The sequence below is a fragment of the Oncorhynchus keta genome, chromosome 17 (assembly GCF_023373465.1).
Source record: "Oncorhynchus keta strain PuntledgeMale-10-30-2019 chromosome 17, Oket_V2, whole genome shotgun sequence".
Lineage (NCBI taxonomy): Eukaryota > Metazoa > Chordata > Actinopteri > Salmoniformes > Salmonidae > Oncorhynchus > Oncorhynchus keta.
In genome coordinates, this window is record NC_068437.1 from 19,722,883 (window position 1) to 19,794,971 (window position 72,089).

General features: G+C 42.2%; 2 protein-coding genes across 5 annotated transcripts; one reads left to right on the forward strand and one right to left on the reverse strand.

Moving 5' to 3' along the window:
- Positions 1 to 16,680: 16,680 nt before the first annotated feature.
- On the reverse strand, positions 16,681 to 21,353 carry LOC127908219 (uncharacterized). Of its 4 annotated transcripts, XR_008066389.1 has the most exons (10): positions 19,868 to 21,353; positions 18,926 to 18,996; positions 18,662 to 18,838; positions 18,510 to 18,571; positions 18,338 to 18,427; positions 18,209 to 18,250; positions 17,967 to 18,140; positions 17,852 to 17,887; positions 16,809 to 17,696; positions 16,681 to 16,714 (listed from the first exon to the last, which is right to left on the reverse strand). XR_008066389.1 is itself a non-coding variant. In XM_052465660.1 (9 exons), the coding sequence occupies exons 1-8, from the start codon at positions 20,023 to 20,025 to the stop codon at positions 17,852 to 17,854; spliced, it is 810 nt and encodes a 269-aa protein (XP_052321620.1). In that variant the 5' UTR covers positions 20,026 to 21,353; the 3' UTR covers positions 17,714 to 17,754. The 4 variants fall into 4 exon arrangements, 2 of the variants coding, with proteins under 2 accessions (XP_052321620.1, XP_052321619.1); XM_052465660.1 differs by lacking the exons at positions 16,681 to 16,714; positions 16,809 to 17,696 and adding an exon at positions 17,714 to 17,754; XR_008066388.1 differs by lacking the exons at positions 16,681 to 16,714; positions 16,809 to 17,696 and adding an exon at positions 17,710 to 17,754 and having other exon boundaries at positions 17,852 to 18,140.
- Positions 21,354 to 22,029: 676 nt separating this feature from the next.
- LOC118396583 (fatty acid 2-hydroxylase) lies at positions 22,030 to 51,042 on the forward strand. The gene is made up of 7 exons (XM_035790866.2): positions 22,030 to 22,315; positions 44,380 to 44,469; positions 47,092 to 47,234; positions 47,456 to 47,556; positions 47,732 to 47,904; positions 48,188 to 48,440; positions 48,657 to 51,042. Exons 1-7 carry the CDS (start codon positions 22,034 to 22,036, stop codon positions 48,722 to 48,724), a joined length of 1,110 nt encoding a protein of 369 aa, XP_035646759.1. The 5' UTR covers positions 22,030 to 22,033; the 3' UTR covers positions 48,725 to 51,042.
- Positions 51,043 to 72,089: the final 21,047 nt, after the last annotated feature.

Sequence of the window (72,089 nt, forward strand, 5' to 3'; positions counted from 1 at the left end):
CCCAACAACCCAACACCCAAACCCCCAAAACAGTTTGGTCTCCTTTCCTGACCCCTGGAAACATTCCACAGGTTTAATTACTGACTGACCGTTGCAGTGAGCAGAGTCTCACCTTTTGAAATTACGCACAAGACAAAATAAATCGGTGTGGTTGAAGCTGAGTCTGTCAGTCACTGGTACACAAAATACATGTTTTCTTTGTCTCAGGAGTGCCCTCCCTACCCCCAACAAACAAAGCATGGGGACAGGGAGTCTGCTTCTCTGTACAGGTTTGTGTGGAAACGTGAAGGGAACTCACTCCCATCGTCTGGGTAAGGATTGTTGGAAGGGTAGGGGTGGGCTCTTGGGATCCATTATCATCCAAAACTCTTTATGTTACTAGTATTACGTCTGTGGCGAAAGCAGGAAGGCAGACATCTCCTGTTTGACTTGGCCGGAGAGCTAGGTGGTGGAGGAGAAGATGCTTGCTTCCTGAAACCCAAAGCGATTGACTATCATTCAGTGATATATACAGTATATTGAAGTATTAATTTACATTCTCTAAAATATTCAGAATGGGATTTTTTAAATGTATTTAATTGACCATTTCAGACCATATCCCTTTTCCCCAATATAACACATTTTGACAGTGCTAGATTATATATATTCTACCTACACACACAGGGCTTGGAGAGAAATAAGACTGACAACAATCCATCTAGAGACATGACACAATGCATCAAGAGTGATCTTGCAGGGCAGTGCAGCATGGGGATTTGGCCTCACCTGTTGTTGGCTGCAGCAGCAGCCTCAAAACGCATCACACGCAGCATTCTGCAGATCTGACATAGAGTCAATTTAGGGGCATTGCATGCCAAACGCGGGCGGGGGACATTACGAGGGCTACGGTAGACGATGAGGGACATGTAGCCACACTTAGGGCCCTTCCCAAAGAGTTGGAGAGGCTGATGGAGAGTACTGTTTCCATAACAGGACGCAAACTGGAGGATACACGTAGAGAGAACGATAAAGTTTTTAGTAGTCTAGTATTCTGAAACAACACAGAATGTCAAGTCTATTTGTCTGATTTTAGTGCCAAAAAATAACAAATTAGGACCCTCGTCAATGAAAACTACTGTTTTCAAAACTAAAAAAACTGCATTATTTGTTAAGTTTTGTTCATTTTAGTTTCTAACAATGAACATTGTTTTAACAATTTCATCATACTCGCACAGTGCTAAATGTTATGTCTCTACCCAGAATTTCAGTAAACACTTCAGAAAAAAACAGGCCACGTGAACCAGAGATATAAATACAGAACATTAACACTATCAGATCACACCCTATTAATTTGCATACGAGCCGTCGCTGGCCTCTTAATCACCCTCTCCATCAGAAACCCAAGCCCAGCACACACTCAAAGGCTCCATCTATCACTGGATCCATCCATCTACCTCCACCTTGTAATCTCCCACATTTTTCCATTAACTAATAACCATCATTTCATCAAAACTCTTCTGCTGATCCAGTTCTGTTGAGGATCATCCATCATTTTCCCAAAACCATTCTTATTACCCAAACACAGAAATACTCACAGGCACTACAGTGTCCATGGACTGAGATGGAGCGAGACTGCTCTAAGTGCTGTGGTTCAGGTGGGAGGGTAACTTTGAGCCACTGTGCAGACATGCCACCTTCGTATAGCTTCTGAGACAGTGAAGCTGAATAGACTACAGACAATTATATTACAGCCAATACAAAACAGACCTGCCCACTTCTGACATCACCGACTGAGCTCACTGCTCCCTATGAACCTCCACTACACACACGGAAAACAGCAAAGAGGAGGTCTCATGTTTCAGAAAACCACAAGCAAGCTCTTAATTATTAAGAAGGCTTTTGTCCCTATGTGTAAATTTAGAAGCAGAGGGGTTGGAACAAAAATTATTTTCCAATTTCTTTCTGAATTGAACCATTTTTTTCTACGTTCCGAACAGCAAAATAAAGTTCTGAACCAGGTCGAACCCCCAAAAGTACTGGTTTATATCGTTCCTTTCTGTTCCTTTTTAAACCTCTGTAATCATATTTACATTTAGCTCAACATTAAATTACTTCACCAATCATGCACTGAGGATAGAGAGCTTGCTAGGGAGCTTGTTATGGAGCGGGCAAACTATATAGCCCCACCATGGACATGTCATAATACCCATAAAACATAGGGGTCAAACACGGAAGAGAGAATAAAGTAGACGGTGCGCGTCAAACGTTTGATTTATGACCCTAGGTCCGGATGACGTGTGCATGCCCAAATATGGGCATCCGGTCAGGACATCCTGGCAGGAAGTTATCATGTGGTTATGCCAATATTGGGGCATCCTGTCAGGACATCCTGTTGTCATGTGTTAGAGTGTGTGTTCATTTATGCATATAGTGCATCTATTCCTTTGAAGTTGTCATGATGATTGATGTGTAGGGACCTCGTTGAACTGGGGGGTATGTGTTTGAACATTTCAAAGAGGATGGCTCCACACCCCCTATTTTATTGACCTTGGGGCTGTTGTCTATGAAGCAGGAATGTCCAGGGGGTATTGTGTGTGTGTTTGTGTGTGTATCTCTGCAGGGGTGTTTGAAACTATCTTTTTTATCTAAACAATTCAACAATAGGAGGGCATATATACATAACGATACCCAAACAACAGGTGATTTTCCTAGGTAGGGGATCAAAGGAGAGCTGCTCTCCAGGGTGGGACTCCTCCAAATAGGATCGGACCTCCATTATGGCATCTGCTGAGGGATTCCTTCGTGCTGCATCCCCAGTTGCTCTCTCGTCAAACAGCATCCAAACAGCAGACGTTTGTGGCACTGCTGCTGGTGCTTCTGCTCCATCTGATCCCTCTTCTTCCTGGTGCCTGAGCCAGCTGACTGCTGGGGCTGTCCCTCCCTGCTGCTGAGGTTATTCTTTGAAGAGCCTCATCAATCACTCTGGCATCACGTGATTATATTCCATTCTGTGGAACGTTCTGTCCATTGATGAACATAGGGTGTCCTGTGGTTACATTTGCTTCTCTCTGGCGGCTGGCTGTGATTCGCTGCAGACCCTTACACAGGAGTATCATTTTTGAGGCTGTCACATAGCTGTAAAGAGAGAACAGTAACTTATTAGTTCAGGTTCATGTTTTGTCTACTGATACTACATTCTCATCTACTGCTCATCTACATATATAATACTGGATTAAATAATGATGTAATAATAACTGCTAGGATAGGATAAAGTAATCCTTCTCACCCCCCCCCCCTTAAAAGATTTAGATGCACTATTGTAAAGTGGCTGTTCCACTGGATGTCATAAGGTGAATGCACCAATTTGTAAGTCGCTCTGGTTAAGAGCGTCTGCTAAATGACTTAAATGTAAATGTAATGTAATGCTTACTGTACCTCTCTCCACTGATCTCCACAGTGACCTGCTCAAAGGGTTCCAGGACTCTGCATGCCTCCTCCACCACCTCCCATTCCTCTTGGGTCAGAGCATCAACAGGTGAATGGACAATGGCCAGAGAAGGGATGATGGCATCCTTTGACTCAAGAAACCGCTTCAACATATAAAATGTTGAATTCCACCTTGTAGTGCAGTCTTGTTTAGGCCTCAGCTCAGGCATCCCCATCTGGCATTGTGGAGACTTTCATTTTTCAGAACCTACTGTGCTCCTGTGGAAGTATTCCACAGCTGTTTTCACTTTGTCCACAGTGGACTTCATCACCTTCAGAGCATCTCTTACAATCAGGTTGATTGTGTGGGCAAGACATGGATGATGGGTCCATTTAAAAATGTTCATGGCTTTGGTTATGTTACAACAGACCACTTTTCCATCTCCTTGCCATTCTCTGGCCACTCTCAACAGTTCCTCTGCCAAGTTCTCTGAGGTGTGTCTGTTGCTGAACTCAAAGCAGTCCAGAAGACAGCAATACATCGAAAAATCTATGAAGTGACATGTAACTGACATGTAAGAAGTGGTTATCCCTGATGTCCAGCAGTCAGTGGTAAGGCAAACTGCAGTAGCTTTTTGAACTCTTTCCCGCACTGAAGCCTGTGTGCTCTCGTGCAGTTGTGGAATAAGTGATTTTGAAAGGGGTTTCCTGCTTGGAATTGTGTACATTGGATTTAGACTATTGCTATAATTTCTAAAACCTCTGTCCTCCACGATTGAAAATGGCTTGAAATCGGTGGCAATCATTTAAGCCAATGCAATATCAATTTGGCCTTGTTTTGCTACAGACATAGACTTTGGCATAAACTGGTCCATAGAAGACTGCGTTGCTGTGGGTCGTGGAGTAGGCCTACTTGACTAAGTTGATACATCTCTACGTGTGGAGTTGCTGGCTTCACCACTATCACTATCACCGCTAGTTTCTCGAAGCTCTGCTACAGCTAGCTTCACAGTTGGGTGCACAGTTCACATATGCCGGTGTAGGTTGTGTGTAGAATCGGCTTTATATGAGATTTTGTTTTGGCAAATTCTACACTGTGCTCTAACATTGTCTACATTATTAAAATGCATCCAAATGCTACTGTGATTCCAACTAATTTCCCAGATGTTGTTTTCACAGCTGTTCTTCCTCTCTCTCCTCGGCTGCTAAGTGTGTGACTGTGAGTGAGTTGGCTCGGCCATCCCTCATGCATCTTTGGTTCATTGCATGTCTGATTGACAGGACAACAGGCGAGGCTGTTAGTCTGAGCAGACAGTCAGAACAAATGTGTGCGCTTGAGCAATTAGGCCTATATTATTTTATTTCTTTTTTCGTTTTTTGAATTAGTTAATTCTATTCATTTAAATGTTTTCACGATCTTAATTTTAAAAATATTTTTATAAATAGATTTGGCTCTGATATGCGAGCCGGCTCCCAACGTTCACCTACGAGAGCCGACTCTTAGAGCCGACTCGATGGGTCGCGAACGACCCATCACTACTACTTTGAAGTATCTCAAATAGAAAATATATTTGGATTTTTTAAACACGTTTTTTGGTTACTACAACTCTTGAATGAGTAGGTGCATCCAAACTTTTGACTGGTACCTGTTAAATCAATACCATTGAAATTAATATCTGATAAGACTCAGGGACACCCACTGGTTCTGGAATAGACAAGGTGTATGTAAATACATTTAGCAATTTAGCATCAATAACATGACAGTCATTCTATCTTAAAAACAAATGTGTGATTACCAATTAATGTGTAAAACCCACCATAGCAGGTAGGACTAAATAAGGTTACGTAACCTTGCTTACTAGCTATACTAATGATATGCTGTTCAGAGGGTAACCACAAACTGATGCATGTCTTCTTGCAGTACAGTAAGCACACTGTTGACTCAAGAAAGGATGCTAATCAGTCCATCTATGAAACCTCTCAACAATCCAGACCAAAATAATACAGCTAGCTTGGGTAGCTACAAGTCAAGTAGTTACTTGAAATAGACTACCCACCCACCCCTCACACACAGACACAAACAAACATTATCAAGAACACCTAGCTTCACCATCTAAGTTAGCTAGCTAGTTAACTAACAAACTAGACTGTTGGTTTATAAAATCCATGAATTTCCCATGCATTTAAATGGCTAGACAACAGGTTTCGTGCACGTTTTTTAACTTGCCCGAGACAGTTCACAGAATTCTCAATTTAAGCAAGTTGATCCTTCAGATCATCATGGCCCTGGTGAGGGACGTGAAGCTTGAGACAGGAATTTGTAGTTCTGTATGCAGATAATTAGCATATCATTTTGGGGGGGGTAAGTACTTTGTCCGATAGAGATTTACACGGTTATCAAAACGTCACGCCAGAATCGGCTTAACGTTGGACTAGTAGAGAAGCTAGCCAACAAGCTTGTGTGTGCAGAGTGGCACCAGAATTAAAAACATGTCTGACCTTTTTGTAGTTAATAAATTAAAAGTGATAAATATAGCATCCCTAACTAACATAGAAAAAGTTAATTAATTCTTCTCTAATAAAAAATCTCTCTCCCTATCTTCTGAATCATGCTTGTAATGTCAGTATAGGCGCTTTGTGTTTTCTTGTGGGACTGGAGAAAAAATGCCTGGTACGTAAAATAAAATTATTAATCGGTTCCCAACAGTAAAGATCACTTTCATTCCCTTTTAAAATCAAATCAAACCTTATTTATCACATGCCCCGAATACAAGTGTAGACCTTACCATGAAAGCTTACTTACAAGCCCTTAACCAACAGTGCAGTTCAAGAAGAGTTAAGAAAATATTTACCAAATAAACTTAAGCAAAAAATATAAAGTAACACAGTAACATAACAATAACGAGGTTATACACAGGGGTACCGGTACCCGAGTCAGTGTGCAAAGTTACAGGTTAGTTGAGGTAATTTGTACATGCAGTTAGCAGTGTACAAAACAAATGGAGGTGGGGTGGGGGGGAAATATAAATAGTCCAGTCATTATTTGATTAATTGTTCAGCAGTCTTATGGCTTGGGGGTAGAAGCTATTAAGGAGCCTTTTGGTCCAAGACTTGCCGCTCCGGTACCACTTGGTGCTCCGGTAACAGAGAAAACATTCTATTACTTGGGTGACTGGAGTCTCTGACAATTTTATAGGCTTTCCTCTGACACCGCCTATTACATAGGTCCTGGATGGCAGGAAGCTTGGCCCCAGTAATGTACTGGGCCGTATGCACTACCCTCTCTTTTTCTCTCTTTCTTTCTTTCTCTCTCTCGGAGGACCTAAGTCCTAGGACCATGCCTCAGGACTACCTGGCATGATGACTCCTTGCTGTCCCCAGTCCACCTGGCCGTGCTGCTGCTCCAGTTTCAACTGTTCTGCCTGCAGCTATGGAACCCTGACCTGTTCACTGGACCTGCTACCTGTCCCAGACCTGCAGTTTTCAACTCTCTAGAGACAGCAGGAGCGGTAGAGATACTCTTAATGATCTGCTATGAAAAGCCAACTGACATTTACTCCTGAGGTGCTGACTTGTTGCTGTGATTATAATTATTTGACCATGCTGGTCATTTATGAACATTTGAACATCTTGGCCATGTTCTGCTATAATCTCCACCCGGCACAGCCAGAAGAGGACTGGCCACCCTTCATAGCCTGGTTCCTCTCTAGGTTTCTTCCTAGGTTTTGGCCTTTCTAGGGAGTTTTTCCTAGCCACCGTGCTTCTACACCTGCATTGCTTGCTGTCTGGGGTTTCAGGTTGGGTTTCTGTACAGCACTTCGAGATATCAGCTAATGTAAGAAGGGCTATGTAAATACATTTGATTTGATTTGATTTGTAGCGCCTTACGGTCAGATGCCGAGCAGTTGCCATACCAGGCGGTGATAAAACTGGCCAGGATGATACAACTGGCAACTTTTTGAGGATCTGGGGACCCATGCCAAATCTTTTCAGTCCCCACTTCATGACTGTCTTGGGATATTTGGACCATGATAGTTCGTTGGTGATGTGAACACCAAGGAATTTGAAACTCTTGACCCACTCCACTACAGCCCCATCGATGTTAATGGGGGCCTGTTCGGCCCGCCTTTTCCTGTAGTCCACGATCAGCTCCTATGTCTCGCTCACATTGAGGGAGAGGTTGTTGTCCTGGCACCGCACGACCAGTTCTCTGACCACCTCCCTATAGGCTGTCTCATCGTTGTCGGTGATCAGGCCTACCACTGTTGTGTCATCAGCAAACTGAATGATGGTGTTGGAGTCATGTTTGTCCACGCAGTCGTGGGTGAACAGGGAGTACAGTAGGGGACTAAGTACACACCCCTAATGGGCCCCAGTGTTGAGGATCAGCTTGGCAGACATGTTGTTGCCTACCCTTACCACCTGGGGGCGACCTGTCAGGAATTCCAGGATCCAGTTGCAGAGGGAGGCGTTTAGTCCCAGGGTCCTTAGCTTAGTGATGAGCTTCGTGGGCACTATGGTGTTGAACACTGAGCTGTAGTCAATGAACAGCATTATCTGTTCACTGATCCGGTTCCAACCCCTAGTGGGAACATAAGTGTAGTTCTGGGAATGAATAGGGAAAATAATAGGATGACACGCTTGGCATTGTGTCGTCATTTAATTATTTGAATTGCGCCCCTGGTGCTCATGCTTGACTTAGACAACTTGAGAGGACTACTCTGTACCCAGAGGAGCGCTTCCATTGAGCATAAAGGTGAGCTGCTGTATGAACGTATGCCTTATCTATGCTATGCTTCACATCATTGCCAGTAGAAGCTACATTATGTATGTTACATCCCATTCACAGCACTATTCATATACCAGAACACAGACAGACAGACAGACAGACAGACAGACAGACAGACAGACAGACAGACAGACAGACAGACGGGACACCTCATTTTAGGTTTAAAAAAACCCTGCTCTTTACAGTTCATCATGATTTATATATAGGCCAGTTATTAATAACTTTATTTTGCCACAATTTTGCCAGGGGAAAAGAAACAGGGGCGACGTTCAGGCAGAAATGACTGAGAGCGGTCTCAACTGGTGTCTCCATAACCGAGTAAGATGGAGGACATTCGTCAATGGCCTATGCTCCTGTCGTAGGAGCCGAGGGTTTAAGTAAAGTAAGAACATTTTGCCATCAGAGGGGGTGTTGAATTACTGAGTTGAATCCAATTTGATTCCAGTCTTATGATATGAAGCTCATTTAATGTAAAAATCCTCCTAGAAAATGACAGGTTATTTTCCATCCTAATGCATGTTACTTTATGGGTGAGGAAAATAATCTCCTCTGTTCTTCTGCCACCTATGTGGAGACTCTTGAATTGTTATAAAACTTACAGCACGGATGAGTGTTTCTAGAACGCTATAGAACTTTCATGTTTGTAGTTTATCATCACAGCTTCTCTTAGAATTAAAAATTAAATAATTGTGATAATTGAATAGTCATGACATGCCTTTTGTGTTGTTTTGTAGAGCTGGACTATGTGTCTTACTGTTCCACCAAGCATAATGATGTGTGTTAGTGACTGTTTTATGGAAGCTTTGCATGCCATTTTGAGTACTGCAAGCTTTGACCATGTGGGCCCCTAGCAATTCGAGGTTTAGCCAGAGGTTCAGCATCTTGCCATTTGAGTGAAAGCTAGCAAGAGGCCTGTCCCATGTTATCCAATGAGATTGCAGGGCGGGCCAAAGGGTTCAGTGCAGAGAGAAAGTAATTATGTGGTGCACATATCGACACATATGTGACATGGTATGCAATTTACAGGGACCACTTTTGTCTCGTGAGCGCTACTTTCAGAACTACTGGCTAAAGAGTATAGAGTACTGGGGAATATAGTACTGGAGAATATCTATCTATATCTATCATATCTAAGCTACCTGGAACTGCACTGACTCCAGCTTTCTCCAACAAAGAGTGCATGCTCCAGGTGGATCGCCAATAACATCTCGCCAGAAATGGACCTGAAAACTTGGCCATGGTAAACTTGGTCTCATTTACGTATATATCTAACAAATAGGTAGTCTGCATTTGCGTAAAAAGAAAGAAAGTCACACTCTATATACTCAGACCCCTTCCCTTTTTTCCACATTTTGTTACAGCCTTATTTGAAAATGGATTAAATCATTGTAGAATACCCCATAATGATAAAGGGAAAACAGGTTTTTAGACATTTTTGCAAATGTATAAATAAAAAAAGACCTTATTTACAAGTATTCAGACCCTTCGCTATGAGACTCGAGATTTAGCTCCAAGACAGAATTGTGTCGTGGCACAGATCTGGGGAAGGGCACTTAAAAAGTTCTGCATCATTGAAGGTCCCAAGAATACAGTGGCCTCCATCATTCTGAAATGGAAGAAGTTTTGAACCACCAAGACTCTTCCTAGAGCTGGCTGCCCGGCCCAACTGAGCAAGCGGGGGAGAAGGGCCTTGGTCAGGGAGGTGACCAAGAACTTGAAGGTTACTCTGACAGAGCTCCAGAATTCCTCTGTGGAGATGGGAGAAGCTTCCCCTTCCAGAAGGACAACCATCTCTGCAGGACCACCAATCAGGCCTTTATGGTAGAGAGGCCAGACGGAAGCCACTCCTCAGTAAAAGGCACATGACAGCCCATTTGGAGTTTACCAAAAGGCACCTAAAGGACTCTTAGACCATGAGAAACAAAATTCTTCCTCTGGTCTGAGGAAACCAAGATTGAACTCTTTAGCCTGAGTGCCAAGCATTGCGTCTGGAACCTGGCACCATCCCTACGGTGAAGCATGGTGGTGGCAGCATCATGCCGTGGGGATGTTTTTCAGTGGCAAGGACTTGGAGACTAGTCAGGATCGAGAGAAAGATTAACGGAGCCAAATATAGATAGATCCTTGTTGAAAACCTGTTCCAGTCCGCTTAGGACTTCAGACTGGGGCAAAGGTTCAACTTTCAACAGGACAACAACCCTAAGCACACAGCCAAGACAACGTAGGAGTGGCTTTGGGACAAGTCTCTGAATATCCTTGAGTGGCTCAACCAGTGCCCGTACTTGAACTCGATCTAACATCTCTGGGGAGACCTGAAAACAGCTGTGCAGCGTCGCTCCCCATCCAACCTGACAGAGCTTGAGAGGATCTGCAGAGAAGAATGGGAGAAACACAAATACAGGTGTGTCAAGCTTGTAGCGTCATACCCAAGAAGACTCGAGGTTGTAATCGCTGCCAAAGGTGCTTCAACAAAGTACTGAGTAAAATATTTTTGTAAATGTGATATTTCATTTTTTTTTATTTTTTATACATTTGCAAAAATGTCTAAAAACCTGTTTTTGCTTTGTCATTATGGGTTATTGTGTGTTGATTGATGAGGGAAAAAACAATGTAATCTATTTTAGAATAAGGCTGTAACGTAACAAAATGTGGAAAAAATAAAGGGGTCTGAATAGTTTCTGAATGCACTGTTTGCTCCCCCAAAAAATATTATGGGTAAACCTAATAACCAATGTTTCGGCAATGCAGTTCCTTCCTCAGGGTTTCATTATGAATGCTTAAACCAGGTTATGTAGACAAAAATTGCAATTAGGGTAACCAATGAACACAGTGGAGGGTGTGTTATAGTAATTAGGCTAATGAGGGATGAACATCAAGATGTTGAATACATTGGGCTATTATTTGATTATTTATATTACAACATGATTAGATATGGTAGAATACATTTTATTAACCTCATTAATCTTTGTTGTTTCATTTAATTTAATTTGTTTCATTGTTTCAATTTAATGTCATCTTTGTTTTATGTCACCATCTTGTGGTTCAAACACAAGGCATAATAAACATTAGTAGTCAGCTATCACAATCTCCAGTAGACTGGGCCTCCATGGTTGCTTGAGAAAGTTTGAATCCTATGCAAAACTGACCAGTGTGATCACTTGTGCTTCCTGGAAAACATTGATCGTGCAAGTGGTCCAGCTTTAAATGAAGTGCTACATACATTTGTCACAAATCATCTCTAACTGTATGTCATGCTCTATAAAGGGTTCATAAATGTGGCCTAACTGTGTAATATAACCATCAATGTCAAATATGACAAAAAACTATGCTTTTTAAAGTGTGGCATAACCACAGCTTAATAAAGGCTTTAAAAATAATTCAAATTGAGGCTTCACAAAGCATCTATAACCTTGTAATGTCATACATTTCTAGGATGTCCCAACCTCTTTCCCTCTTGGGTGTATAGCCAATATTGGAACTGACCACAACCTAAAATGCAGTCCTGGAAGTCACATTACACCAGGCAACACTTACTGTACCTTGATGAAAGCCCCCAACATAAGGAAATTGAAAGTGGCTTTCTTCTGGAACTAAGTTACATCTTTCTGAGTACACAAACATGCACCAGGCGGACCAGTTCATTTGTCATTTGCCAGAATTGTCCTATGATGACCAGTCTGTCCGTGGGTTCCATATACTCTAATGTATGGAATAAATAGGCCTATTCTAACTTTGTAGACTGCTTTGGTTCTAGACTACATCCAGAGCTTTAAAACCATACTAAACCATCATTGCTACATCCACAGCTTTTAAACCATACTAAACCATAATTTCTTGCTACATCCACAGCTTTTAAACCATACTAAACCATCATTTCTTGCTACATCCACAGCTTTTAAACCATACTAAACCATAATTTCTTGCTACATCCACAGCTTTTAAACCATACTAAATCATTATTGCTACATCCACAAGTCTGACAGCAAGGGCACTCAAAATATCTGGTCTGATTACTGTTCGACAGATTATTTAGGGCCACTTTGGACTCCGACAGACCTTAATACCTGAATAAACCTGTAGTGACCTTAGCCCAACACCTAGCGACCTTGTCAAGTGGTTTGTAACTCTTGGTGTAACGGTTTGACAGTCGCTGGAACCAGGTTTGAGTCCCTGTTGGGGCCATCCTTAAAATTCACTACATTAGTAAGGGCTATTTGACCAAGAAGGAGAGTGATGTAGTGCTGCATCAGATGGCCTGGCCTCTACAATCACATGACCTCAACCCAATTGAGATGGTTTGGGATGAGTTTTACCACAGAGTGAAGAAAAAGGAGCCAACAAGTGCTGAGCTTGTGTGAAATCCTTCAAGACAGTTGGAAAAGCATTTCCGGTGAAACTGGTTGAGAGAATGCCAAGAGCGTGCAAAGGTGTCATCAAGGCAAATGATGGCTACTTTGAAGAATCTCAAATATAAAATATATTTTGATTTGTTTAACACTTTTTTTGGTTACAACATGTGTTATTTCATAGTGTTGATGTCTTCTCTATTCTTCGACAATGTAGAAAATAGTGAAAATAATAAAAACCCTTGAATGAGTAGGTGTGTCCAAACTTTTGACTGGTACTGTATATACAGTGCCGTCAGAAAGTATTCATACCCCTTGACTTATATCTTACACATCTACACACAATACCCCATAATGACAGTGAAAACATGTTTTTTGAAAAGTTAGCACATTTTGGGAAATTTAACTACAAAAATATCAAATTTACATAAGTATTCACACCCGAGTCAATACTTTGTAGAAGCACTTTTGTTGCCGATTACAGGTGTGAGTTTTTTGGGTGTCTCTAAGAGCATTGCACATCTGGATTGCACAACATTTGCTCATTATTTTAAAATTATTGATTGATTGTTTATCAGTGCTAGACAACCATTTTCAAGTCTTGCCATGTATTTTCAAGCCGATTTAAGTCAAAACTGTAGCCAAGCCACTCAGGAACATTCAATGTTGTCTTGGTAAGCAACTCCAGTGTAGATTTGGCCTTGTGTTTTAGGTTATTGTCTTGTTGAAAGGTGAATTCATCTCCCAGTGTCAGTTGGAAAGCAGACTAAACCAGGTTTTTCTCTAGGATTTTGCCTGTGCTTAAAGCTGTATACCGTTCTTTGTATCTAAAAAAAACTCCCTAGTCCTTGCCAATGACAAGCATACCCATAATATGATGCAGCCACCACCATGCCTAAAAAATATTAAGAGTGGTACTCAGTGATATGTTGTGTTGGATTTGCCCCAAATATAACGCTTTGTATTCAGGACAAAAAGTAAATTTTTTGCCACATTACTTAAGTGCCTTGTTGCTAACAGGATGCATGTTTTGGAATACTTTTATATGGTAGAGATGTACTTATTTTCACTCTGCCATTTAGGTTGGTATTTTGGATTAACTACAATGTTGTTGATCCAGCCTCAGTTCTCATATCACAACCATTAAACTCTTAACTATTTTAAAATAACCATTGTCCTCATGGTGAAATCCCTGAACAGGTTCCTTCCTCTCTGGCAACTGAGTTAGGAAGGACGCTTGTATGGGTGTATTGACAGACAACCCAAAGCCTAATTAATAACTTCACCATGGTCAAATCGATATTTAGTGTCTGCTTTTCATTTTTATCTACCAATAGATGCATGTCTTTGTGGTTGAATCTGTGCTTGAAATTCACTGGTTGATTGAGGGCCTTTACAGATGATTGCATGTGTGGAGAACAGAGATGGGGTAGTTATTCAAAAATCATGTTTTCCACCAAATTGAACAGAATGAATCCATGCAACTTAATGCGATTTGTTAAGCATATTTTTTATTCTTTATTTCCATAAAAGTGGTTGAATAATTGACTCAAGATGTTCCAGCTTTTCATTTTTTTATTAATAAAACAAAATCTACAAACAATTCTACTTTGACATTGTGCTATGTGTGACAAAATCTGAATGTAATTAATTTTAAATTCAGACATTTTAAAGTCCATTATCCCTCTGAAGAGTATGAATTTGTCAAGGCTCAGAAGACCCAGATGCAGACAGTTAAAGTAACAAAAGTTTATTTCAAAAACAGGGTGGCCCGCAAATGACAGACAGTAATCCAGAGCAGAGTCAGAAAGGTACAGAACGGCAGGCAGAATGGTAAAAACCCAGAAAACAGGGACTAGAGAAAGACAGGAGCACAGGAAAAACACTGGTAAGCTTGATGAAACAAAATGAACTGGCATCAGAACACAGGTATAAATACACTGGGGATAATGGGGAAGATGAGCGACACCTGGAAGGGGTGGAGACATGTACAAAGACAGGTGAAACAAATCAGGGTGTGACAGAATTAGGCGGTTTAAATCCTAAGCAACCTGCCTACTTATTGTTGGAAGTACAATAGACCAACATAACCACTGTAGTAGGTTAAAGCTGTGTGCTGGAAAACCTTGGTAGAGCATGGGTACACCTTGTGGTGCTGGTGAATTTCCTTTTTTTTCAGCTTCAGATCAATGCCTACTTCTCACTTTGTTTTTAATATCCATGGTTTTTACACCGGAAAGTGATTATACAACATAACAGCAAAACACAGTAATAAAAGTAAAGGTGTTACGGTTTTCTTGCGGTGAAGGAAAGGCGGACCAAAATGCAGCGTGGTTATTGGTATACATCTTTAATAAAGATGAAAACACGAACAAAACAAACGTAACGTGAAAACCTAAACAGCCTAGCTGGTGCAAACAAACACAGAGACAGGAACAATCACCCACGAAACACTCAAAGAATATGGCTGCCTAAATATGGTTCCCAATCAGAGACAACGATAAACACCTGCCTCTGATTGAGAACCACTTCAGGCAACCATAGACTTTTGTAGATAACCCCACTATACCACAATCCTAATACCTACAAAAACCCCAAGACAAAACACACCACATAATAAATCCATGTCACACCCTGGGCTAACCAAAATAATAAAGAAAACACAAAATACTAAGACCAGGGGCCTGTTGCACAAAACTAGGATAAGGGATTAAGCCAGGATATCTTGGTGATCCTGGCTCAATTGATCCGTAATCCGGTTGCACTAAAGATGGATAGGGGGCAGGAGGATATGTTATGGTATAAATTACCATGGAGATTTATTCTGTGGAGCTAGCCTGCTCCAGACCAGGCTAAATTCCAGGATCTATTTAATCTCATCCCTAATGTCAGTCAGCAGTCACCACAAATGGAAACCAATAGTTATTTCACTGCTCACTATACATTGTTATCACATATAACTAGACCCACTGTCATTATTTAAACGTTTGTGATCATTAATTTCAATGATTTTGGATAAAAAAATGATTTTTAGATGTTGCTATCATTAGATAATTTACAGTTTCCCAGTTTCCCATAGACTATATATAAAATGATAGAATATTAGGGCCACAGAGGGAAAAAAAAGACAAGTCATAATATTGTAACCAGTTGTTTTAAGGGAGGACAGTTGTTAAAATGACAGATGCGGGGCATTTCGTGAAATTGTACTTCAGTATGGTTTCATAAACAAAGACATGCTGATGTGCCAGAATATTAAGTATCACATTGTCATAAGTATCAAAACTGTAAAAACAATATGTAGCTTTTCTGCAGAAAGAACCAGCCTCATAAATTTATGACTTTATCCTTTTTCTTCAGTGTGGCCCTAGTACTCTGTCATATAAACAAATACACATTCCATATGAATATAAAAACAATGTGTAACATTATGTTCCTTTATTGAATAAGGACAAAACAAAGCAGGTAAACCATCAGCTCCTTTCAAAACTGAAGTCACAGTGACTCTACAAGATGGAAAGCACAGAATCCAAGCATATTATACAAAATGATACATACACATTCAAAGGTCTGTATATAACACACCCTGCATGTCTGCACACTAAAATAAATGCAGGACAAATCCATACACATCAACTGAACAGACAAATGAATGGATGCAGTAGCCTCCCTGCAGCCTTGTATTACACACAGTATACCGCACAAACATCATAAGAGGCCAAATTCGTAAAAAAAACGAACCCAAAAAAAACCAAATTCCTCTGCCACCGCAGGACATATTTAACCAAAATTGAAAGCACACATACTAACTAAAATAATTCAACACATATTGGTCCCTCAGCAGCCGACCACTGTCGTCATCAGGGAAGATTGCCGGATTGTCCCAGTCCATGGCTGGTGGCACTCTGGGGGCCCTCTCCTTCCTCAGGCAGGCCACATTGTGGAGGACAGCACAAGCCACAGTAATATCACATGCCCTAACAGGGCTGACCCTTAATTTGTGAAGGCAGTGAAAGCGTGCCTTCAGGAGGCCAAAGGTCATTTCAACTCTGGCCCTGGTCCTGGCATGGGCATGGTTGTAGGCCTGCTGTGCTTCCTGGGGTCTGTGAAAGGTGTCAGGAGAAAAGGCTGGCAGCCATACCCCTGTCTCCCAGCAACACACCAGAGAATTCACCTGTCAACACAAAATCTCATCATTACTACCTCATAAACACAGTGATATTCTTGACACAGCCATGATGGTTATAAATAGGGGTTGTGTGGCTTACCTTGTGATAGGCACTGATAGATTTCAGAGGCCCGAAAGATTCTGGAGTCATGGACTGAGCCAGGCCATTTTGCCACAACATTGCTGATCACACAGTCAGCATTGCAGACCATCTGAAATCATAAGATGAGGAATATTACACCAATCAATGCACATCACTGGCAATGCAGAGTGTTCGTCAATGGACAATATCAAAAAGTTATGTTCACCTGAACATTAATGCTGTGAAAGGATTTCCTATTCACAAAATCGGCCTCATGGGCACCTGAGGGGGCTTTTATCCTTATGTGTGTGCAGTCCACTGCACCAATGACATTGGGGAAACCTGTCACACAAAGTAATGAGTATCCTACTATGTGTTAACAGTTGTCCTGTAATTTGTAGATCCTCTTACCTGCAATCCTATAGAACTTCTCTTTGATGTCACAGAGTCTTCTGTGGCCAGGGAAGGAGATGAAGACATCTGCTAATGCTTTGATAGCCAGACACACACTCCTTATTGTGCGGCAAATTGTGGCCTTGTTCAGCTGTTCTGCATCCCCCACTGAGTACAGGAAGGCTCCACTAGCAAAAAGCGCAAGGCCACACAAACCATTTGCTCCACACTCAGTGCATGGCTCCGTGCAGTGCGGTGCTTAATCCTGGGACCCAGTAGTCTGCATAGATACCTGATGCCATCTGCAGAAAACCTGTATCTTTCATATAGATGGTCGTCAGGGAAGGCCAGTGGGTCCAACCGGTCCCTGAAGACCCTTTCTCGCCTGAAGGCTCTCCTCAGCACAAGTGCTTCTTCATCCACCACATCTCGCACGAATGGGCATGCCATTGTCAGAGCAGAAAGGAACACACAATTTTGGGCCTTCATATAGGCTAGTGGCCACACCTGGTGCTGGGGGTGGGCAAAAAGAGGGCGATGCCTTATAACGATGACTTGGTTGTACTGATTGCTGGGAAAATAAAAAAACCTTAGAAAGATGCCACCGTCCTGTGTGCTCACAATAAGAGCTCATATGTCATGGCTCACTTGACTTTACGAGAATATACCTAATTTTTATTTTGAGCTGTGTCATCTTCTTGGAGCTGGGGGAGGAAATACAAATAATGATTAATACATTTGTGTTACAGTTAGCATACAGTGTACATTGAAGGCATATCTCACCTCCCTCTCAAGTTTTTTTATTTCAAGGTCCAGTTTCCTAATTGTCCTCTTTTTTATTTCGGACTCCAGTGCAAGATTTTCCATCTTTTTCTTCTTGTACTGAATGTCTATGTCTGCCAGTTCTATTTGGCGCCGGAGGTGGTTGCCATACAACTTTCTGATAGCTTGTGAGCTCTGTGAACACAATACAATTAGCGCAGCTGGAATTTGGCAGGATGTGGTGTCCTTTTATTAATACGCACTATGTTGCCAGGCTGGTTTTCCCACTGTATAGCATCTGGGTCCTGTAAAAGAAATTAGATTTTTTGATTTTGATGAGGACTCCTCACCATTGTAGAGTAAATAGTACTTTCACAGTCTTATCATGATACCTCATGCCTTCTGGAATCCAGAGAGATGGTCTCCTCCTCATCATCATCGTCTCCATCATGTGCTGTTGCTGCTGCACTGGGGCCTTCACCCTATCACATTTAATCGGATTCATATTGAAGCTAGTAGACAAGACATGCCAGGCCTACAGTATGCCTTTGATGGAGTACTCACTGGATCAGCATCGTCTGGTGCTTGTGCTGGTGGCTCTAACAGGAACACAGTGCTGCCAGACACTGCAAGGCAATAGGTAAACCAAAGTCAGACAGTCCAAATTGATTCAATATGAATGTGGTTGTATCCCATGTAGAGATGGAAGGACATACCTTGAATGAAGCAGGTGGCATCTTGGGAGGAACCTATGCTCGTCTCTTTTCCCCCAGGGATCCCCTCTAAGACGGGCCTGCCTTTATTTAGCTCCAAGGCCATGTCCTCTGCTGGGGTAAGGTCAGCCTTTGGTGACCCACCACCCGTGCCTTGTCTGTGGGTATTCTTTTTCACTGCTAAAACAGTACAGACAATGTGTGAGCAGGCACCTTCTGGGTACAATATATGCTTGTGCTTTGTTAAATATTAGTCAGGGACCATACCATTCTGCAGAATGTTCTTGTATTTGATTTTGACCTGCTGCCATGTCCGTTTTGGCCCGTTCATGTTTAATCTACACACACACACACATTTAATGGAGTCACACTGCAAAAAATTACTTGGTATTTTTGTCTTGTTTTCAGTAAAAATATATTTTTTTTAAACTTAAAGATGTATTTTCTTGATTTGCTAAATGACCTAGCAAAATAAGTATAGTTTAGACAAAAAATATAAACTTTAAGTAAATGTGTGCTTAAAACAAGCAAATAAAAAATCTGTCAATATAATACAAATTCTCTTGAAATAAGTTCACTTTTTCCATAAACACTTAATTTTAGAAAAGTTCTCGTTTCACTGGCAGATTTTTTTGCTTATTTTCCTAGGTAATTTTGCTCAAGAAAATATTCAAGATGTTTTTTAGATATTTTTTTTTTTACTGAAAACAAGCCAAAAATACTAAGTAAGAAAGACATTTTTGCAGTGCAGTGAGCAACCGACCTTGGGTCCTTTGAAAGGCGCTATATAAATTAAAGTGATGATTATTATTATAGCTCATCTATTTATTCAATTAAATTTTATTTATATAGCACTTTTCACAATTGTTTCATTCTGTCAAAGCAGCTTTACATTAATGAAAGCAGGAGAAACACAAAAAAAACGGTGGACAACATAAGAAGCAGAGTACAACGGCTAAGATTAAACCGTACTGAGCGTAGTAACGTTAAATAATAATGTAAGGCTTTAATAATAATTTATCATAGCTTTATACAGTGTGATGGACTTACTTTACACAATTTCACTCATATCTGCAGTGCATTTCAATTAAAAATTTAACCGTTTCATAATTACAGTACAACTGCGTTTTTGGAGATGTGAATTAAATATTTGAATTGTAATTGTGATGTTTCAGCGGAGCGGTGAGTGTGTAATTGTGCACTACTTACGCATTCAGGCGGTCTGCAATACTTTGCCACGCTTTTTCTCTTTGCTTTATCACTGTGGCGGTGTTGCCTTTCTTCTTAATTATATATTTTACCTCCTCGTATGCCTCCATGAGGATTTGTGCTTCCGACGGGGAAAAGTACGCGGCTCTAGTTGCCATGGTAAATCAGTTAATCTGTGATCTGTGGCGGGGTCTATTTGAGTGAGCCGTGAGCGCGCACCTATCCAGGATTGGTTTCACCTGGCTTAATGAATCCGTGTCTGCTCATCCTGGCTTGGTCTTTGTGCAACCAATTAAGCCTGGACGCACATGTTTTGGCTTCATTGAGCTCAGCTGAGTCATTTATCCCGGATGTCTTAATTCTACTTTTGTGCAACAGGCCCCAGGGCGTGACAAAAGTACACAATAACAAATGGCAAAATAAATAATGCATTCCAGTATTTATTTTCAATTAACAGCTGACTTTCCGGAGGGAAGCGAAAAAAACAGAAACCCATTTAAAGCAATATGGATTAAGCTGGAAACATTTTCCCTGATCTCTTTAAACAAGACGATTGAGAAAGCTCATGGAAAATGCACAAAATAATCCAAATGTACTTTAAAGTTGAAATGGCAGTATAAATATGAAAAGGGGAGTACTCACAGATTTGGAACAGAACATACATAAAGTGCTACTGATGGTGTGCAATGTACTGTGTGCATGTCATTTGTTTGTCAGCTCCACGTGTGCCAGTTTGACGAATTTCTTAGCTTCTCAAATGAAAGAAAGTGGCCCCTGAAAATGAGAAACGTTTACAACCTGTGCAACTTGTCGTGTGCATTTGTACCATACTATGGAAGAGGTTAACGACATCTTCCTTGATAGTTTGAGAGCTGGTCTCTCCAACTTTCTCTCCTCGGTAGTAAGCAAGACGCACGTACCATACAAGTTAACGTCACACATTCCCTTGACACTCAACGATGCTCAACCAACCCCAAGACCCTTTTAAGAAAGACCTAATAAATTACAATAAGCATGAGTGCCGGTGTGTGTGTGTCGGGAAAGAAAGAGGGATGTCAAAAACGATACACGAAAGAGAATGATCAAAATCTCTCCTCGGGTAGGCGGACTTCGAGTCGCACCGCATTATTTCCGCCTCATGCAGAAATTCATGTTGCTCATTTGACCAGAGAAAGTGAAATATTTATCGAAATTAAAATAGACATGACGAACTGCTAATAATAAAAATGCAGGTATTCCGATACACGTGGCTACTAATTCAGTGCAGTTGCAGCGCGAGAATCAAGAGTATGTTTTATAAAAACAGTATTGACAGTGCTGAATAAAGACTTTAATCATACAACTCTTTGCTGTAATCTTTGATGGTTTCTCTATGGTCATAGTTTTAAAAGTTACTAAATCTCAAGTAGGCAGGTATCAAACTTTGCTGTGGAGTACTCCGCACCGTGACTTGAGCTATCAGATTGTCCAGAACAGTAGGCGCACTTGATTTACGCACTCTCCTGGTCGGCCGGGTAGGCGGAGTTTTTCCCTTCAGTTCAGACAAATGAAATAGTTCAAAATGTGAACACTGCCTTTTCGGCGCACAGGGTTTCTGAATCAAGTGCACGTAAAGGCAAAAGCGCAAAGTTGAATAAAAAAATTCTAGTAATAAAGGACCGCAAGCATTTTATCGTCGGCTTTTCTACAGAAATGTTTGGTGATCGACTGGGAATACATAGATGGTCAATCGCGATCGACCGGTTGGTGACCCCTAATATAGGTTATTGGTATTGAGAGGCAAACAGAACTACGCCCATGAGGAAATAACACGCATGTTTAACAGGTTCTCTATTAGACTAGTTTAAAAGTGAGTTTTTATTTGATTTCAACCACATCTAAACATGAATTAACAATGCAATAATGATCTCATAGCTGTAAACATTGGGGGTAAAAAAAAAAGCGAGACCGCTGTGAAGTTGCAGAGCGAGCAAAACGCAGATAGATGAAAGACTGAGCTTTGAGCAGTCTTGAGTGATGAATAATTAATGATATGCTAATGAGCTGATCGAGTAAGCCCAGTCAGGACTGAGAAATGAAGTAGAAGTTAGTACGCGGTCAGTCGGCCAGGGGGTCTTTACGCGCTCCTTTAGTTTATGTTTTTTTTGTGGACACTTCAACATCGCAATGTCTCCATTGGTGTCCCCTCGGGTTTTCTCTGAGATGGAGGTAGCCCGTCATTGCACAAAATACTCATGTTGGGTATTATTGGGGACGAAGGTTTATGATGTGACGGGATTCCTTCGAATGCATCCGGGTGGAGAGGCTCTGATATTACACAGGTCAGGGAATGATGTCAGCCTGGAGATGGAGGGACCCCCGCACCGCCATTCCGAGAACGCACGGCGGTGGATGGAACAGTACTACATTGGAGAGCTGGACACAGACAGTAATGCCAATGAAACTCAGGTACAGGCTATAATACTCTGCTCTGATAGCCTACTCTAAAATGTAACCCAAGTATAGTTTCTTATCGAATCAAATCGAATTGTATTTGTCACCGTGTTTACAAGCCCTTAACCAACAATGCAGTTCAAACAATAGAGTTAATATAATATTTACTAAATAAACTAAAGTGAAAAAAAATCGAAACAATCAAAAATAAACAATAAATGTACATAACAATAACGAGTTAACTATATACAGGGGTACCTAGACCGAGTCAATGTGCCGTCTTATAGGTTAGTCGAGGTAATTTGTATAGTGACTGCATAGATGATAAACAGCGAGTAGCAGCAGTGTAAAAACAAAGGGGGTCAATGGAAATAGTCCGGGTGCCCATTTGATTAGTTGTTCAGCAGTCTTATAGCTGGAAAGTAGACTGCAGTAAATTAAGACGATGTACATGGCAGTGTGATTTTCACATCTGATTTGAGACACATTGCCTATTTGCATCAAACAACAATCTCACATTGCCCCTATTTGTAAACCACATGCACATGCATGCATGTGGTTTACAAATAGGAGATGATGATGGCACAACAATATGCCTATTAACACAGTCAGTGGATTTGGGAGAAACTTTCCATTACTCTAATGGTTGTAGGCTACATGCAAGTCAGTCGCAGTCGGTGCTGTTTAAGTTGAAGGCAGACAATTTTCTTTTTTCCAGAGCATGGCCTTTTCTATTACAGCATATTGGACGACTGTCATTCATATTACATTCATCCAGTTCATTGTAACATTGATAGGTTTAGGCTACTACATGATACTCTAATTTTCCCTATACCCATCATGAGGTTGCTACAACCTCGCCTATGAATTAAAGTTTACAACGTAGGTGTACACAGGTCAAGAGAAAGATTTGAGGTGACAGACAGTGACACATTCAATACCACCTAGCATACTTGATTATAGTTCAACAGTTGCAAACAAGAGTTTCTATTGGACAAAATCAGATATGTTTATTCCCATTTCATTCCGTTTGCTTCTGTTTAAGAAACGTTTTTCAACAGAATCTGTTAAATGAATACACCCCTGATCGGACATAAACCCAGTTCACTTTTATAACAGCCACGTTGTATTCCTTCTCGCATCTACCCACTCTCCTCCTCAAACCTTTTCCCTTCGCTTGTGGACTTCAATGCACAACACATCAGCTGTATGCGACCAGGCTAAAAAACCTTTCCAAGCCAAACCATGTCATAACCGCTACACAGCCTACCTCATTGTCCCCATATTAGCTAAAGTAACGTCATAGTCAACTTAGCTAATAGAACTAGAGTTAATAAACCCGCTACAATTATGCAGTAACGTTAGTGTACAGTACAGTAAGCAGTTTAGCACTTACACCGGTGGGCCCGATGGCAATAAATTAGTAAAACCAAAAGCTTACCTTGACTTGGAAGAGTTCCAGTGTTGTGTTGGATAGTCATAGCCAGCTAGCTAATATAGCATCCCTTTGATTGAGCTGGGTGTTTGAGTAGGTTAAACTAGCTAGCTAGCTGCATTTACTGGCAAAGAAAGTGAAAGTGAAAAACAAGACAAAATATAGTTCTCTCCCTCTCTTGCTTCTCTATCGTTATTGAGGAAATTAATTTGTTAAAAACTGTAAAGCTATTTTCTTTCTCTGAGTCATCTATCACCACATCTTATGCACTGCAGGGCTAGCTAGCTGTAGCTTATGATTTCAGTACTAGATTCATTCTCTGATCCTTTGATGGGATGGACATGTCAGTTCATGCTGCAAGAGCTCTGATAGGTTGGAGTACATCCTCTGGATGTTGTCATAATTACTGTGTAAGTGAATGGAAGGGGATGAGAACCATGAGCCCCCTAGGTGTTGCATTGAAATCAAATAACATTTTATTGGTCACATACACATGGTTAGCAGATGTTATTGCGAGTGTAGCGAAATGCTTGTACTTCTAGTTCCGACAGTGCAGCAGTATCTAACAAGTAATATCTAACAATTACACAACAGATACCTAATACACACAAATCTAAAGGAATGGAATAAGAATATATAAGTATGTGGATGATTAGTGACGGAGCTGCATAGGCTAACATGCAATAGATAGTATAGAATAGAGTATATACATATGAGGTGAGTAATGCAAGATATGTAAACATTATTAAAGTGGCATTATTAAAGTGACTACTGGTCCATTTATTAAAGTGGTCAATGATTTCAAGTCTGTGTGTAGGCAGCAGCCTCTCTGTGCTAGTGATGGCTGTTTAACGGCCTTGAGTTTAACGGCCTTAAGTTTGATGGCCTTGAGATAGAAGCTGTTTTTCAGTCTCTCGGTCCTAGCTTTGATGCACCTGTACTGACCTTGCTTTCTGGATGGTAGCAGGGTGAACAGGCAGTCTCTCGGGTGGTTGTTGTCCTTGATTATCACCCTCTGGAGATCCCTGCGGTTGTAGGTGGTGCAGTTGCCGTACCAGGTGGTGATACAGCCCGACAGGATGCTCTCAATTGTGCATCTGTAAAAGTTTGAGGGTTTTAGGTGACAAGCTAAATTTCTTCAGCCTCTTGAGGTTGAAGATGCACTGTTGCACCTTCTTCACCACGCTGTCTGTGTGGGTAGACAATTTCAGTTTGTCTGTGATGTGTACGAAGGGGAACTTAAAACTGTCCACCTTCTCCAATGCTGTCCCAAAGATTTGGATGGGGGGTGCTCCCTCTACTGTTTCCTGAAGTCCACGATCATCTCCTTTGTTTTGTTGACGTTGAGTGAGAGGTTATTTTCCTGACACCACACTCAGATCCCTCACCTCCTCCCTGTAGGCTTTCTCGTCGTTGTTGGTAATCAAGCCTACTACTGTTGTGTTGTCTGCAAACTTGATGATTGAGTTGGAGGTGTGCATGACCACGCAGTCATTGGTGAACAGGAAGTACAAGAGGGAGCTGAGCACACACCCTTGTGGGGCCCCAGTGTTGAGGATCAACAAAGTGGAGATGTTGTTTCCTACCTTCACCACTTGGGGATGCCGCGTCAGGATGTCCAGGACCCAATTGCACAGGGCGGGGTTGAGACCCAGGGCATCAAGCTTAATAATGAGCTTGGAGGGTACTATGTTGTTGAATTCTGAGCTGTAGTCGATGAACAGCATTCTTACATAGATATTCCTCTTATCCAGATGGGATAGGGCAGTGTGATGGCGAATGCATCGTCTGTGAACCTATTGGGGCGGTAAGCAAATTGAAGTGGATTTAGGGTGACAGGTAACGTGGAGGTGATATGATCCTTGATATGATCCTAGTCTCTCAAAGCACTTCATAATGACAGAATTCAGTGCTACAGGGCCATAGTCATTTAGTTCAGTTACCTTTGTTCCTGTACCCAAGAATGTAATGGTGGCCATCTTGAAGCATGTGGGGACAACAGACTAGGATATGGAGAGATTGAATATGTCCGTAAACACACCAGCCAGCTGGTCTGCGCATGCTCTGAGGATGCTGCTAGGGATGCCGTCTGGGCCGGCAGCCTTGCAAGGGTTAACACGTTTAAATGTCTTACTCACGTAGGACACAAAGAAGGAGAGCCCACAGACCTTGGTATTGGGCTGTGCAGTTGGCACTGTATTCTCCTCAAAGCGGGAAAATAAGTTGTTTAGTTTGTCCGGGAGCAAGACGTGGCTGTTTTGTTTTGTAGTGCGTGACTGCCTGTAGACCCTGCCACATGCGTCTCATGCCTGAGCCGTTGAATTGCAGGTCAAGTGCGCAGATGTTGCCCTACCGGAGTTACACAGTAATAGTGTTACTGCTATTGGCTTCACGACTGACAATTGGACCAGCGATATCAGCCCCATGAGTCTGACAGCACAGTGGGTCGTCGAGGATTTCGTACTGAGGAATGTCGTATTTCATGCTCATGAATGTGCTGGTTGTCATACCGCTGGTGCCATTTCAATGGCATTTGAGAACATGTTTGAAACTTGAAACATTAACACACTAGCTAGCTCTATTCGAACAACTGACTCGAGAAATAAGCTCATCAACTGCGCCTGCAGCAGACATGATACCCTCTGTCATGGCATTGAAACACCTGCTCAACAAAACTGCAGACAGTCTGTGAACAAGTGATTCGGTGGCATTCTCTCATTACTGTCCACTACTTTGATGCAGACAAAAAACAGGTTTCACGTGAAATGTTACAGACACAGATGGACAAGATGGAAACGGACACAGTGACAGTGCGCACCGAGGAAGAGAGGCCACGGACAAACAGACAGCTGAAACTTCACTGTTTGTCATGTATGATGAAATCCTGGTTGAGATTGAAACGACTGAACAAATGAACAATGAAACAGCACAGCAAGTAAGTGAAAGAAATAGGTTTTGATGATGTTTTACTGGTAATGGAAATGCAAACAAAATAACTTTTTGGTCAGTGTGGTGTGTGTGTAAACTTTATTTAACTAGGCAAGTCAGTTAAGAACAAATTCTTATTTTCAATGATGGCCTACACCGGCCAGACTGGAAAATGTTCCGGGATTCCTCCAATGGCAATGAGGAATATACCACCTCAGTCACCTGCTTCATCAATAAGTGCATCTGTCGTCCCCACAGTGATCGTACGTACATACTGCAACCAGAAGCAATGGATTACAGGCAACATCTGCACCGAGATAAAGGCTAGAGCTGCCGCTTTCAAGGAGTGGGACACTAATCCGGATGCTTAAAGAAATCCTGCTATTCCCTCAGACGAACCATCAAACAGGCAAAGACTCCTACTACACTGGCTCTGAAACTTGTGGCAGGGCTTGAAAACTATTACGCACTACAAAGGGAAACCCAGCAATGAGCTGCCCAGTGACGCGAGCCTACCAAATGAGCTAAATGCCTTTTATGCTCGCTTCGAAGCAAGCAACACTGAAGCATGCATGAGAGCACCAGCTGTTCCAGACAACTGTGTGATCACGCTCACCGTAGCTGATGTGAGCAGGACCTTTAAACAGATCAACATTCACAAAGCCGCAGGGCCAGACGGATAACCAGGATGTGTACTCAAAGCATGCGCGAAGCAACTGGTAAGTGTCATCACTGACATTTTTAACCTCTCCCTGACCGAGTCTAATACCTACATGTTTCAAACTGACCACCATAGTCCCTGTGCCCAAGAAATCGAAGGTAACCTTCCTGAATGATTACCGCCCATAGCACTCACGTCTGTAGCCATAATGTGCTTTGAAAAGCCGGTCATGGCTCACATCAACACCATCATGCCGGAAATCCTAGACCCACTCCAATTTGCATACCGCCTCAACAGATCCACAGATGACGCAATCTCAATCGCATTTGACACTTTCCTTTCCCACATGGACAAAAAGGAACACCTATGTGAGAATGCTGTTCATTGACTACAGCTCAGCGTAGTCAACACCTTAGTTCCCACAAAGCTCACCACTAAGCTAAGTACCCTTGGACTAAACACCTCCCACTGCAACTGGATCCTGGACTTCCTGATGGGCCACCCCCAGGTGATAAGGGTAGGCAACAACACATCTGCCACACTTATCCTCAACACTGGGGCCCCTCAGGGGTGCGTGTTTAGTCCCCTCCTGTACAACCTGTTCACCAACGATTGCATGGCCAAGCATGACTTAAACACCATCCTTAAATTGGCTGACAACACAAAAATGGTAGGCCTGATCACCGACAACGATGAGACAGTGTATAGGGAGGAGGTCAGAGACCTGGCAGTGTGGTACCAGGACAACAACCTCTCCCTCAATGTGAGCAAGACAAAAGAGTTGATCGTGGACTCTAGGAAAAAGATGGGACACCCAGAATATTTACATTGATTCCCCCCTTTCATTTTACACTGCTTCTACTCACTGTTTATTATCTGTGCATAGTCACTTGACCAATTACCTCGACTAACCTGTACCCCACGCACATTGACTCGGTACCAGTGCCCCCTGTATATAGCCTTTTATTTTTTACTTTAGTTTATTTAGTAAATATTTTCTTAACTCTATTTCTTGAACTAAATGCTGAAATCAGTTTTGGTTTTCAAATCTGTTTAGGACTACTGACTGTCCAAACAGCAAGCTACAAGTGACCAAATTTAATTTGTGTGTATTCAGGCTAGGGTTGCACATTTTTTGGGAATATTCAGCGGTGGAAACTTTCCGTGGGAATTATCGGAAATATATGCAAATTAATATTAATACCATTTTAAGGCAGGACCAGTTGCGCTCTGAGGAGGCTGATGTTGGTGGGATTTGGAGGATGATGGAGGCAACAGGGGAAAGAGCCTCAGATCCACAAAGTCCCTTGGTGGCTGATGAGATATGTTGGCATGACTGCCATATTGCATCACCGCCATATTGCATCACCATCCCAAAGCCCTCGCTTGGAAGTGTACTTCGCCAGACTGCGAAGAACCTTTCCCCCATCCAGGCCAAGGTGGCGAGACACGGTAGTGATGACGCCATAGGCCTTGTTGATCTCTGCACCAGACAGGATGCTCTTGCCAGCATACTTGGGGTCCAACATGTACGCTGCGGCGTGTATTGGGCTTCAGGCAAAAGTCGTCATGCTTTTTGATGTATTTCAGAACTGCAGTTTCCTCTGCTTGTATAACCGATGTGAAATGGCTAGCTAGTTAGCGGTGGTGTACGCTAATAGCGTTTCAATCGGTGACATCACTCGCTCTGAGACCTTGAAGTAGTTGTTCCCCTTGCTCTGCAAGGGCCGTGGCTTTGTGGAGCGATGGGTAACGAGGCTTCGTGGGTGTCAGTTGTTGATGTGTGCAGAGGGTCCCTGGTTCGAGCCCGGGTATGGGTGAGGGGACGGACTAAAGTTATACTGTTACATTGATGCTGTTGACCCGGATCACTGGTTGCTGCGGAAATGGGGAGGTCAAAAGGGGGATGAGTGTAACCGATGTGAAATGGCTAGCTAGTTAGCGGTGGTGCGCGCTAATAGCGTTTCAATCGGTGACATCACTCGCTCCGAGACCTTGAAGTAGTTGTTCCCCTTGGCTTTTGTGGAGCGATGGGTAACGATGCTTCGTGGGTGACTGTTGTCTGTGTGCAGAGGGTCCCTGGTTCGAGCCCGGTATGGGCGAGGAGACGGACAAAAGTTAAACTGTTACACTTGGAGCAACAGTGAAGTGGGCACGGCAGTACGGATTTCTTATCTTACATCTGCAAGCAGAGTCTGAACATCAGACAGGATGGCATTGTCTCCCTCAATCCGTGCAATGGCTACTGCTATAGGTTTCAGGAGTTTCAGGCTGCTTACCACTCTCTCCCAAATGCATCATCCAGGAGGCTCCTCTTGATGTGGCTGTCCATATCGGCAGACTGTGATATGGTCATTTCTTGGAAAGACTCCTTCCCCTCCAGGAGACTGTCAAACATGATGACAACACCAGCCCAATGGGTGTTGCTGGGCAACTTCAATGTGGTGCTCGTATTCTTCTCACTTTGCTTGGTGAGGTAGATTGCTGCTATAATTTGATGACCCTTCACATACCTAACCATTTCCTTGGCTCTCTTGTTGAGTGTATCCATTGTTTTCAGTGCCATGCTGTCCTTGAGGAGCAGATTCAATGCATGAGCAGCATAGCCAATGGATGTGATGTGAGGGTAGACCAAGTAGCCTTCATGTTCGCAGTATTGTCTGTCAACCTTCTATGGTCCAAGGTCATCGATGACTGCCTTCAGCTCATCTGCAATGTAGAGACCGGTGTGTCTGTTGTCCCTTGTGTCTGTGCTCTTGTAGAATACTGGTTGAGGGGTGGAGAGGATGTAGTTAATTATTCCTTCCCCATGAACATTTGACCACCTACCAGAGATGATTGCAATACATTCTGCTTTCTCTATGATTTGCTTGACCTTCACTTGAACTCGATTGAACTCTGTATCTAGCAAATGAGTAGATAAAGCAGGTCTGGTTGGAGGGGTGTATGCTGGGCAAAGAACACTCAGAAATCACATTGCCTGTGAGCATCAGAGATGAACCAGTTGCATACACAGCTCGAGCAAGACATTCATCAGAATTTATCCAGGAAGACCATAAGCTGTTGCTATCGATAAGGTGTCTGATTTTTCATTTTCACCTCGAATAGAAGTAGAGGGACTTTTGTCAGAGGTTGCTTGTTGTGAGCGCTGAGGGAACTTTATGGACTTGGCCAGATGGTTCTGCATCTTTGTTGCATTCTTCACATATGACTTGGCACAGTATTTGCAAATGCACACAGCTTTTCATTCTACATTAGCTGCAGTGAAATGTCTTCACACATCAGATAGTGCCCATGGCATTTTCCTGTAAAGATGAAGGAAAAAATAAGTTTTAAAAAACCCAAATACAATTCCATGTTGTAACGTCTGCTTCAAACTCACATTCTCAAACACATAGATGCCCTGAACACAATCACCTGAATTCTGATCACCTGTTCACACACCTGTATGTCATTATCACACAGTATTTAGATCAGTTCTTTGCACCTCATCATTGTGAGGTATTGTTTGTTTTGTGACACACTTCTATTCAGAGCTCTGTTTTTCCCTGTAATTTAATCCGCCCGTGTATGATAGTTTTTAAAACTTTTTGGACCCCCGGTGTATGACCTTCTGCCTGCCCCTGGACCCAGCTACCTGCTTCCTCCGGTGGTCCTTTATAACTCAACACCTGCTGCGCCCTGCGCTTGAAACCATCTCTCTGTCTCCCATAGTGTTCATTACACATGTACAGATAAATAGTTAAGCAGTTAGATTAAACAACTCCTTTGTAGGATAAATGTTTTAAAATGAAACATGTGTGGAAACAGGTGAATCAACACTCACATGGTAGCAAAAACTAACTAGCAGAAATTGTTAACAAGTTAGAAATGATTTAAACACTAGTTACTAGTTAACAAAACATAATGTATGTCATATAAAATATTTTCACCCCACCCAGTATTGTAATTAAAACTTACCAGAAAGCTTGTAGTCCTTGGCCCAGACAGTGTTGTAGTGTGGGCTCAATAGCATCTCATTAGTGTGCAAGATCTTGAGAATCAGCTGTACATGTGATGGGAGAGTGCACTGTGCATGTAGAGGGTTAAAATTCCATTGAATTGGGGATAGTTTAACCAAAATATGCCACTAAAATTGCCTTCTGTGTATCCCACAAAAAAATTCACTGTTATAAGCTAACTTTTTTGATGAATTTAAGAAAAATTACCCAAATTCCCAGGCTTAACTTCCTATGGAAAATTTCCAGAAAAATGCTGGAAATTTACCGGAAAGTTTCCGACCCTTTGCAACCCTAGTTCAGACAACAGTTATTTTATGACAAGGTTACACTAGTTGTCATAGTAATGATGGGTTTGTGTTCAGTGGTGTAGGCTGATTGGTGGTGGTGCTAGTGTTTGCTATCACTCAGAAGTTATGTGGCAAGCTAAGGTAACAACAATGCCTGCCATGGACGTTTCCCAGATGCTTTGCATTTTCAAAATCATTAGGGTAAGAACATTTTTAAAGCCTCAAAGGATAAGATGATCCAACTTTCAAAACGAGTCCTTTTTTGGCTAGCCACAGCAGTCAACTAGCTAGCTAGGTAGCTGTTTAGCTTTCTAGCATGATCAATAATTTGTTTGTAAACAATTAACAAGCTAGTTAGCTACCACATGTTCTTGTCAAACTGTCAACAGAGCAGCTAGCAAGCAACAAGATATTCCAAATAGCAGTCTAAAAAACACTTGAGGGCAAAATAAATCAGATTTGACCAATCAGACATGTCACATGGCCAGCTATCAGATTTATATCGGATTTCAAGCCATCTATAAAGATGGTTTGAAATGTGGCTTGAAATATCTGATTCTATGTGCTTTTTGGCTGTTCAGACTGCAGGAAAAAGAACAGATTCTAATCGGATATGCAAATAAACAGTCACTTTTTGAGTCACTTCAAACTGCCAATGTGAACACTGCTTCAGAGATTTAACCAAAAACATGTAATGTAATGTAGCATGTAATGACTTGGGGTTGAATACTTATCTAATCAAGATATATTAGTGTTTTATTTTTTTGTATATTTTTTTTAATAGTTGCATTTTTCAAACACATTGACATTATAGAGCAGGGCTGCCCAACCCTCTTCCTGGAGATCTACTGTCCTGTATGTTTTCAGTCCAACCCTCTTCCTGGAGATCTACTGTCCTGTATGTTTTCAGTCCAACCCTCTTCCTGGAGATCTACTGTCCTGTATGTTTTCAGTCCAACCCTAATTTAGTATATCTGATTCAGCTAGTTAAGGTCTTGTTGAGCAGCTAATTAATAGAATCAGTTGTGTTAAACCCACAGGATGGTAGATCTCCTAGAAGAGGGTTGGGCAGCCCTGTTATAGACTATTGTGTGTGGATTGTTGACCAACAAACATCAGTTAAATCAATTTTAATCTCACTTTGTAACATAACAAAATGTGTAAAAAGTCAAGTAGTGTGAATACTTTCTGAAGACATTGTATTTTTATGTGTGTGTGTATGCATAGGCTTTTGTGAATTGTGAATGTTGGCCATCTGGCCTGATGTGGCCCTCCACAACTCTTTAGGACAGAGTGCCCTCAGAGAAAAAAGCCCTATCAGTGGGCTGATGATAACATTTTGGGTGGAATTAGTGAGGGCAGTCGGTGGTGCCTCAGCCTCGAAGGAATGTTTCCTCTTTATGGATCGGAATCACATTTTTTCTCTCAAAGGCCTTATTGTATTTCATCACTCATCCCCAGGGACATGACCAAGCATTATGCAGCAGGCTACTGAGGGGGTGGAAACTAGAGCGCCTCAAACATTCAGTTTTTAGCCGCCATCACATCTCCTTTTGTAATTTGACGGCAGAATGAATTCATAAAGTATATTTTATCTGCTGCAGTTGGCCTAAGTGAATGCTAGTGTTGTTTAGCTTCTGCTTCCATGGAGACAGTTGTCACAAGCCTTCAATTGGCACACATCTTCATATGTAGGTCCCTCGGGTAATGCTCTACAACTGCTGGTTCGAGCCAAAGGGTGGTGAGGGAATAGGGGGATGTAAGCGGGGAGGAGAGGGCCGGAGAGAGAACAGGTTGTGAGGTCCGATTGATTAAGACGCAGCTCAAACACAGCCGGCATGTTTCACCTGTCCTGTCTGAGGATGGCTGGCCTGCTCTGCCACAGTAATTGCAGTAAGATGTGGCGTGGGACCTTGGGAGAGGCAGCAGAGGCAGAGTTGAAGAGGTGAGACTGTTGTCACCAGGATATAGAGAGATCCAGCGGGATCTCATTGGCTAGTGTGGCAGGGTAGTCCCACGCATGAGGAGCCCTGAAGGCTGGCAGAGACAGTGCTGAGGGGTGAGGGATGCCATGCTCCACTGTTGCTTTATTTGTCTCTGCAGCCTCCTGATTCTCCTTACCCCTCCCCGTCAGGAGAGCCAGGGATAGTCAGTTTCTCGCTCACAGACATCATTTTGTATGATTGCAGACCAACTCATTAGTGATGGGGGAAAACATCAATCCAGTTATATTATTTTTGACAATATATTGCAATATTATTTTTGACAATATGGTTATATAATTTTTGCACTGGTCGGCTGTATCTGTGCCACTTTTTAAATAGTGAGCCAACATGTTTTTAGCACGTATTTTCATGACTGATCAAAACTCACTTTTTCACGGCTCTCTCTGGTCTCTCTGCAGCAGACATGAGAAGCAATATGTTTGGAACATCGAATCACAATAAAATCGCACTATCAAATCTCAATACATATAGGATTGTGAGAATCACAATACGTATCATATCGGCACCTAAGTATCATGATAATATCGTATCGCGTGGACCCTGTCAATTCTCAGCCCTACAAATGATACTATAGCTGTTTAGCTAATAGGTTTTTTGCTAACATGCTTAGTTAATAGGACACTGCACAGGTCAGATTGTATAGCAAGGAGGACAAAATGAGCTCTCATGATCATTTCTCCCATAGCTCTGTTTATTTCTAACACAGGCCTCTCTCAGCCTCCAGGGCCTTGAGGACCACTATACTAGAGCCTGTCTGTTGGTATTTATATAGGAAGGACCTAACTCTCAACGCCAAGTCAAGTTCATTGTTCAAGCACCACCCAATACCAATTCTCTGTCATGTGTATTTATAAACTGCCTATGGCTAAATGGTAGTAGCTCTATAACAAAAATGTGTTTTTATAAAACAAACCGTTAAAGGGTCGGTGAGCAAGTTTGGAGTGAATGACTGAAGGCACACCCTGGCCCAGCATTTGGCTCATGTTAGGCGTATCTTGACAAGCTATGGTGATCAGTAGTTTAGCAATTGCTGAGTAGCTGTAATCTTGGGTGGGAGGTTATTACCTCTCCCTTTAACAAAGTAGAACATCCATCTGGGTCTGCATGAACAGGAGCCTATCATTCCATGACTTACTTACTTCTTCTCCCAAACACATCCACACACCCTTTAAACCAATAATATCAGTGATTAAGTGGAAGATAAATCTCTCTCATGCTGAGCTAAGAGCACGTAGAACATATAAAATGATCTTTCTATTCCTATGCTAATATCAGCGTTGTTCTGGTAATTTATGATATGCATGTTAGCACACATGAACATGTGGATAGACCTTTGCACCTGGCTTTCCCAATCTGTGAGCTATGAACTTCTACCTGCCACTAGTTATGAATCTGTGTATTGAAGAATCTCCCCAGTTTCCATGTCAAGAGATTTTCTGTGGTTGTCTGCTGCTCAGACTGAATTTAGGTCAAAACTCACTGGTCATCATGCCCATATCGTGTTTGAAGTCTATCATGGTTCTCCTGGTTTATTGTGGTAATATAATGGCAGTCTCTTGTCATACTTTGTGTATGTAGTAATAGGACACTCGGGCCAAAACGTCTCCAACTACAGTTTGTCTCTGATTTTAGTACCATCCTCATCCACGATTGCGTGTGTGTGAATGAGAGTAATCTTCATTTCTTGCCAGTCAGGTTTGACTGGCTTTGTTACTAAGAGAACCTGAGTGATCCTGCTAGTGTGTGTGTGTGTGTGTGTGTGTGTGTGTGTGTGTGTGTGTGTGTGTGTGTGTGTGTGTGTGTGTGTGTGTAAGGAGAGGAAGAGGAGAGGGAGTCACCCACCTCCGCACCCTGTCACTGTTTCTCTCCACAATGTCTTCCACAATGAAAAGTCAAATGTTTTGTGAAAACATGTTACTCCCCTGTAAGAGAGAGACTGCTCTTACATATTCTAACAGAGCCATTTCAACTGATGTGTGATTGAGACTGATCTGACAATGACACTCGGTAAATGGTTCTTATGTACATGTGTGTGGCAAAGGGGAAGTACACTTATCTCTCTGCCCGTCCGACTGTGTACCTCGGCACAGATATGATAGTGATGGTTAACCATTAACCAGGATGAGTCACAAGACCTCTTCACTGTGACCAGGGATGGAACTATTGATGACATAATAATACACCTTTTTTAACTGACGTTCACAAAATCCACCACCCTCCTGCTGTGACATATTGACCGGTGATACTGTTACTTGAATAATACTGATTGTGTATCTGTCGTGTCTCCTCTTGATACCCAACTACTCTGGCTACACCATTTCGGCCTCCAGTGTGTGCTCAAGAGGACTCCAAGAGTGTGACTGTGAACTTTGAACCTGTATCCACATTGGAAATGACCATATAGCCCAACCCAGCAACTGTTGGCAAACACTTGAATAATCTGCTTCATACTGTTAAAAAGAAACTCCCTGCTTTCTCTTACTACTCCTTTATACAACAAGCTATCCATCCATAATCTCTAACAAAAGCCTTGACGTAACATGTATTGAGATTGTGTCCTGTTCCCTCTTCTCAGCCATTGACTCACCCCACTCATTATCAGAGCTGCTCTCTGGATAGGAGCAACACTAGCCTGTTATGTGTAGGCCTACTTCCAGTCCAGTAATGTGAGCGCCAGTGGTTGCCGGTTTTGTCTTGACAAAGAATAAAATAACAAGGCAGGATTGTGCTGTGGCTCTGGCCAGCTGGGCGGGCAGTTATTCATATTGCCTGTCTGTGACCTCACAATTCCCCATGCTAAACCAAGCATTCCCCTCCCAAACCACGAGCCAACGCCTTCCTCTGCCACACCCATCCGCCCAGTGCCCCACCAACACACTATGGCCCCTGTTCTGATGGTACCAGCCTGGACTAGGGTCTCCTCTGTCCATCCCCTTTGTTTTCTGTCACTCATTCTTTCCTTAATTCTCCTTCCCAGCCTATTAGATGGAGGACACACAGAGTGCCTTATTACCGTTCTCTCCCCCACCTCTCCTCTCAGTGTAGGGCTGAGAGGACCGGGAATGAAGAAGCTCTATTGTCTGACTAAATGACTAAAATGTAACTGCTCAGTTCTCCCAGCCTGCATGCCTCCACACCAGCTGCAACCAGAGACAATTACCCCCATTCCCTTGAAACACTCAGACCCGTACTGTAGAAGTAGCAATAGGGGTAGTACTGTAGTAGTATAGAAACATGCAGTACAGGACATCTATTATAATTCATCTTCTAGGTTTAGTCACCAGAAAAGGTCACATCTTATTTTTGAATGAGAATATAGTTTGATGTCTGGCAATGCGAAACTAGGCCTATTTTTTCCATTACTGTCAATGACCACACTTGGTTCCCTACTATGAATACAGGAAGGTGTGGTATATGAAAGCTATAAGGCACAAGGGGGTGTGGTATATGGCAAATATACCACAGCTATTGGCCATATACCACAAACCCCTGAGGTGCCTGATTTGCTATTATAAACTGGTTACAAATGTAATTAGAACAGTAAAAATAAATGTTTTGCCACACACATGGTATACGGTCTCATATACCACGGCTTTCAGCCAATCAGCATTCTGGGCTCGAACCACCCAGTTTATAAAAGGAATTATAAATCAGGTGGTTCCAGCCCTGAATGCTGATTAGCTGAAAGCCGTGGAATATCTGACCCTATACCATGGTTCTGTATGACAAAACATTTATTTTTACTGTTATAACTATGTTTGTAACCAGTTTATTTAAGTGATAATGCCCTCGAAGCCAGTGTTTGGAGGATATATTGGCACAGATGTTGTTAGGCCAGAGATGAAGTTGAGGGTCAGCAAACCGTGCCAATACATCCTCCAACCACCAGCTTCGAGGGCATTATCACTTTTATACAACGGTTTAACAACAGATTCAAATAATGATTGATATATTTTTTTAAACGTTATTTTTCTGAATTTATTCATACTATTTCATCCTTCAACAAGAAGGTTTCTACCCAAGCCGGCTGGCCATTCATTCTATCGGTTCGGTTGCTGGAGACGCGACCCAGTCGTTCAGTCTTTTTGTTCTGTATCTATGGACGCGACCCAGTCGTTGGTTGTAAATGTTCCATTGCCGTCCTGGCTGGCATCATTCTTATCCTTTGCTTGCAGCCAGATTAACAGAAAAGTACCTGCATTTGCATTTGTTTAATCTGTTTTCTAGTGACATTTATTTGGATACATCCGTAACAATGAGCTAATGAGGTGCTATTTCGCCTGATATAGAAGAATGTGCTCACTCGTCAGGACACTGTTGTTCAGGGGAGCTAGCCAACAACACAGTTACAGGAACACAATCACTTCAAACTGAAGCTGGGAAGACTGCAAACCAGATGCACTTAGTTTCGTTTGACCTTTTTTGAATTTACATTTATTTGTATATATCCATAAGAAGGATGTCAGCTGATTCATGATTTTGACTGGTTGAGAAACGCTGCCTGCCTGTCTGTCTGCCTGTCTGTCTGTCTCGTCCCGACACGTTCATTACTATGGGACAGCTGGAGATCGAATTTGAATATTGAAACAATGTTGCAAATGTCGGGGACAGACAGCAAGGTTTATCCAAATCTCCGCTGTTGAAAATGAAATGTTAGTCTAAAAGAAATGTGAGATAATATCTAGATGCTTTTTATAGTATAGATCAAGTTTAGAAATTGCCTGGCTGGGCTGATGAGACAGTGGATTGAGCAGTCAGATGGAACAGAGTAAATAGGCATTTTAACGTCACAGATTTAGCCGGTGGTAACTTGTGGCATAGGCACAGCCTGGAATGCTGTTTTAACCAATCAGCATTCAGTATTAGATCCACCCGTTGTATAAAATAGCAATAAGACACCTCTGGGGTTTGTGGTATATGGCCAATATACCACAGCTAAGTTCTGTATCAAGGCCTTCTGTGTTGGAACATGCATAAGAACAGCCCTTAGCCGTGGTTTATTGGCCATATACCACACTCTCTCAGGCCTTATTGCTTAATTGTACACCCACAAACATCAGAGATGAGTGGTCCATGACCTTTGAGTACGTATTTTGTTAACCTAAATTGTATGCTGTGACCAGGGGTGTAAAAAGTGTATAGTACAGTATTTGCAAACTCTTAACAGTAATTCAATACACCATGTCACCTCTGTCAATATTCCTTGCGTTCCACACATTGTCATAGTTCACATAGTAGGAGTATACACAGGCACAACCCTATTCTGTGTAGTACACCTAGGCAGATTTATGCCGGCTTGTCTCGCCCCAAGCGACGAAACTAATGTGTGCGCATGTGACTGTCTGTTTTCACATTTTGAGACTGAGTAGATGTCTTAGAGAGAGAGAGTGAGGGGACACTGTACTCTACGCTATGAGCTGATGGGAGGCCCTCTGTCCGCTCCTCTACTCTGATGTGTTACCATGGTGAGGCCTACCTGAGTGAGTGTGTTCAGTGGATGGGAGGTAAACTGGTCTGGTGTGGAGGACCTTACTTAATGGCCCTGCCTCTCTCTTAGCAGTATCCATCCCTCACTTACCCACCCTGGCTGAGCAAATTAAAGCCTTCCGCTCTCTCCTCTCCTCAGGCCCTCTCCCATTTCACATGGAATAGTCAAAGCCCTACACACACACAGTACACACCGAGACACTGCTCTGCTGGAGCAGCTTACAGTCTAGAACTTCAACGGATAACTTTGTATTTTTTTATTAAATTATATTATGGCTTAATATAAGTATCAGTAAGCTAGTTGATTTACACACTTGTTGGCTCTGACGCCTGTGTTCGGTTCACTATAACTTACCCTAAAGTTCAGGTCCATGTTAAGAGTGGCCATATTTCCACACATCCTGGTTTCAAATCAAAGCCATTGCCCAGGGTGATAAAAACTAGGCCCTGAACAATCATTGCCAGACTCCAATTTGCTGCTGATTCCAACCAAGCCTTCCAATAAGTCAGTGAACTCAACTCCGGTTACAACGTAGAATCAGGTCAGGTGCTTCTACACTTCTTCACTTTCTCAGTGGTCTTATGACAATACTCTCTTAAGACTTCTCTGGGAAATAATATGTTCTGTTCCTCTTCAGAAATGCTAACACGCCAGCTGTAATATTCAATGGCATTTTTAGTGTTGTAATACTTTTTTTTGTTCAATTGCTTTGGTGCAGTTTTCACAAGTACAGTATGTGGTACATTTTCACAACCCTTAGTACAAAACTCAAAGCAGATCATCAAAAAGGTAGTTGTTTCAAAACCTTTTCAATTGACTCGGTACAACAGACAAATTCATAGTAAATTCTTCTCCAAACTTAATCAGTGTTTGATGTTCGCTACGCATCATGATACATGATTACAATAAAGGTGGAAGGTGTATGATTGGGCGACAGATAGACTACCAGAGCGCTGGGTCAGTAACCGAAAGGTCGCTGTTTTGACTATCCAAGCTGACAAGGTGAAAAATCGGTCAATGTGCCCTTGAGCAAAGCACTTAACCCTAATTTGCTCCAGTGCGTACCACTATGGCTGACCCTATCAAACAGCACATTTCACTGTTCCTATCCAGTGTATGTGACAATAAAACATTATTTGTATTTTTTTGTTTATTAAAATAAATTGCCATCGCCATGAGCGTGCCACCCTCCTTCAGGCAATGGATGAATCAAATCAAATGTTATTTGTCAGATGCGCCGAATACAACAAATACACCTTACAGTTAAATGCTTACTTAAAAGCCCTTAACCAACAATGCAGTTTTAAGAAAAAATAAGTGTTAAATAAAAGTACAAAATAATTCAAGAGCAGCAGTAAAATAACAATAGCAAGGCTATATACAGTTGGGACCGGTTCAGAGTCAATGAGCGGTGGCACCGGTTAGTCGAGTAATATAAACATGTAGGTAGAGTTAAAGTGACTATGCATAGATAAGAAACAGAGAGCAGCAGCAGCGTAAAAGAGGGGAAGGGGTGGGTGGGGGGCAATGCAAATAGTCTGGGTAGCCATTTGATTAGCTGTTCAGGAGTCTTATTAATATATATATATTTTTTACCTTTATTAAACTAGGCAAGTCAGTTAAGAACACATTTTTATTTACAATGATGGCCTAGGAACAGTGGGTTAACTGCCTTGTTCAGGGGCAGAATGACAGATATTTACCTTGTCAGCTTGGTGGATTCGATCTAGCAACCTTTCGGTTACTGGCCCAACGCTCTAACCACTAGGCTACCTAGCTGCTAAGTCCTTTGGACCTAGACTTGGCGCTCAGTAATCACTTGCTATGCAGGAGCATTTAATTACATCAATACAGACCAATGTCAGGCTTGGAATTGCCATGCCAAAAGGTTTTTCCAAGGTGCATGAACAATGAGGACTTTACTGCTTAAACTGCGATGTCAATGAGAACCTATGACCAAATGCTCAAGACAGGATTTGTGCATCAATGAATGTGAAATATGTCTTCAATGATCACACATGGGATAGAAATTATGGAAATTTGATTTTCTATTTTATTGAAGTGTATTGCCTTATGTGGAAACATTGCAATGTAATGTAGCGAAGTCCATTCAAAGGGCAATTGTGAATTGTTTGCTATAAAATTAACTCGGCGTTAAAACAGCTAATCAGTTCAGTTGCACTAATACATTGAAATATCAGTGTGTCATAAACCAAAGATTAAAACATGCTGAAGTTCACATATGAACGGTGTGTCTGCCTCTGGTGCCATAAAAGTCCTGCCTGGGTGATCATTAACTTTGTATTTTTTTGTGCATCTGTTTATAACTGTAATTGAGTTTCCATCATGTGAGTTGACATGTTTTTTTTGCTTGTGTGTAGTATTTGCATTCAACATAGTTTAAGTAAGCTCATGGAACACATTTATAGTGCCTTGAGAAAGTATTTTATTGAAATGTATTGAAAATGAAATTCAGAAATATCTCATTTACATAAGTATTCACTGAGTCAATACATGTCAGAATCACACCTGTAATCGCTGCCAAAGTGAAGTCTTTCTGGATAATTCTCTAAGAGCTTTGCACACCTGGATTGTACAATATTTGTACAATTCTTCAAGCTCTGTGAAGTCGGTTATTGATCATTGCTAGACAGCCATTTAAGTCTTGCCATAGATTTTAAGCCAAAACTGTAACTAGGCCACTCCGGAACATTCACTGTCCTCTTGGTAAGCAATTCCAGTGTATATTTGGCCTTGTGTTTTTGATTATTGTCCTGCGGAAAGGTGAATTTGCCTCCCAGTGTCTGTTGGAAAGCAGACTGAACCAGGTTGTCCTGGTTCAGTCTGGGAGTTGTCTGTGCTTAGCTCTATTATGTTTATTTGTATCCTAAATAACTCCCTAGGTTTTCCCAATGACATGCATACCTATAACATGATGCAGCCACCACCATGCTTGAAATTATGAAGGGTGGTACTCAGTGACATTGTGTTGGATTTACCCCACACATAATGCTTTTTATTCAGGACATAAAGTTCATTTATTTGCCACACAGAGAGGGAGAGAAATAATAACATTTTGGAACTTTTTGTGAGTGTAATGTTTACTGTTCATTTTTTAAATTGTTTGTTTCACTTTTGTTTATTATCTATTTCACTTGCTTTGGCAATGTAAACATATGTTTCCCATGCCAATAAAGCCCTTAAATAAAATTGAGAGCGCGAGAGAGATGGTGGAAAAGGTTGGAGGAGGCAGAGAGTGAGATGGAGTTAGGATTTAGAGAGAACAAATGAGGTGTTGCGTAGCCGTGGAGATGCGTGAGTAAGAGGGCGGGAGCAGAGGAGGGTTGTGGTTAATCATTTGTGGAGCTGGAGAGTTGAGATGGAGAGAGCTGCCGCTTTACACCTGATTAATATTGCACCTGTCTGACTCTGAGAGGAGTTGCCAGGCAATGACTCGACCAGGGAGAGCTGAGAGGGGATGCCCGGGAGAGAAAAAGAGATGGCCTCGCCTTGTCCCTGGGAAAGGAGGGGAATGGGAAGACTATCACAGGACAGACATGGTGGGAGGGATGACACTGAAAGACAGACTCTAACCCTAGATCACAGGGAGGCGAACCAGGTAGTTTAGGTCAAATTTGTTGCTCAAGAAACCGCAGATCAACTCTGTGACAGGAGGATTTAGACTAGGGTCAATAAAACCATCTCTTACCCCCACTCGTAACTTGAGCTATGAAATTCACCTTCAGAAATGAGCATGGGATTCATATTGGAATATTCACCTGCCCTTTTATAAGAATGAATGATGGAATCTAAAGGTATTGTTGAAAAGTTAAGGATGGAGGTGTGTTCCGTTGTTAAATAGTTCCTTTGTCGCTTTGTGTAAATAGTCAACACCCATAGTCAACACCCAATGCAGGGCATTGGTTTACAAACTGAGGCATGCCTCTCTGCCTATTTGTTTTAATTGTACAAACTCCCCACTTTACATTTCACCAGGCTTGACAGCATGGCTATCCAAGGATCTAGTTATCCTTCCCCTCCCTATAATTTTCACCCACTTAGTTTTATGACAACCTATGATATGGCTGAATCATGATGATCAGCTGATAGAGCTACCCTTTGAGATTACCTGGTCCTGAGCATAAACCCAGACAGCCATGTAATGTGCCCTGAGACATACATAAAAGGATGCCTTACCAAACAATATGAACTGAAAGAAATGCTCTTTGAGATATAATCAGGGCTGTGTCCATGTTCCGTCCTTCCATTCTTCAGGGAAAATTGCAAAGGCAGACGTATATGCTCTATGCCTCTGACTCATACAGTCAATAAACCAAATTGTATGTCCCCATGGTAACATTATATTGTGCATCATATGCTTTAGTTTCAAGGTTTAATTTCACATGTACAAGGAAAGTAAAATCCCTTTCTTGAAAGCTCTAAACCCAACAATGCAGTAATCAATGTAATACTAAAAATAACATAAGGTAGAACAAAAACACTAAAGCAATAAAAACAAGAGAAAGTAAGTAAGCACACTACTGTGTATATGTATCTATCTATATATATATATATATATATATATATATATATATATTAGGGTCAGTATGTTCCAGTACCATATTTACAATGTGCAGGGATACTCGAGTGATAGAGCTATGTATTGGGGTAAGGTATTAGGATATATGATAAACAGAGTAGCAGCAGAGTATGTGATCAAGTCAAATCCAATCAAATTTTATTGGTCACATACACATGTTTAGCAGATGTAATTGCGGGTGTAGCGAAATGCTTGTGTTTCTAGCTCCAACAGTGCAGTAATATCTAACAATTTCACAACAACACACACACATTTAAAGTAAAGGAATGGAATTAAGAATATATAAATATTTGGGCGAGGCATAGACTAGAATAGAATACAGTATATACATATGAGATGAGTAATGCAAAATATGTAAACATTATTAAAGTGACTATTATTCCAATTATTGAAGTGGCCAGGGATTTCAAGTCTATGTATATAGGGAAGCAGCCTATAAGGTGCTAGTGATAGCTATTTCACCGTCTGTTGGCCTTATATGTGAGTGAGTGTACGTGATGTGTATAGAGTCTGTATAAATGTATGTGTGTATTATGTGTGTGTGAGCAAATTATGAAGTGAGTGTTTGTGTGTGTGTTGGGAGTGTCAGTGTGTGTGAGTGCCTTAATGGACATCCGGCCATGCTCGCATTTTGAATTGCAGCTCACAACCTTTGTCTCCCGTTGTTCCACAGACAGTGAGGGAGAGGAGGAAGACCAAGGAGCACACTGTGGACGAGGAGCCTTCACCCCTCAGCAAATGCAGTCAAGTCGACCTAGACACGGTGAGAGAAAAATAAAGGGAGAGAGAGAATCAGAATGAAAACTGGAAGAAGAAAAGAGTAAGAAAGATCTAGAGCAGTTTTTCCTTTTTGGGTTACTGTACCACCAATTGAATTTAGCTCTGGCCGGAGTACCCCTGAAGTACCCCCTCGTGCATTTTACCAGTAGGCCTATGGTCTCATGAGTCCTCTCAAGTACCCCTGGTTAAGAACCACTGATCTAGAGGATGCCCGCAGGGTCCTCTGGACTTCCCTCTTTGATCAAGCTGAAGATCAAAACCCAACCACTGCAGGCTTTCAGCCAGGCAGGAAGTGACAGGTGATCATATCAGGGGTTGGTTATGGGGTTCAACTACAAGTCAGAGTTGAGCTCAGATCTCAGAGCCGTACTGGGTCGTCATTGGCCCAACACTTGAAGCTATGTCTCCACCCTCGAAGCATCGTTACCCATCGCTCCACAATAGCCGCGGCCCTTACAGAGTAAGGGGAACAACTAGTTCAAGGTCTCAGAGCGAGTGACGTCACCGATTGAAACGCTATTAGCGCGCACCCAGATAACTAGCTAGCCATTTCACATCGGTTACACAGGCAGGGTAGCAGGCAGCCAGGGTTGTGCAACATCAATGTGTCTGGTCCAAGGCCCTTGAGTTCAACGCTCTTGCTGCTCTGACTGTGGCCTGTAAGCTACAGTACACTGCTGCATTGACACATCGTAAATTCACTCTGGCTGATTTCAGAGCACTCATCTGAATAACTGATGAATTTCCGAATGCTCAACAACCGTGGAATATGTCCGGTGTCAGTTAAACATCGAGCTAAAAATATTAATTAAATTGTTGCCAGCAGCAAAGTAATAATCACAAAATGCTCTGGATAACATGAAAACAGCCTAACCAGCTCTGCTAGGGTGAGAAAAATGGTCAGAGTGAGGTGTTCTCTCATGTATGTCTGGAAGTAGCTAGCAAGATAGATAACTTTAGCTAGTTAGCTTGGGTGCTTGACTGCCGTTGTGAGGTCAGAACGCTTGGATCAACCCTACTCCTTGACCAGAGAGTCCAGTGTGGGCTCTGAACCTCACGAGAGCGAAACGCTCGAAATTTACGAATTCCCAGAGCACACTCTGAGCACTCTCTGGCACTCCTGAGTGAATTTACGAATGCACACGTAGAGGGAGAGAGTTGGGAAAGATGGAGACGTGCTAAAAATTGTGTGCCCACCCGTTTTCACAGCGAATTATTAAAGACCGTGGGGGAGCTGCTTCGGGGCATTCATAATCATAGCTTATGACCGTTTGTAGTAGATATGAAGATATGTGGAAGGTTTATTGGGTGTTCAGTATAGATAGACAGGGTATGGTATGCAGGGAGAGATTCCTTTGTTCTCACTAACAGAACAGGTATTTCTCAGGCCTTAGGAATGTTTTTGATTAGCTAGTGATTAGCAGTGAGTCACCTTTATATTTGCAACAGGCCAGCTGTGTGTGTTTGTCATTGTGATGCGTTGAGCGATTGCATGATGCTTGCCATTGCTTGTTACGTACCTAGTGCAGCGTCTCTTCTCTTGGCTCATTCAGCCCTACATACTTACACAGTGGAGGAATCTGTGGCCTGAATACCATGACATTTTTGTCACTCATTGTTATATTATTGACCTGTTTGTTTGCTTTTCAACACATACCTGACTGAAACCCCATTCCTCACTTTTAACCTCCTACCCCAAGATAATCGATGTCCTCAATTAATGGTTTGTTGACATTTTTGTTTCTCTAAATTGATCCAAACTTGTCTACTATACTGCCCTACCAAGCAGAAAGGAAGTAACTGCTCATTTGTAACTGGTCATTTTTGCTACATTAAATACATGCTTAATCATGTGGACAAGTATCCTGCCTCGTATTGTGTTTTGGAGAAAGTGGGGTTCATGTTAGCAGTAACTGCATAAAGTAAATAAAGGTAATTTTTCTCAGTTCCACGCTATGAGCAGTTACTGCCTTTTTGCTTGGTAGGGCAGTATAGTAAATATATATTTCATGCAGTCTATATAAACCTGACCCACCCTATAATTTATTACAGTGCAGAGGAGACCATGACTCTAAGAACAAGCCCATCTCAGTCTGCCTGGTCTCTATCCAAGGTCACGTTAACGGTTAAAGGAGACGTTTAGTAAAGGGTATGGACAGATATATGATCTGCAGATCCTTCACAGAGATTGGATCACGCGTTTATCAGGGAGTTGCACAACACCTCTACTTCCTGGGTCTGAAGTCTGGTGTGGTGGAGACTTTCCCGTGGACATCTGTCTCAGTCTCTCTACCGCCACCTGCTGGACAGAACACCATCAGTCAGAAGGGCCAAGCCAAAGTGATCTCACTGTCACATAAAGTTATGACTGAAATGAGTTATCGAGTCCAATTTCCACTGGATTTCGATTCTCCATGAAAAAGATGTAGTTTGACAATTCAAGCTTTTAGGCAGAAGTGGTGCTAATGGGGTTCTAAAACATTAGAATCACCTTGTATTGTATGATGCTGTATGTATGTATTGTACTGTTGTGTTGTGTGCTGTAAGCCTTAAGCTACTGTACTGTATTGTAAGTTGAGCCGTGGCTCCCCTGCTATTCCTGCAGGACCTGGTGGACTGGCGGAAGCCCCTGGCCTGGCAGGTGGGCCACCTTGGAGAGAAATATGACACCTGGGTGCACCAGCCTGTGGACCGGCCCATTCGCCTGTTCGGGAACGAGTTTCTAGAGGCCAGCACTAAAACGTCCTGGTAAGAGAGAAGAACGTACACTTCGGGACGGTTTTCCAGACACAGATTAAGCCTAGTCCTGAACTAAAAGGCTATTTCAATGGAGACTCTATTAAACATACTTTTAGTCCCAGACTTGGCTTAATCTCTGTCCGAGAAATCGGCCCATACAGTGTAGAAATGCACTTATCCCAGAAAGATAAGCTTGGGTTTAAATAAGTCATTTGATTGTCTGCGTGTAGGTACATGGTCCCTGCTGTGTGGATGCCACTGGTGTTCTATCTCAGCTGGTACTGCTACACCACCTTGGCACTGGAGACAACCAGACTGTTCGCCAGCACAGGTAACAGACCCAATCATATCTCTGTCTCTCTCTCTCTCTCTCTCTCTCTCTCTCTCTCTCTCGCTCTCTCTCTCTCTCTCTTTCTCTCTCGCCAGCCAGCCAATACATGCTTTTCCCCATGTACAGTCTAGTAGATATCTATATCCTGTATCTGTCCCACCACCTCCCTCTCCAGACTATTCCGTCTTGGTGCACAAGTACAGCTTTCCCCTCATCTTCATAATGGGCATGGTCATGTGGACCTTCATCGAATATTGCATCCATCGCTTCGTCTTCCACATGCGCCCGCCCGCCCACAACTATTACCTCATCACCATTCACTTCCTGCTGCACGGACAGCATCATAAGGTGAGATACGGACATACACAGAAGAGTGAATGATACTCTGGAACTAAATGTTAGTCTTTTTTTTTAAACGGATGAGTACCTACATGTGTTTAATGCCTCTTTGGTTTATGATTAATTTGGAATTCAGAAACTTGAGAAAATGCAGGAGGGTATAATTATAATTGTTCCAAATCTAGGCCAAGCCATATGCATAACTGATAAAACCAACCTTTTCAGTAACAAGTCAATGTCTATCTGCTCCTGAACTAACACCATGTTTAATCCTGCTGTTTCCTCCCTTCAGTCACCCTATGATGGCTCCCGCCTGGTCTTTCCTCCTGGCCTGGCCTCAGTGGTAGTAGGCAGCTTCTACCTGCTGCTAACCAAGGCCTTCCCCGAGACCCTGGGGGTGTCCCTGTTTGTGGGGGGGCTGTTTGGTTATGTGGTGTACGACATGACCCACTACTACCTTCACTACGGCTCCCCTCAGAGAAACACCTACCTTTACAGCCTCAAGGCATACCACGTCAAGCACCACTTTGAGCACCAAAGAGCAGGTAAGGAGGACCAGAATAGTCTCTTTGCATCACCATACTTCTGTTGGCATAGTAACTTCTAATGAAGAGAATGAGGGACATAGAATGTGAAGTATATGACCTCAGACTCTTCATACGTCTCTGTAATTCTCTGCAGTTCAGCGTATGGTTCTTATATCTATTATACCTTATGACTCGGTCTGCTCACTGATGACATGCATTGGTTTCCCTCTGCAGGGTTTGGAATCAGCACCACATTGTGGGACCATCCGTTCAACACGGTGATCCCCGAACAAACCTTTTAGAAGACCCAACTGAATCTACTCTCCAGAGAGGGGCGACCTTGCCCCATCCCTCTTACACCTGACAACTTAACCCTTCAATAACCCCCACCCTGTGACTCCAGCATGTCCCTCTAAACTACTACAAACCAGTCTGTCTGTCTGGCTCACTGCTTCACTGCTACAGTGCTACTCTCGTCTCCGAACAAAACAAAACACACTTCTCCATAATGTTCCACCTGCTAGTCAAAGCAGGAAGGTATCTTTTCAGAACTGGAGGGGGTGCAGGGTCCGGGATGGGGAACATGTTTATATTTCTTTATTGTTTATTCATTTTGCTTATAATGGACAAAAAGGATACAATTAAGATTGTATATGACTATGATGCAGTACGGAGGAACTTACATGCAGTCCCAGGTTCTAACGGTCAACATCCCACCAGAGACAGTAGAGAGAGTGATTTGAAAGTGAGAGAAGGAGTGTGCATGTGGAAAGAGAGGAGAATGAGTGATGTTTAGGAGGGCGGAAAGTGAAAGAGATTACACTTGTCCTTATAGAAGCTGTCCAAGTTTATACATTTACATATACCTTTAAGAAAACTCAGGAAAGTCCCTTCTCTATCCCTGGAGTGTTGATGCTGCAGAATGCCCTCCTCTATTCTAAAGGTCAAGCGTTACTAATGCTCTTCCCACAGAAAAAAGCTTTTGACAGCATGTGCTCACCGAATCCAAAGATGGTTCATCTGTAGTGTCTTGCCTTCACTGGGACATTTCCATAAAAAAATCTGTGGGAAGGTATGAAGGGAGCTGATTTACTCGTTCACTATGTTCATATTAATGTATATTTCAACATGATGTCTATTTGTATTAATTAATGGTATGACTAAATATATAGAAATATGTGTGCAGACAAAGAGATACTGTATCTTTCCCATTCCATCTCTCTCATAGACACTGGTTTGTTGTTGACATGTCAAATGAAGCTTCAGAATGAGTTGATGTTGTACTAGGTGGAGAGAGATGGAGTCGGATGTATACATCCTGATTTTTGTGTGGGTGGATGTATTGAAGGATGGCTGGATACGTGGTGTTATGGATACAGAGACAGAACGCTGAGGGCATGAGACCAGTCTATCAGGTCTCCTGCTGTAGGGAGCAGCACGTGGCTAATGAGATAAGGCAAAGGATGGGGCCTGATTTATATTAGGACCTCACTATAGGTGCCCGTTCTCCTCCCTGCATGTAGGGTGATGATCTAGCGTCAGACTAAAGTGTAGGAGACCCTTGGTTCAGTTACAGGTTGATCCTCAGCTGTTCTGACAAATTGTTTTCAATCCTAATGTTTCTATCTTCTGCATTCCATGTGTTTTTGTTCATTCCCTTCTTGATTTTCTTTACAGTTTTAATTAACCCTTAGGTGAAGCCACTACAGATGAGCCCAAATACTCCTACTGTTCCTCAGGAGACCATGGAAACAGACAGGGGACTGGGGCCTGACGAAGCCCATGTGGTCTCAGACAGTGATTTGAACCATTAGTTAGGTCATGTTAGTGATAGTATATTGCTACAGTAAGGAAGGCTTCCGGGGGCCACAGTCTCCTATCACCTCCAAGGACCTTGATTGGGGTGATTTATAAGATGAGAGTAATTCTTCATTGCAAAAATATTGTGTGTAATCCAGCATGTACTTAACAGTATAAAAATTGCAGTGGGGGTGGGAGTGGTCTGTTTGGAACTCAGGTCAGGGTCAGGGGTCGGGGTTGGGTTGGGTTGTGTTCACACTGTATTCAGACAGAGAGCGGTCAGCAGAGCATCAGTAAGATATCCAGATTAGCATCAAGGACTCACATTACAGTACTGAGATGATGCATGTTCAAACCAATATTTGTACTCATGCTTATGATGACTTGTAATGATGAACTTTTTACATGACTTGATAAAGAACCAACAATTGTTGTGATGTCGATAATGATAATAGTGCTGAAAATAAGGATGTTGATAATGATAATAATGATGATGTTGATGCCCCCTCTTCCCTGCCCTCCCCTCAAGCTTCTGGTTGGGTTAAAGTAATAATACATATATATATTTATAAACAACTTGTAAACTTTAATACTGTCAAGTGGAAATATCTCTGCTAAATTATGCATTTAAATAATTTTCCAAATCTGTTTACCACAATACATATTTTAACTTTGTCTATGCAAATGCAGATATATCTGTACATAAATGCCTGTATATTTCTGATGATCAATTGTTTTTGAGCCAGCCCATTTGTGTCTTCTAAACCTACTATTATATTACACTGCTCAAAAAAATAAAGGGAACACTTAAACAACACAATGTAACTCCAAGTCAATCACACTTCTGTGAAATCAAACTGTCCACTTAGGAAGCAACACTGATTGACAATAAATGTCACATTCTGTTGTGCAAATGGAATAGACAACAGGTGGAAATTATAGGCAATTAGCAAGACACCCTCAATAAAGGAGTGGTTCTGCAGGTGGTGACCACAGACCACTTCTCAGTTCCTATGCTTCCTGGCTGATGTTTTGGTCACTTTTGAATGCTGGTGGTGCTTTCACTCTAGTGGTAGCATGAGACGGAGTCTACAACCCACACAAGTGGATCAGGTAGTGCAGCTCACCCAGGATGGGACATCAATGCGAGCTGTGGCAAGAAGGCTTGCTGTGTCTGTCAGCGTAGTGTCCAGAGCATGGAGGCGCTACCAGGAGACAGGCCAGTACATCAGGAGACCCAGCAGCAGGACCGCTACCTCCACCTTTGTGCAAGGAGGAGCAGGAGGAGCACTGCCAGAGCCCTGCAAAATGACCTCCAGCAGGACACGAATGTGGATGTGTCTGCTCAAACGGTCAGAAATACACTCCATGAGGGTGGTATGAGGGCCCGACGTCCACAGGTGGGGGTTGTGCTTACAGCCCAATACCGTGCAGGACGTTTGGCATTTCCTAGAGAACACCAAGATTGGCAAATTCGCCACTGGTGCCCTGTGCTCTTCACAGATCAAAGCAGGTTCACACTGAGCACATGTGACAGTCTGGAGACACCGTGGAGAACGTTCTGCTGCCTGCAACATCCTCCAGCATGACCGGTTTGGCGGTGGGTCAGTCATGGTGTGGGGTGGCATTTCTTTGGGGGGCTGCACAGCCCTCCATGAGGTAGCCTGACTGCCATTAGGTACCGAGATGAGATCCTCAGAACCCTTGTGAGACCATATGCTGGTGCGGTTGGCCCTGGGTTCCTCCTAATGCTAGACCTCATGTGGCTGCAGTGTGTCAGCAGTTCCTGCAAGAGGAAGGCATTGATGCTATGGACTGGCCTGCCCGTTCCCCATACTTGAATCCAATTGAGCACATCTGGGACATCATGTCTCGCTCCATCCACCAACACCACGTTGCACCACAGACTGTCCAGGAGTTGGCGGATGCTTTACTCCCTCAGGAGACCATCCGCCACCTCATCAGGAGCATTTTGTAGGGAGGTCATACAGGCACGTGGAGGCCACACACACTACTGAGCCTCATTTGGACTTGTTTTAAGGACATTACATCAAAGTTGGATCAGCCTGTAGTGTGGTTTTCCACTTTAATTTTGAGTGTGACTCCAAATCCAGACCTCCATGGGTTGATAAATTTGATTTCCATTGATCATTTTTGTGTGATTTTGTTACCCGCACATTCAACTATGTAAAGAAAAAAGTATTTAATAAGAATATTTCATTCATTCAGATCTAGGATGTGTTATTTTAGTGTTCCCTTTATTTTTTTGAGCAATGTATATTCTTTGCCTTTAGTAATGGCTGGCAATGAATGATTGATGTCATACAGCATACTGTACATATCCTCTAGGATCTGCTGAGACACTGGTCTTCAGTCATAAACAACAGAGACCTAAGGTATGCCATCATCTGGCACATTGCTAGTAGTGGTATAATCCATCAAGGAGTATATTTATTTAGTATAATTCAGAAGGAGCTTTGCCACAAACTCCACTAACTCCAGAACATTTTTGAATTTATACTGAATAATTTCTTTAAGCCTATGTTGAGTTCTCTTTTAAAAGCTAAATTTACCACCAATGTAATGTAAAATATATATCTTTATAGTCATTAAAAATGTATAGCTGTGCAGTATGTATGCCGCCTGCTGATTAGTTCATTAGTGTGGCAGCTGTGGTCTGTGAGTCTGTGCGAGCTCTGTGGTAAGGTTCTGCACTGGACTGATATCTCCATTCCACTCCCGCCAGCTCCTGCAGCTTTTCCCACCGCACCCGCTCACTCCCAAAGTGTTTTTAGTCCCACTCTCACCTGCTACTGCAAGAACTGGTTCCGAACCCGACCGCAGTCGTACAAATGTTGTTTTAGGCGTAGGCTATGTGATGCAGCTCGCTTGGCAGCCATGGTCCCCCCAATTTTGGGCCATATAGGCAATTTGCTAAAATAACACAAGTTAAATTAACAGAGACTCTCACATGGCAGGGTTATACCTATCAGCTAAACATAGTTTTAAAGCACAGGAAGCCAGAAAAGAGCTAATGGAATGGCATCAAACCCCTGGAAACCATGTGTTTGCTGAATAGTGCTTTCGGAAAGTATTCAAACCCCTTGACTTTTCCACATTTTTGTTACGTTACAGCCTTCTAAAATTGATTAAATAAAATAAAAAAATCCTGCTGCAATCTACACACAATATCCTATAATGACAAAGTGAAAACAGGTTTTTAGAAATGTTTGCAAATGTATTACAAATAAAATACAGATATCTTATTTACATAAGTATTCAGACCCTTTGCTATGACACTCGAAATTGAGCTCAGGTGCATCATTTTTCCATTGATCATCCTTGAGATGTTTCTACAACTTGATTGGAGTCCACCTGTGGTAAATTAATTAATTTGACATGATTTGGAAAGGCACACACCTGTCTATATAAGGTCCCACAGTTGACAGTGCATGTCAGAGCAAAAACCAAGCCATAAGGTTGAAGGAATTGTCGAGGCACAGATCGAGGGAAGGGTACCAAAACATTTTTGCAGCATTGAGGGTCCACAAGAACACAGTGGCCTCCATCATTCTTAAATGGAAGAAGTTTGGAACCACCAAGACTCTTCCTAGAGCTGAGCAATCGGGGGAGAAGAACCTTGGTCAGGGAGGTGACCAAGAGCCCGATGGTCACTCTGACAGAGCTCTAGAGTTCCTCTGTAGAAATGGGAGAACCTTCCAGAAGGACAACCATCTCTGCAGCACTACACCAATCAGGCCTTTATGGTAGAGAGGCCAGACGGAAGCCACTCTTCAGTAAAAAGCACATGACAACCCGCTTGCAGTTTGCCATAAAGCACCTAAAGACTTTCAGACCATGAGAAGCAAGATTCTATGATCTGATGAAATCAAGATTCAACTCTTTGGCCTGAATGCCAACACCTGAAAATAGCTGTGCAGCGACACTCCCCATCCAACCTGACAGAGCTTGAGAGGATCTGCAGAGAAGAATGGGAGAAACTCTCCAAATACAGGTGTGCCAAGCTTGTAGCGTCATACCCAAGAAGACTCGAGGCTGTAATTGCTGCCAAAGGTGCTTCAACAAAGTACTGAGTAAAGGGTCTGAATACGTATGTAAATGTCATCCGAAAATAAAAGCCTGTTTTTGCTTTGTCATTATGGGGTAATGTATGCAGATTGCGGGGAAAAAACTATTTTGTCAATTTCATAATAAGACTAACCTAACAATGTGGAAAAAATCAAGGAGTCTGAATATTTTCCGAAGGCAATGTATGCTGAACAAAAATCTAAACGCAACATGCAACAATTTCACTGAGGTACATTTCATATAAGGAAATCAGTCCATTTAAATAAATTCATTACGCCCTAATCTATGGAGTTCACATGCCTGGGAGGCCATAGGCCCACCCGCTGGGGAGCCAGGCCCAGCCAATCAGAAACAGTTTTTCCCCACAAAAGGGATTTATTACAGACATAAATACTCTTCAGCTGTCCGGGTGGCTGGTCTCAGACAATCCCACAGGTGAAGAAGCCGGATGTGGGGGTCCTGGGCTGGCTTTGTTACACATGGTCTGCGGTTGTGAGGCCGGTTGGACGTACTGCCAAATTCTCTAAAATGACGTTGGAGGTGGCTTATGGTAGAGAAATGAACATTACATTCTCTGAGAACGGCTCTGGTGGACATTCATCCAGTCAGCATGTCAATTGCATGCTCCCTCAAAACTTGAGATTGTGTGAGAGAACTATGTTGTGTGAGAGAACTGCACATTTTAGAGTGGCCCTTATTGTCTCCAGCACAAGGTGCACCTTTGTAATGATCATCCTGTTTAATCAGCTCCTTGATATGCCACAACTGTCAGCTGGATCGGTTATTTTAGCAATGGAGAAATGCTCACTAACAGGGTTTAAATCAAATCAAATGCTATTTGTCATGCAAGTACAACAGATGTAGACCTCAGAGTGAAATACTTACTTACAAGCCCTTACCCAACCATGCAGTTTTAAGAAAAATAAGTGTTAAGAAAGTATTTAATAAAATAAACTGAATTAAAAAATAAATAAAATAAAGAAGAAAAATATAAAAATATCAAATAATTAAGTAGCAACAATAAAATAACAGTATCAAACTGTTGTGGTGGTACGCAAATTGGAGTGGGTCTAAGGTTTCAGGGATAATGGTGTGGATGTGAGCCATGACCAGCCTGTCAAAGAACTTCATGGCTACAGATGTGAGTACTACAGGTCGGTAGTCATTTAGGCAGGTTACCTTGGTGTTCTTGGGCACAGGGACTATGGTGGTCTGCCTGAAACATGTTGGTATTACAGACTCAGTCAGAGACAGGTTGAAAATGTCAGTGAAGACACTTGCCACTTGGTCAGCGCATGCTCGGAGTACACGTCCTGGTAATCCGTCTGGCCTTGTGAATGTTGACCTGTCTAAAGGTCTTACATCGGCTACGGAGAGCGTGATCACAAAGTTGTCTGGAACAGCTGATGCTCTCATGCATGCTTCAGTGTTGCTTGCCTCAAAGCGAGCATAGAAGTTGTTTAGCTCATCTGGTAGGCTGGAGTCACTGGGCAGCTTGTGGCAGTGCTTCCCTTTGTAGTCCTGTTAAGTAATTTTGTAATCAATGTTCATCAATTCCAATTATCTTTATCTGTCTGAAACCCAGAGGTTGTAAAGTTCTGGTCATCAAACAAACAGAGAATTCCCAGCTCACAATTGATCAGATCCCGATTTATTTGTGAGAGCTTTCCAGTTTTCACAAATACAGTGCGGAGAACAAGTATTTGATACACTGCCGATTTTGCACGTTTTCCTACTTACAAAGCATGTAGAGGTCTGTAATTTTTATCGTAGGTTCACTTTTTAAAAAATCCCGAAAATGACGTATGATTTTTAAGTAATTAATTTGCACAAACATCTCATTCCAAAATTATGGGCATTGCCTCCATTGCTAGATTTTAGCGTGTGTTTACCACATGGCCTCACGTGGGGCTAATGATTAAGAGGGTGTGAACGATGATGAATGGCTGTAGACAAAGAGCTCTCCAGTAGGTGTACCAAAATATTAAAATGCCAATTTCTCAAAAGTGGGATTACAGGTTTATCAACTTTCAAAGCAGAATTACTTTCTCATTGTTCGTCAACTGATGATATACAATTTTCTAGCTCCGAGTCTACTTTTATCTAATGTAAAAAAACACAATTTCAAACTTTTGCTACATAAGACCGAATCGAGGCGGTCGGTCACAATTGTGAGGCTTTGCCTCTGTACAGTATACAGAGATACAACATGTTACATCAAGGCAGAGGAAAATTAAAGCTAGATAGGTAAGGAGGAAAGGAGTGGGGGAAAGGGGAAAAAAGAAGAGGGAATGAGGGACTGTACGGTATTTCAATAAAACACAAAATATGTTGCTGTAGATTGTCCATAACTCATACAAATACGATACTAGTTGAAGTTTACATTAAACTATCATATTTCTTTCATACAAACACAGTGCCTGTGGACATGTGTCTCATTACCGTAACAATTATTCGAGTTAGTGCAAAATCTCCAATCAGTTTTTAAATAAGTTTTATTCACCAGTGATGCATCATCTAGAAGAGTAGGAGCAGTTAAGTCATTTTTTTCTGATATGCCTTCAGAATGAGGCTCTTTTTCTCAAACACCCCCTTTACCCCGCTTGCCCTTCTCATGACCGAATTATCTCAAATTGGGAAAAAGTCTGATTTAATTTAACTATAATTTTATAATTTCATTTTAAATATTTTTATTTTCAGTCTTATGTTAAACTCAGTTTCCAGTAAGGGAACAATGTAAAAAAAAAAGAAGAAGAGAATTTTATTTATTTATTTATTACTTTTCAGACTATCTGATCTAAAAACATTATAACAATTATGAAATCGTAAATACAGATTATAATCTCAGTGATTCAAGAGGACATTTTGTAAAAAATGACATGAGAATTCTTTGGTAAAATGTCAGTTTCATGAGAATGACCCACACTGTGGTCCTGAAATTAAGGTAGGGCTTGGTCAGGGGTCATGAACACAACTGTAAACACACACACACACACACACACACACACACACACACACACACACACACACACACACACACACACACACACACACACACACACACACACACACACACACACACACACACACACACACACACACACACACACACACACACACACACACACACACACACACGCTACGGATATGTCCTTGTAGATGGGTGAGTCGGAGTTCCAGGACAGGAATGCAGTGAAACTTCTTCCCTTAAGGGTGTGGAGCTTTGTGTGTTTATTTATACTCTCTAACAGGCACCTCCTAGCTGCTTGCCTCAGTCTGTCTGCAGCCCCGGGTCCTTCGACTGTCCCACAGAGTAGAGGACTGCATTCCTGCAAGATAATCACGTAAACCGCGGCCCGACAGAAATGATTGTGTCGCGGTGCACATTTTCATGCTGCGTTCGGGAGCAGGCAGTCAGAAAAATCTTTTGAAACGATCGTCTTTCTGTTTTGTATGCCTTAGCCTATCTTTGTTGCATTATTCACATACTATCATCATTCACTGCTTCAAGTTCAGTATCCTACTCAGGGACACCGCCAGAGAGTTTGGGCCCCATGAAAAGATACAGTTGAAGTCGGAAGTTTACATACACCTTAGCCAAATACATTTAAACTCAGTTTTTTTCACAATTCCTGACATGTAATCCTAGTAACAATTCCCTGTCTTAGGTCAGGTAGGATCAGCATTTTACTTTAATAATGTGAAATGTTAGAATAAAAGTAGAGCATGATTTATTTCAGCTTTAATTTCTTTCATCACATTCCCAGTGGGTCAGAAGTTTACATGCACTCAATTAGTATTTGGTAGCATTGCCTTTAAAATGTTGAAATTGGGTCAAACGTTTTGGGTAGCCTTCCACAAGCTTCACACAATAAGTTGGGTGAATTTATGCCCATTCCCCCTGACAGAGCTGGTGTAACTGAGTCAGGTTTGTAGGCCTCCTTGCTCGCACAAGCTTTTTCAGTACTGCCCACTAATTTTCTATAGGATTGAGGTCAGGGCTTTGTGATGGCCACTCCAATTCCTTGACTTTGCTGCCCTTAAGTCATTTTGCCACAACTTTGGAAGTAAGCTTGGGGTCATTGTCCATTTGGAAGACCCATTTGCGACCAAGCTTTAACTTCCGGACTGATGTCCTGAGATGTTGCTGCAATATATCCACATAATTTTCCTTGCTCATGAAGCCATCTATTTTGTGAAGTGCACCTGTCCCTCCTGCAGCAAAGTACCCCCACAACATGATGCTGCCACCCCTGTGCGTCACAGTTGGGATGATGTTCTTCGGCTTGCAAGCATCCCCCTTTTTTCTCCAAACACAATGATTGTCGTTATGGCCAAACAGTTCTATTTTTCCTTCATCAGACCAGAGGACATTTCTCCAAAAAGTACAATGTTTGTCCCCATGTGCAGTTGCAAACCGTAGTCTGGCTTTTTTCTGGGAGTTTTGGAGCAGTGGCTTCTTCCTGGCTGAGCGGCCTTTCAGGTTATGTCAATATATGACTCTTTTATTGTGGATATAGATACTTTTGTACCTGTTTCCTCCAGCATCTTCACAAGGTCCTTTGCTGTTGTTCTGGGATTGATCAGCACTTTTTGCACCAAAGTACGTTCATCTCTAGGAGACAGAACGCTCCTCCTTCCTGAGCGGTATGACGGCTGCGTGGTCCCATGGTGTTTATACTTGTGTGTTATTGTTTGTACAGATGAACGTGGAACCTTCAGGCATTTAGAAATTGCTTCCAAGGATGAACCAGACTTGTGGAGGGTTTGCTGAGGTCTTGGCTGATTTATTTAGATTTTCCCATGATGTTAAGGAAAGTGGCACTGAATTTGAAGGTAGGCCTTGAAATACATCCACAGGTACACCTCCAATTGACTCAAATTATGTCAATCAAAAGCTTCTAAAGCCATGACATAATTTTCTGGAATTTTCCAAGCTGTATAAAGGCACAGTCACCTTAGTATATGTACATTTCTGACCCACTTGAATTGTGATACAGTGAATTATAAGTGAAATCATCTGTCAGTAAATAATTGTTGGAAAAATTACTTGTGTCATGCACAAAGTAGATGTCCTAACCGACTTGACAAAGCTATAGTTTGATAACAAGACATTTGTGGCGTGGTTGAAAAATGGGTTTTAATGACTCCAACCTAAGTGTATGTAAACGTCCAACTTCAACTGTATCAGATTGGGCCCCACCACCACAGGCCACACCAACCCTGCCCAATTGCTGTAAACACACACCTCCAGAACCCAATCGACCCATTCAAAGCTTTAAATAACTCTACCTTGCAGGCTTGCAACTCTCTTGTAGTTAAACATTTACTGTACGATATTTACTGACAGTGAGCTGTGAAAATATAACACTGTGCAGACATGCATGCAACATTCTGCATACAGTGGAATTCACTATTTGATGCAAGACTGATACCCTCTATAAGAAATGTGCTAAAAGCCATCTTTTTCAGTCTAAATGTAATTTCAATTAATCTACTTAGTGGATGGGTCACTAACATCTAGACATGTACACATGTTCATGTAATACAATAGATACAATAGTTCCCCTCTCTTCACTGGGATTCTCTGCCTCTACCCCTATTACAGGCGCTGAGTCACTGGCTTACTGGTGCTCTTCCATGCCGTCCCTAGGAGGGCTGCGTCACTTGAGTGGGTTGAGTCACTGACGTGATCTCCCTGTCTGGCTCTTATCCAGAGCGACTTACAAATTGGTGCATTCACCTTATGACATCCAGTGGAACAGCCACTTTACAATCTAAACTCATACTACTACCAATACAAACATTGTCATAGCTTTAGTATGAATCTGCAGGTAGCTAGAGCTAACAAACTAGGTCCAATGTTAGCTAGCGAACATTAGGCTATAACTAGCTTTGAAAACAGATTTCTGATTCAAGTAATATTAGCTAACGTTTGCTAGCTAAGTAACATTATGCTTTAAATTGCAATAAAAAATACTTTCTGACAAAATAAGAAACGTCTGAAAATGTAGCTTGACTCTTACTGATATACATGGATGAACGCTTCACGGAAGACTGGAACCATTTAACTCTGTTTTGTTTGTAGCTAACGGTACATATTGTTTGGCCAGCGCTGTGTCAAGTCACTCCGGTTCACACTGACAGTGGCATGTGCAGAAAGTAGCCCATCACTTTTTCCAACTGATCTTTTGATAGTGTCTGCTAAATTCAGGGCATCAATGTTGTTGAGAAAAGTAGCAAAAGTTTTGTAGTTCTCGATGGCTAACATTATATCTTTCAAAAACATCCTAGCAACATACTGAGCAGCTCATGTTATAAACAGATTTGTGCTACATGGGAGACCAATCCTAACTCATCTCCCAGTAGGTCCAGCCCATTCGTTATCTCAGCCAATCATAGCTAGTTTCTGTGACTAAACCAACTAGGCCCGAAATGAACACTTTCATTCATATTTATGTTATTAAGAAACATGAAAGTTCACATGTTCCAGAAGGAATTTCTGCAAAACAAAAATGGTTGCCGCTTCTGTGAAGTAATGACATGCGAAATAAGCTTAGTTTCCTGAAAGGAGTCACAATTAATTGGTATATACAGCCTGAAATTACATCCTGTAAATGTTCCTTATGTTGTGACTGGACTTTAACATTAATCTTAAGACTGTTATTTATCTAATTAACTAACTATGTTTAATTGTTACCCGATTCAATTCATCATGTAACAATTAACTCATTAGGATCTGGGGCACCACGAGAGCGGTTCTTTAAAGAGTTATCATCTCCCAAATTAAACTCTAAAAGGTCTTTACCTGTCACATCTATAAACAGTCAACCTATTAATCATAACCTCAAAGTTATAAAAAACAATAATCTCTTATAGCTTTTCAAATCACTTTTTCATGTTACATGCACAAAGCATAGTATGGAAACTTTATACATGTGGTGGGTATACTTTCCAAGTTAGAATATTTCCTTCATAACATTTATAATGACATCACAAAATAACAATCAAAATGACATTAGTGTTCTATATATCGCCTCTGACCATTCCCCACATTCTATGTTAGAAATATTGCTCCAGTATTCACTTTTGAACGTGTAAGAGTTTCAGTGGGAAAATTCTGTTGAGAAAGCACATTCCTTTGGTGAATTTGGAGAGGGAGAGCCTGGATCTTCTTCCTTGATTTACAACAGGATGTGAGTTGTTAATCCCCACCAGTTTTTGTATATTTGCCGGGGTAAGCTGTCGTGGACATTCTACACCATGTCATGGAAATTAACACTAGGGACACTCAAAGTCTATCTTAAATGAATCATTGTTTATTGTCAGCGCGCTGGAGAGTTTGCAACAAACTCAATGCACCATAGTGAATGTGTGTTAGGAGCACTATCGGGGCAGTCCGGTTAGTTTCCTTATGTACTGCAGACAAATCATATTTGCATGATTTAGCTTATTCATCATTCATAATTAATCAACGTTTGCTTCATTCATGTAACAGACCAATACCTCATGAGGCTTCTTCTCTCTAAGCTGAGACCTTGAAACTAAGATATCTTTCGTTCTTAAAACAAGGTCTGGGCACACTGCCAAATTGCACATACTGATAAGTGAGGATTTGTTCACTTGTCACTTGCATGAACACAGTAATTGGTTATTAGAACAGCACATGAATAGAACACAGAAATTCGTTATTAGAAGAGCACAAGTATAACATTTAAATCACAAAGCTAAATTATTTTCCCAGTTTAATATGCTGCTTGTGTATTCATTCCCATATCAGCTAAAAATACAGAGAAGAAAGCACATGGCTAGCTACAGTAGTTGGCTACAGCAGGTTCTACCATTTCACAATAGCCTGGAATCACTAGTAATCATAACTTCAAATCGGAATACATTTTTGGGTGTATTATTGTTGTTTGGTTTACTGTTTGAACAGTTGCTGAGATTATATTTGGTTATTAATACAAAATAGTCTACTTTGATGAATAGCCTATAGATCATATCGAGGAACAAACCTACAATACTAGCTCCACGGTTGCGGAAGGAATGATATGGCAGGTCTCAATTTTCAGGAAAAATGTAAAGTATGCAGTGTCCGTCTTGCAATGTCTTCCACTCTGTTGTGGATGGTCCCCATTCAAATTAATGACATAACGGAGTGCTTATGGGTAATGTGAATGAGGCGATCCCATTCTCAGCATTCTAACTGTCTAATAAATACTATTGCAAATAATATCATTAGGTTGAAGTGGCGACCCGTCATTCAGGGCAGAGCAGCACCTGTTTTGAGCCCCACCTGCCTGTTTAGCCATTGTTTTTGTTTTATTAAGTAAGGAAGATCCAAATGCAGGCGTTTCAGCCTAGCTCAGTGCATTTGGTGGTGGTGGGGCAGCCAGCAGAAAATACAGAGCGTAGGGGTTGGTGGTGTTCTCTAGTTGCGCCCGTGATTGGCTCAGTGTTCTGTCATTCATGGAAACACTACATCACCACAAAATCTACAGGGAAAGATTGAAAATTCAAGTCCCTTGGGTGCTTCTATAGATGTACATTAGAATTGCCCATCCAAGAAGGCCCAAGGTAATTGGCCACAGATAATATTATGTCAAATCACGTTATATCTACTGTCATGACATGGTCCATTCTGGGTGTAGATCGTGGCTTCCCCCTCTCTCACTCTCTCCTACACCCAGGTTCTGTTATCTCAGGTTGTAAATTCCTGGTGGAGACTCTCTGTCTTTTCATGCAGAGAGAGAGAGACCGCAGAGTGAACAAAGGATTTCACATGGCAGAACTCCTAAATCCCCAAAATGGGAGAATGAAACAATATGTCCACTTGTGAGAATGTGGGAATGGTTCGTGGACACTTAAAGGACAGTTGTGTTCAGTGTGTTTCATTTGGGTACCTCATGAAGGACAGGACACACACATAACTATATCTCTGAATGTGTACATTTCTTAATTATGGTGTTTGCATCTAATTCTTGTATTTAAATGAATGAGTAAAGATGAAACTATTTGTGAAAGGATGTAATGTGATGTTAACCTTTCATTTTGAGAGTATTGTATTCCCTGTAAAGTTTAACTAGTGTGGCGGATGAATCAGAATTAGTTGGGTAACATAGATAGTTAAGATGTTTTATCTGCATAATATGCTTATGTGATACACTTGTTATTAGAATGTATCCCTTCGGGACTCTGTTGTTGGCAGTTGCACTTCTTCCCTCAGCTGGGGCTCAGTCAACTGGGGCTCAGAGAGGGGAGAGGTGTGATTAATGGGGAACCAATTACTTGTCTCCACAATGTCTGTGCGCCAGTGACGCCCTCCTTTGGCCTTGGGGGATGTGTGTGGTAGTGTCTGCAGCCATGGTATGTCTTCTCTGATGTTGAATCAGGTAGGCATACAGTCTGACAGACCACAATTGTTAGTGTAAGGGGACATAGAATCTGCCATTGCAGACATTAATAGAGATATATTTTTAGGGTGAAACAGTTGCTCCCCAATGGATAAGATAAGACTCACATAGAAACCCTCTAAGAAATGCAAAGAACCAGGCATTCCAGACCCTCCTAGGAGGGACCCTCCTACCCTCTTACCTTTATTTAACTAGGCAAGTCAGTTAAGAATAAATTATTATTTTCAATGATGGCCTAGGAACAGTGGGTTAACTGCCTGTTCAGGGGCAGAACGACAGATTTGTACCTTGTCAGCTCGGGGATTTGAACTTGCAACCTTTCGGTTAACGCTCTAACCACTAGGCTACCTTGCCGCCTTGAAGATTATGGTAGATAAATGGGGTATGGATATTCTGGAACAGGAACCACTATGGCATAGAGAGGGTGGTTTTCCTTTGACAGGGACACTAAGTGTGATGCTGTTAGATGAGATAAGACAGAAATTGGTAGAGAAGCAAGGTGAACTAGGGAAAAAGGATAAAGTGGACTGGGTGAAATTCAGGAAATGGGAAAGGGAAGCTGACAAACGAAAGAAGAGACAGGACCCATTTTGGGGAAAACCCTGTCAGAATATGGTAGTTCAGACTGAGAGGAGAAAAGAAGGGGAAATATGAATCAGTGAGAAAGAATAGGAAGGATGATGATGACAGAGACTGTCCCCCTCCCTACTGTACTCCTCAAACTCTCTACTCAGTGTTGCCGGACCTCCCTCCTCCTCCGCCACCTCCAGCTGGATGCAAGACCACTACAACCTGCAGCCCCACCCCCTGTCTCTCCCAACACCACAGTGATTGATCGTCTGGCACGGAGCCTGGCTGACGCCCTGAAAGGGTCTGGAGTGACCCCGGCCAGTCCCACTGGAGGCGCTGTGGGGGGAGCACATCAGAAGGGAAAGAAGACCAATAATCCTTTTCTCAAGGCTCCTCCATTCAGCTCCAGTGAGGAAAGTGAGGACGGAGGGGCACCCCAGCTGACTCCCCCGCTGAAGGACCGTCTACGGGCCAGGACGGAAAGGCCTGTCTCCCCATAAGACCCAGCATCAGACATGTATCAACAATACCCTCTGATGCCCTGTCCTAACCCTCAGCCTCGACCAGATGATGCTAATGCTGCTGCCGCCGCAGCATGGAACCCCATTGTGTATGTCCAGAGAACGTGGAGACATGATGAAATCAAAGACATTGTAGAAGACCTACCAGACCCAAGTAAGGACGCTGTGAAATATTCAGCAGAGATGAGGGTATTGGTGGGTCAGTACAAACCATCTGCAGATGAGATAACCTATATCTGTAAAAAAAAAACTGGGACTCAGGTGGACAGATGTACAGGGACAGTTTGATTGCAACTACCTGTGGGCTGAGAATGGTGCATATCAGGACCAGATAACGGCGCTGCTGGCCAGGATTGTGGAGATGTATCCAACTAAGACCGACTGGACTTGCATCAGAGAATGTACTATGAAGAAAGAGGAGGGCCTGGATACTTTCAGAAAGAGACTTGAGACCTGTTTCAGGCTACACAGTGGTATCAGACCAAACGAGCATGCATATGGGGATCTGCTGAAAGACGCCCTGGTGAGGGGTCTGACACCGGGCCTGGAGAAAGCTGTGAGGACTACCTGCATCAGTTGGGAGACTGAGCCATTAGCAACGGTGGTACCGCACTGCAAGCATGCTGAGAGACAACAAACTACTCAGAAGGAAGAAAATATTATTAAGGAAGAAAAAGTGAAAACACTGGCGTCATGGAACCACCCTTTTGTAATATCACATTTACATACATATTCAGACCCTTTACTCAGTACTTTGTTGAAGTGTAGCAGTGTGATGTTGTTCCCCTAGATTATGCACCAAGTTGCACACAAGGACCAATTCAAATAGGCCAGGTCAAGAGGGGATGTTAATCATTTGATAATAATAATTCAGTGTATTTTTAAATTTTAATTAAATCAAATCAAATCAAATTTTATTTGTCACATACACATGGTTAGCAGATGTTAATGCGAGTGTAGCGAAATGCTTGTGCTTCTAGTTCCGACAATGCAGTAATAACCAACAAGTAATCTAACTAACAATTCCAAAACTACTGTCTTATACACGTGGTCCTTCTGTAGCTCAGTTGGTAGAGCATGGCGCTTGTAACGCCAGGGTAGTGGGTTCGATTCCCGGGACCACCCATACGTAGAATGTATGCACACATGACTGTAAGTCGCTTTGGATAAAAGCGTCTGCTAAATGGCATATATTATTATTATTATTTATATATTATACACAGTGTAAGGGGATAAAGAATATGTACATAAAGATATATGAATGAGTGATGGTACAGAGCAGCATAGGCAAGATACAGTAGATGGTGTAGAGTACAGTATATACATATGAGATGTAAACAAAGTGGCATAGTTAAAGTGGCTAGTGATACATGTATTACACAAGGATGCAGTCGATGATATAGAGTACAGTATATACGTATGCATATGAGATTAATAATGTAGGGTATGTAACATTATATTAGGTAGCATTGTTTAAAGTGGCTAGTGATATATTTTACATCATTTCCCATCAATTCCCATTATTAAAGTGGCTGGAGTTGAGTCAGTGTGTTGGCAGCAGCCACTCAATGTTAGTGGTGGCTGTTTAACAGTCTGATGGCCTTGAGATAGAAGCTGTTTTTCAGTCTCTCGGTCCCAGCTTTGATGCACCTGTACTGACCTCACCTTCTGGATGATAGCGGGGTGAACAGGCAGTGGCTCAGGTGGTTGATGTCCTTGATGATCTTTATGGCCTTCCTGTAACATCGGGTGGTGTAGGTGTCCTGGAGGGCAGGTAGTTTGCCCCCGGTGATGCGTTGTGCAGACCTCACTACCCTCTGGAGAGCCTTACGGTTGTGAGTGGAGCAGTTGCCGTACCAGGCGGTGATACAGCCCGCCAGGATGCTCTCGATTGTGCATCTGTAGAAGTTTGTGAGTGCTTTTGGTGACAAGCCGAATTTCTTCAGCCTCCCGAGGTTGAAGAGGCGCTGCTGCGCCTTCTTCACGATGCGGTCTGTGTGAGTGGACCAATTCAGTTTGTCTGTGATGTGTATGCCGAGGAATTTAAAACTACTACCCTCTCCACTACTGTTCCATCGATGTGGATAGGGGGGTGTTCCCTCTGCTGTTTCCTGAAGTCCACAATCATCTCCTTAGTTTTGTTGACGTTGAGTGTGAGGTTATTTTCCTGACACCACACTCCGAGGGCCCTCACCTCCTCCCTGTAGGCCGTCTCGTTGTTGTTGGTAATCAAGCCTACCACTGTTGTGTCGTCCGCAAACTTGATGATTGAGTTGGAGGCGTGCATGGCCACGCAGTCGTGGGTGAACAGGGAGTACAGGAGAGGGCTCAGAACGCACCCTTGTGGGGCCCCAGTGTTGAGGATCAGCGGGGTGGAGATGTTGTTGCCTACCCTCACCACCTGGGGGCGGCCCATCAGGAAGTCCAGTACCCAGTTGCACAGGGCGGGGTCGAGACCCTGTCTCGAGCTTGATGATGAGCTTGGAGGGTACTATGGTGTTGAATGCCAAGCTGTAGTCGATGAACAGCATTCTCACATAGGTATTCCTCTTGTCCAGATGGGTTAGGGCAGTGTGCAGTGTGGTTGAGATTGCATCGTCTGTGGACCTATTTGGGCGGTAAGCAAATTGGAGTGGGTCTAGGGTGTCAGGTAGGGTGGAGGGGATATGGTCCTTGACTAGTCTCTCAAAGCACTTCATGATGATGGAAGTGAGTGCTACGGGGCGGTAGTCGTTTAGCTCAGTTACCTTAGCTTTCTTGGGAACAGGAACAATGAAGCATGTGGGAACAGCAGACTGGTATAGGGATTGATTGAATATGTCCGTAAACACACCGGCCAGCTGGTCTGCGCATGCTCTGAGGGCGCGGCTGGGGATGCCGTCTGGGCCTGCAGCCTTGCGAGGGTTAACACGTTTAAATGTTTTACTCACCTCAGCTGCAGTGAAGGAGAGTCCGCATGTTTTCGTTGCAGGCCGTGTCAGTGGCACTGTATTGTCCTCAAAGTGGGCAAAAAAGTTATTTAGTCTGCCTGGGAGCAAGACATCCTGGTCCGTGACTGGGCTGGTTTTCTTCTTGTAGTCCGTGATTGACTGTAGACCCTGCCACATACCTCTTGTGTCTGAGCCGTTGAACTGACGCTTAGCTTGTTTGATAGCCTTGCGGAGGGAATAGCTGCACTGTTTGTATTCGGTCATGTTTCCAGTCACCTTGCCCTGATTAAAAGCAATGGTTCGCGCTTTCAGTTTCACGTGAATGCTGCCATCAATCCACGGTTTCTGGTTAGGGAATGTTTTAATCGTTACTATGGGACCGACATCTTCAACGCACGCACGTTCTAATGAACTCGCACACCGAATCAGCGTATTCGTAAATGTTGTTATCTGACGCAATACGAAATTACAGCTGCATAGCTAATGTTTTTCTTTGGTGTACAAACACTTTTTCATATCAATATTGTACATACATGTGATTGTAAAAGTTTTGTTTATTTTGTTTTGGCCCATCGCGGGTTATCTGTATTTCCGTACCCCCTTATTGTTCTCTTTTGCCTGACCTTCGGCTAGCAAGGTACAGTATGTTGTCCGTGGCTCCGAAATTGTTTAATATAAAACCATCATAATGTTACACAATGTACTGTTATGCTTCCATAAGTTTGTTTCAATGTGGATAATATAAAGATTTATGTTAACAAGTTTCACAAAGCTCGCTAACTAGGGTATATATTGTAACTTGTGAGTACTTGGGACAGTGTTTGAGTGAGTGTCCATGTGCTTGCACAGGTGCCTGAGAGCTAGGACTGCGCCAAGGGTTAACATAATGTGTGTGGTCTCGTCGTGTGCAGGTATGTCTTTTATTTTGTCTGAATTATGTTCTGTATCATTTTACTTGTATTGTATGGTGTGCTGTTGTGCATTGAATGTGCACACTCAGCTCCTGTTATTTCCATTTGGCGCTCTTTTGCCTGACCTTCGGCTAGCAAGGTGCCTGAGAGCTAGGACTGCGCCAAGGGTTAACATAATGTGTGTTGTCTCTTCGTGTGTAGGGCAAATAAAAATAATTAAACTAGCAGACCTTCAGTTGTGGCAGCGTCCTAATTAAAAGTACACAACACAGAATGAACTACGCTACAGAAGCACCTTTGTCAGCGATTACAGCCTCAAGTCTTCTTGAGTATGGCGCTATAAGCTTGGCACAACTGTATTTGGGGAGTTTCTCATATTCTTCTCTGCAGATCCTCTCAAGCTCTGTCAGGTTAGATGGGGAACCTTGCTGCACAGCTATTTTCAGGTCTCTCCAGAGATGTTTGATTGGGTTCAAGTCCAGGCTCTGGCTGGGCCACTCAAGGACATTCAGAGACTTGTCCCGAAGCCACTCCTGCGATGTCTTGGTTGTCTAGGGTCGTTGTCCTGTTAGAAGGTGAACCTTCACTCCATGTCTGAGGTCCTGAGCGCCCCGGAGGGGGTTTTCATCAAGGATCTCTCTCTACTTTGCTCCGTTATTCTTTCCCTCTGTCCTGACTTGTCTCCCAGTCCCTGCAGCTGAAATCATCCCCACAGCATGATGCTGCCACCACCATGCTTCACCGTAGGGATGGTGCCAGGTTTCCTCCAGATGTGACACTTGGTATTCAGGCCAAAGAGTTCAATTGTGGTTTTATCAGACCAGAGAATCTTGTTTCTCATGGTCAGAGAGTCCTTTAGGTGCCATTTGGTAAACTCCAAGTAGGCTGTCATGTGTCTTTATCGGGTTCTTGGTCACCTCCCTAGCTAAGGCCCTTCTCCCCCGATTGCTCAGTTTGGCGGGGTTGCCAGCTCTAGGAAGAGTCTTTTTTTTGTTACCCTTCCCTGTGCCTCAACACAATCCTGTCTCTGAGCTCTACGGACAATTCCTTCGACCTTATAGCTTGGTTTGTGCTCTGACACGCACTGTCAACTGTGGGGCTTTATATAGACAGGTGTGTGCCTTTCCAAATCATGTCCAATCAATAGAGTTTACCATAGGTGGACTCCAAGCAATTTGTAGAAACATCTCAAGGATGATCAATTGAAACAGGATGCACGTGAGCTCAATTTCGAGTCTCATAGCAAAGTGTCTGAATACTTATGTAAATAAGGTATTTCAGCTTTTTTTTATACATTTGCAAACATTTCTTTAAACCTGTTTTCACTTTGCCAATATGGGGTATAGTGTGTAGATTGATGAGGACATGTTTTTATTTAATCAATTTTAGAATAAGGCTGGAACATAACAAAATGTGAAAAAAAGTCAAGGGGTCTGAATACTTTCCGAATGCACTGTAAACATTACACAACAAGTTGGAAATCGTAAATTCAACAATGAGTTATTTTTCTAATGAATCAGTGGCTAACTGCAAGAGTTGCAAAGCAATCACTAGCCTGCTCTTCAGTGGAGAGGTCTGGGTTTAAGGGTCTCTTTTCCAAGTTTAAAAGGATAAACATTCTATGGGCTAGAAATGGTTGAATAAATTGGCCATGCTGTCAATCCAGCATGACTTCTGCCACATTCAGAACAACTCGAAACTGGGAAATTTCAGACTTCAGTGAGTTCAAGACCACTGGGAACTGAAAAAATGAGCTCCGACTGGGAAAATACATTTTGAACGGTCATCCAACTCGGAATTCCATGTCGGGAACTCTGGCCTCTTTCAAGAGCTCTGAGCTGAAGATCACTGACATCATGATTCAACCCTGTTTCTTTTCCCTAGTTCCCAGTTGCCTTGAAAACAGCATAAATCATGAGAATGCCAGCCTTTGATGACATAATTTGCCCACAAGAAGGACTGCCTCACCACCTTCCTGTTCAAGAGAGCACAGCACAACAAGGTGAGTCCATAAATGATGTATTATTCCAGGGAGATATGTATATTGTAGCTAAGAAAGTAATACTAAGTGTATGTTGTATAGTAAGCTGTGCCTCACCCTAATAAGTTGGTCCCTTTCCCCCTCATAACTTAGCCTACTGTTCTGACTTAGTGGTGCACATGTAGCCTATAGCCTGTTTTAGAGAAATGTCATCATCGAATATTGTAAGAGCTTTCATTGTCTGCTTATATGCCACCTTTATTTATCATACGGTTCTGACTTGATGTACAGGGAGAATACTGTAAGAACGACCCATGTTCTGAATTCTGTCGATGTACATTTTAAAAGTTGCTGAACAAATAGTTATATTGACTATGTCCGTCTTAGCTCGCTCATTAACCAGTTGAACATTAACTGGCTAGCGCATCATGCTTTGTGACATTATGTGTTAGCTATCCCTACTTAGAGAATGTATTTTTTACTCATTGCATCTGCATGGTTGTTGCGTTCCCCTTGGTGCACTCGTCTGTGAGCTGTCTGCTCCTTCTAAATAGTATCATCTAATCTGTTCAAAACAGTGGCAGAATGTGCAGCAGTGATCATTCTGGGTTTAAATGCAAAAGTGAAATAGGTGTATTTATGCTCTTGTTCAAATGCACAGATCACTTTATATATCTTCTCCAAGAAACTACTGGTAGTTCGAAAACTTAGAATCATATCTCTGTCATGCTGCTTTGTTGACAACTCCAACCACCATCAGGAATATTACAGCCTCTATTCAATGCGTTCTACATGTTATACACTTGCGGCAGCATAGACATAGGCCGTTAAACTCAGACTAGTAGTCTAACATAATAAAGTTAAATTATGATATTCTGTTTCTTTTAAATAAAATGTACATGTGTTTTAAATGTTTCTAAAGACCTGCCTTTTTCAAAATAATAATGTATTTATTTGTGAAGGTGTATAACACTTGAATTGTGGTGTTTTGTGTTTTTTAGTTTTTACATATAGCCTACAGTAACATAAACAAAATAACATTTTATTTCGTATTCTAATGGTAGGCCTACCTAAAACCTTCATAAACACAGCCAAACAGTGGTGATTTTAGCATGTCAATCTTGGTGGGGAAAACTCTACATATATTCTTTAGATGCATGCCAGCAAAGCCACTACTACATAACACAGCACAACACTAAACAATACATTAATTGCACTATAAAGGTGACAAATGGTGCCCACAAACTGTTAGGGCCTACATAAAACTGTCCCAACAGCAGAGCTTTCTTTTCAGCACCATGGAGTGAATCCTTACCACCACTACACCTGGCTATCAGTGGAGACTTGTCTGGCCGCGAAACAGTTCATTGCTGAATTAACTGCCTTTAAAAAATCATAGCTGATATGGCTGACTTGCTTAAACAATGTGGTTTCTACTGACAATTGAGATGT

What these genes read in the sequence shown, in the direction of transcription:
- LOC127908219 (XM_052465659.1), bottom strand. Translation starts at nt 20,025, where the DNA reads ATGGCAACTAGAGCCGCGTACTTTTCCCCGTCGGAAGCACAAATCCTC. An exon ending in TGGATTCCAGAAGGCATGAG is followed by an intron (nt 18,251 to 18,337) that starts GTATCATGATAA and finishes TTTCTTTTACAG; the next exon opens with GACCCAGATGCTATACAGTG. An exon ending in AAAACCAGCCTGGCAACATA is followed by an intron (nt 18,141 to 18,208) that starts GTGCGTATTAAT and finishes TTGTGTTCACAG; the next exon opens with AGCTCACAAGCTATCAGAAA.
- LOC118396583 (XM_035790866.2), top strand. Translation starts at nt 22,034, where the DNA reads ATGTCTCCATTGGTGTCCCCTCGGGTTTTCTCTGAGATGGAGGTAGCC. An exon ending in GTCAAGTCGACCTAGACACG is followed by an intron (nt 44,470 to 47,091) that starts GTGAGAGAAAAA and finishes CTATTCCTGCAG; the next exon opens with GACCTGGTGGACTGGCGGAA. An exon ending in GCCAGCACTAAAACGTCCTG is followed by an intron (nt 47,235 to 47,455) that starts GTAAGAGAGAAG and finishes GTCTGCGTGTAG; the next exon opens with GTACATGGTCCCTGCTGTGT.